Below are 72,089 nucleotides of genomic sequence, written 5' to 3'. Positions count from 1 at the left end.
AAAAATTGGGCCAACGTCCAATCGGCCGATAGTCGGCTTGTTAGTATGATGCCTCCGACAACCGACAGCGACTTTTCGGGTGAACAGAATCTGGGATGCAGGCTTTGAAATTTTTGTTGGCCAACACCAGAACGGCCGATTGTTCCTCAGTCAGTACAGAATTCGGCCGACAAACAGCAGATGAGCAAGACTGGACATGCTCAGAGAAGAAAAAACACACGGAAAGTTAACCATCACATGACATCACTTCTGCAGTCGGCTGTTGTTGGCTGACAAAATTCGTGTGCAGTCTTCAGCACTTTTCAACCGACAGGACAGCACCGGACAAAAGACGGCCGATCGTTCGGCCGACAATCGCTACGTGTGTACGGGCCTTTACTCAAATCTCAAGCAGAGGGTAATATAGCAGAAGCAGATGCATAAAAAGGAGGGGAAAACCTTCCATAGTGAAATGCAATTTATTGAATACAAAATGTAAAAGACAGTGCACTCACATACTTGACATGGATTGCCTATAAACCAGGAAGCACAGCTTGGTCTGGAACCCAACGTGTGCTCCAAAAATGATAGTACCTGGAAGTCTTGCATCAAAAAAAGTGGACAACTTCAGAAGCAAGTGTGCTTGTGAATATATCACAAGGAGTTTAAAGAATAACACATATTGCAACTATTTAACTGATTATGATTAGCATGCACCACTAAGCACTTGTTATGTTAGACTCTAATATATGATCATTGTCATTTTATGATTTGTATTAATTTGTATTAGTGCATTCTCTAACTTTGTTGATATATATTAATGTTTCTTTTTATGAAATAAGAATCTTTTTAAAAATTCAACTTTCTGCATTAGCTTGTTTTATGAAAAGGTAGGCATGCAGTATTTAATTTGTCTTATATTTCTGGCATTCTTTGAAATAGTGAGTGCTGCACATGTGATCAGTTATGGCACCAGCCATTTGATGGCTTGACAGTTTTGTTGAGAGCAAAATCACTTGTGACAGTTATCATTCATGGCATGCCATGAATGTAACTGTTTTGGAAACCGTTAAATGGATGGGTTTAGTTCCACTTTAAGTGATTTCTGATTGTGTACTATGGCCCACTGCACTTTTCATTTGTGGCTCTATCATCACTTTGTTTACGAATTAGGCCTGTCATAAATTCAATATTAACATGAATAATTCAATATTAACATGAACTATAAAAGTGTAAAGGTTGTCATTTCTAACATAGTAACATTGGAAATGCCATTATTTTTATGACTTTAAAAAGTCAAAAAGTTGTATTTGTGTTTCTTAAATAACTGGTGCTTTTAGTATTTATATTGCAACAATGGATTTTATGGAAACATTTTAGCTTTGATAATAGAAAGTGATTTCGAATAATTGCTGACCATCTGTACTGCTGTGTTTCCTTGACACAATCTTATGAACAGGTCTAGAATTTGTGTTCTAGTCTTTTGTTCAATCCCATTAGTAAAAGCAAATTTTTCTCTAAAAGCAATACTGATCCATGAAGTTAGAGGATATGTTTTATTAAACTCTCCCTTCTGTTGCAAAGATACCATTGTTTCACTCAAGTGGAAGAAATAGATTTGGATGAGCTAGAACAAGATCTGATTTGATTTGCTTGCTAGAGCATGGTTAGCAAGGTAGTTTAGTAAAACTTTGCCTAATGGAACTCTTCAAACATGTTTTAGTAGATTTTTTTGTGGTTATCTGTGGTACCAAGAGGATATTCCTCTTTCCTCTATTTCTGATGGTCCTTTGACAGGCAGGTTTTTTTTTAACTTAAATTCCCGGTTCTTATTTTACATATGTTCTTTGGTAGTACTGGTACTGCCTACTCTTTCACTTCAAGGAGATTATCTATAAACATATAAAATGATCACATTCACCAGATAGAGGAACAAAGAAGTTCAATTGTCAGCGGAGCACTGGTTGTTATGATAAGACTGCAGGTGGGGTGAAGGCCCGTACACACGTAGCGATTGTCGGCCATAAATATTCGGCCGCCGAATGATCAGCCGATTGTCGGCTTGTTAGTATGATGCTTCCGACAACCGACTGCAACTTTTCGGCCGAACAGAATCGGGTGTGCAGGCTATAAAATTTTTGTTGACCGTCACCAGAACGGCCGATTGTTCGCCAGTCAGTACAGAATTCGGCCGACTAACAGCAGATGAGCAAGACTGGGCATGCTCAGAGAAGAAAAAACACACGGAAAGTTAACCATCACATGGCATCACTTCTGCAGTCGGCTGTTGTTGGCCGACAAAATTCGTGTGCAGTATTTAGCACTTTTCAACCGACAGGACAGCACCGGACAAAAGACGGCCGATCGTTCGGCCGACATTCGGTACGTGTGTACGGGGCTTTAGACTTCCCTATCATGGTCATGGAAATCAGTTAAGACTTGCTTTTGATTGAACTTTACAGATACATGAACAAATACAAATTTGAAAATTGATACATTTAAAAGTAAGCAAAAGAAGCTATGGGAAAAAAATCTGTTAATAAAAAATAAGTAGGGTTACCCAGAGATTAACACATATCTAAAATTTAAAAAAAAAAAAAAAAATTACATAGTGTAGCATACAGTCCTTTTCATTTAGCTTTCTTTTCTTTTCTTTTTTAAATGTTCCCCTTCATCAGTCAGTATGTTATTTCCTAGCTCCTTTTACAGAGCAAGCTGTCCAGCAAAAACACCAGGTAAAGGGTTGAGATAAACCATTCAACACTTCCAGGGGTGTTTACAAAGGTCGATTTTTTTTTTTTTATTTTTTTTATTTTTTATATTGGTAAAACCTTTACCCAAAAGGGGGAAAAAACGTTCTGCAGAAGTCAGGCTTACTCACCATACAGCAGGTATCCTTTAAAGCTGAGGTTTTTCTAAAAAAAAAAAAAAAAAAAATACTTTCAGCTTTAGTCATATCTCTAAAGGCCCGTACACATGATAGGAAAATCGGAAGTAAAATTTCTTCCGACTAACGATCTGCCAATTTTCGGATCGTTAGTGCTTTCAACAGCCGATTACGGATTTTCGTATGATAAAAACTGGATGTGCAGGCTATAAAATTTTTACATGAACACAACGTCCGATTTTCATTTAATTAGTACAGTTTTCATCTGAAAAAAAATCATAAGAGCAAGACTAGGCATGCTCGGAAACTAAAGAACACATACAAAACAATTCAACACATGACATCATTTCTGAACTTGAATTCTGTCGTACGGGAATTTTCTTGCTGAGGATCTTCACTTCTCTCCTTCTGAAGTTTTCATTATATATCCATGCGGAAGACTTAAGAACTGTTGCATGCTATCCACAATTGTGAAAGACGTTTAGTGCAGACAAACAAGATTAGCACCACATTTTGTATCCATTGCCATTGATCTTTCCATTTCTAGAAATTTGTGTTGCATGCTTTTCGCATTTTTTGAAATTTTAATGATAGTACATATATTTTAGTGCAGCAATATCATGTTATTTTGTTATTGAGAATTTTTGTATGAAAGTAACTTCTTCACTTTCCATATAAGACTAGCATGCAAAAAAAAACTAAAGAAAATTTGTCCGATAATCTGATCATGTGTACGAGGCTTTAGGGTCCTTTCACACTGGCTTTCCACCTGGCAGACTCTGTTTTGCTCAGCGGGGATCAATCCGCCAATCCCCACTGAGCAGGCTGATGACAGGTCCTTCTCTGCTCTTTGTGCAGAGACAGACCTGTCAGATCCCCGCTCTCCTCTATGGGAGATCGGATGAAAACGGGCCGCCTGTCCGTTTTCATTTGATCCCATCCGATCCGATCCTCCAGACGGATGGAAAATAGGGTTACCATCTGTCTGGATTTCACAGACAGGATTGGATCGGATAGCAGTGGGTGTCAGCGAAGATGTCACAGCTGACATCCGCTGCTCCATAGAGGTGTATTGAACGTTTGATCAGGTTTGCCTGAAAAGCTGACAGGTAGACCTGATCAGAAAGCCTGTATGAAGGGCCCTATCTGTAATTAAGTATGTTCCTTGTGGTACAGGTACCTGGAACCTGGAGAAATCTTTACTGCAGAGATGCCTGTCCCTTTCCTGTCTCTGAAGTTCTGGCGCTACAATATAACTTATTTGGGTTTTCAGGCAGAAAAGCAATACAGCCCCCTCCTTTCTTCTCTTCCACTGAGAAAATTTCTTCCATTGAATACACTGCTTTTAACACGATCTGTCAGTGAGAGAGTCTGATCAGTCACAGGATTCTTTCCCTTAAGCCTAGTACACACGCAACGATTATCGGCCAACCAATCGTCCGTCTTTTGTCCAGAGTGGTGTTTTGTTGGTTGGAATGTGCCTAGACTGCACACAAATTTTCTCGCCCGACAAAATTCTACTTCAGAAGTGATGTCATGTGTTGGTTTGCTTTCTTTGTGTTCTTTCTTCTCTGAGCATGCCCAGTCTTGCTCATTAGATTTTTCCCTGTCAAAATCTGTACTGACTGCACGAAAATCGGCTGTGTTTTGACGGCGGACAAAAATTTTATAGCCTGCACACCAGATTTTTTTCGGCCGAAAAGTCGGAGTCGGTTGTCGGAAGTATCATACGAACAAGCCGAAAATCGGCAGATCGGTCTTCGGACGAAAATTCCCTGCCGATTTTCGATGCGTGTGTACAAGGCTTTATTCAAAGATTGTGTTACAAGCAGTGTAATCGGTGAAAAAACATTTCTCATTGGAGTAGGAAGAAGTAGGGGTTGTGTCCCTATCCAACCTTCTGTACTGCTGTTCTGCCTGAAGACCTGAAGCTATAACTCATTGCCACTTTGTACGGTCAGAGACAGGAAGAGGACAGGGCATCCCTGCAGTAAAGATTTCTCCAGGATCCAGCTGCCTATACAACATGTCTTATTATACATGTCAACTTCTGTCAATCTGAACTGTTGGAAACAATTTGTCAATTAGTGGTTGCAGACAGTCCGCTGCAGTTGCTGATCAGTATATTCTGTCAGCGGACTAGTCCCTTAATCAGAATACATTGGCACCGCAGGAAAGATTCTTCCATCCACCTTGGTTGTGTGGATAGGGGAATCTGTTCATTTTTTTTCTAGCAGCCCACTGGCTGATCAAGAAAAGAAAAAAAAAAGCATAGAGTATTGGCTAGCCTTACGCAGAGTGAAGTTCTTCTTTAATAACCTTCTAATGTCTTAGGATACATTTGATATTTCCATAGTAAGGTTGAAAATTCATGAGCTGGTATTCTCAATCAGCCGGTCTTAGTTTTATTTCTGATAAACTAACAATGTAAGGATTAACAAGTTATGAAGGTGCTTAGTATCTCTCAAAGAAATGTTCCAGTATGTTGTGAAATCTCAGTAATTGTTTTAGGCGCTAAGCTCCATGCAGATGTTTAATCCCTCAGTAGTTTGAGATTAATATCTCTATGACAAAAGTCTCATGTGCAGAATGGTGAAGTGAATATGCTGCAAATTAGGTGCTTGCAAACCAAAGGTTAATCTCAAGGAACCGTGCAATTAAAAATCTCCTGTGTAATTTAGCCCTACAGATAGGTTTCACCATGAAGTATTCATGATGGATAATCATGTTTAGAGCTCTCCTTTTCTGCTTTAATCCAGCAGAAAGACCTGTCTATGACCTTCCTAACGAAAAACCATCCAAACCTTAGGACTGTCAATGTTTTATGAGATTTACTAAAACAATGAAGATTATCGCTCTTTAGTTCACATTTAGGCCTCATTCACACAATCAGCCCAGGGGCGGGATGAATTGGGTGGTTAAAACGTGGATTTACTGCCATTGATGCAATGCTTCAAGGCAAAGCCATAAATGTTACCCTCTTAGACCCAATCAAGTGAATAGTGCCACGCTGTAATGGCCCAGCAACCAAGTGTAATACATGCCATTGTTGCATGGACTTTCAGGGATAAAACAGGCAGTGAGGAGGTAACATATAGCTTCTCAGCTGCCTGTTAAACACCCTCTGAAATGTGATCCACTGCAGATTGCTTTTCAGAGGGGAGGTAAGGGTTGACAGAAGTGTCAACAAGCCCAAAAAGTGGATACAGTATACTTGTCAGAGGAATATGTGGGCTTCCATTTTAGACCTTCTTCTGAAGATGCCAGTTGCCTGGCTGTTTCCAGCTTCAGTACTATGAAGCACTAACCCAGAATGCATTTTAAACAAAGTCAGAAACCCCTGAGCATCATACTTGTTTTGAGTAAAGCCCCGTACACACGTACCAATTGTCGGCCGTAAATATTCGGCCGACGACCGATCGGACGATTGTAGGCTTGTTAGTATGATGCTTCTGACAGCCGACAGCGCATTTTCGGCCGAACAGAATCTGTCGTACAGGCATTAAAAATTTTGTTGGCCAACACCAGAACAGCCGATTGTTCGCCCGTCAGTACAGATTTCGGCCGACAGACAGCAGATTTGCAAGACTGGGCATGCTCAGAAAAGAAAAAAGACAAGGAAAGTTAACCATCACATGACATCACTTCTGCAGTTGGCTGTTGTTGGCCGACAAAATTCGTGTGCAGTCTTTTGCACTTTTCAACAGACACGACAGCCCTGGACAAAAGACGGGCGATCGTTCGGCCGACGATCAGTACGTGTGTACGGGGCTTAAGTGTCACAAAGTCAGAATGACAAGCAGCTAATATTTTCAAAAGGAAAGATTAGCAATGGCAACCCCTGTTTTTCCCTGATGACTTTCCTCATTTCAGGGCTCATTAACGCAAAGTGCGGCGATTGGTGTTTTTCTGCACTGGATAAATGCCAGTCGCAGCTAATTTTTTTCATATATGTCTTGTTTGCACTGCAAACTACAGAAGTGTGGTACAGTGAGCTTCGATAAAATGCAGACAGGCAGCATATTACTGCAGTGCACAGGTCGGCACCGCATGCCACCGCACAGCAGCGCTACATACCATAGTGCTGTGCGGACACAAGATGTAAGTGTCACTGTGCACTTCAAATAAAGTTTAAAAAAATAAAAAATGAAACCATGTGATGAGATGAAATCTGCATCACATTGCCTCCTCGCCACGGCTCACTACAGCTGAAAACTAACCACTGTCCACACGCTAAAATAGAGCGTTTAGCATTCAGACAGTGGGAATGGGCCTGACCAAATAGCTTTACTTTAAAACACTTCAGTAGGAAAACCTATGGCGCTGCTGTAGCCAGACCAGTAATCCAGCAGGGTGCATGTGAGGGATGAAAATGGGGGTAAACAGTTAAAAAGATCAACATATGGAGGGAAGAGGCAGCTACCTTTTTATATAGGTCTTAATTAAACCTAGTGTGTTCAAACAGAAAAAAGCTCCTCTCTAAGGTGTACATTTAGCCCCCATTCACACTGGGGCGACGCTACTTCGCACCGCGACCTCCGAGGTCGCGGTGCGAGCAGCGCGCCGCTACCTCGGAGCGGCCGCCACGGACTTCGTAACATTGAAGTCTATGGCGGTCGCCTCCTGGTCGCCCCAAAGAAGCTCCGGACCCTTTTTCTGAGTCGGAGCGACTTGTGTCGCTCCTATCAGAACGGGTCCGCAGCTTCCCTATGGGAGGCGACCTGCGGCGACCTGTGAGGCGACCAGGTCGCCTCACAGGTCGCCCCAGTGTGAACGGGGGCTTAGTAACCGGTGTTAATTCTTGCATTATCACCATTCTCCTAACACGATCTAACACCGCCAATTTTAACACCGGCTGTGAGGCTGTTTAGTAAACCGTGTTGTGTTGACTCCAGCTCGGTGATAAGCAGTGTTAGCTAACAGCGCGTTAGCACCGTGTTAGAGAGTGGGGAAGGTTTAACTAGCTGCACAGCAGCCATCCTGTGTGAGAAAACCCATGATACACAGTAAAGGAACATTGAATGTTTCTCAGAGCTGTTGAAAAATAAAAAATAAACACATGTAAAAGCACATACACACCCTGACTAATATTCTAAAATATAAATTTACATATATTATTTTTTTAAAACTACTATTCCTCCACCATCCTCCACCCTAAAGGATCATAAGGTAATCCTTAGAACTGAGTTATGGGGTTAAAATATAGCCAATAAAAAAAACACATTTAAAACCTATACACACTTTTATTAAAATAATAAAGATTTTTTTAATATTACTCTGCCATCCCTCCCACCTTAGCTAACTGCATTCATTTCCAGACACATTATTTTTTTCTCTTTTAGGGCTGGTTCACACGATGCCCACACATGAATCGCACAGAAATATGCTGTGCATTCCTATGCGATTAAGACTGCATGCAAAATGTACTCCATTTGCGATTTGCAGTGGGTGCCAATAGAAAGTTAATGATACCCCAAACGCAGGTTGCAAACGCATTGCATTTTCCCACACCCGCCCGCACTGGACTGCATGGTACAAAAGATCTGATTACAGTGCGGTTTAAAAAGTAGTGAATGCACTACTTTTGGTGCAGCGTGGTGTGATTTTAGCCCATTCAAAACAAATTGGCTGAAATCGCACTGCATAGAACCACATGTAAATCGCTCAGGAATGCACAGCTCATTTCTGTGCGATGCATGTGTAGAAATAGTATGAACCGGCCCTGAATGGGCTAAAATCGCACTACGCTGCACCAAAAGTAGTGCATGCACTACTTTTTAAGCCGCACTGTAACCAGACCGCATGGTACAAAAGTACTGTGCGATCCAGTGCAGGCAAACACACTGCATTTCCAACCTGCATTTGGGTTGTCATTACCTTTCTATTGACACCCACTGCAGATCACAAATGGAATGATTTTTGCATGCCTTCTGATCACACAGGAACTCACAGTGCATTTCTGTGTGATTCATGTGCTGGCGTGGTGTGAATCGGCCCTTAAAAGTACATATCAATCCTATGTGTCAGCTGCCAAGCATCAGACATGCTAAGGCATACATTAATATAAAAATTTTTTCTCAACCACCGAGTTAAACAAAAAAAGGACTTGATTCACTCATTCACACATTCCATTTATGTGGACAGGGGAATCATTTCCACTGAGCTATTGTGTTCTGACCACAGGGATACTTCCCCTCTGTCAAAATACTGATCAGTACTGCAGGCTATAGCTGGCAGCACTAATTGATCGGGGAAAACCCCGACAGGCTGGTTGTACAGAAGTCCATCTACCACTCAACTTCTGTACAACCAGCCTGCCCATACATTGATGGAATTTCAGTTGGTCCGTGCTGAACCAGCCAAATTTCCGTACATGTATGACTGGCTTAAGCTAGTGGTCTCTGGCAGTAAGAAATGTGCACCTCTCTGTCATTGAGGTCTACTGCTCTCCTTTCTCAGCACAGATGTCCACTCTGCTCTGCCATTATATATGCGTGATATGTGAATGCTGCAGACACAGGGTTCTAGATGAACACATACCCTGCAGTCTACAATAGTGTTGTCCTGAAGCACTTACTGACCACAATGAGCAGTAAAATTCCTCTTCTACACTGAAAAAAAGGCCTTAACACCTCGTCTGACCAGGTGTTAAATTCAGGAGATTTAACACCAAGTTTACACTGGTTTTAGGACTCTTCTGAGCTAACACGGGTTACTAAACAGGTACATTCCTATAGTAAAACTGTAGTTATCACAGAGACAACACCGTAAGGTGAAGAGACGTGATATTTGGTTCCTACCTTAGTTAACACGGTTTACTAAACACGTCTTAGGAAATTATCACCTTGATTCTCTGTGATAAAGCCTAACACCACTTAACACCCATTTAACACCGGTTACTAAACGTATACCTAAATGTGGAGCATTGGAAACAGCTATTTGATAGTGATGAAAAAAATGTAGCACTCACGTTTGATGGAGGAAGTATCAGCTTGTCATCTGTGGAAGTCTTAACATCTCTAGCAGAGATCGGCAGACAAGCGGCTGGTGTTGTGCAGAGATCGACCGGGAAGCTGCAAGTTGGTGAGAAGGAAGCACTGGAGAATGGAGAGGCCAACGTCATGGTGTGCATCAGCGTCTGGGTGTCCTTGGCTTGCTTGACACTCTTCTGCAATGCAGAGCTTGGCCAGGGAGTGGCTGGGCAAAAAAAGACAGGAGCGCTGGGGAAGCTAAACCATGTGCAATGCTGTAGAGCGGCGGCTTCTCGTTGTCCTCGTTCGGCTCAGTAATCTCAGCTGGAATGAGGTGATGACGTCTCTCCTTCTTTGACAAAGGAGTTGAGCCCCAAAATGCATAATCATGCCCCCTCATAGAGAGACGTCATCGCCTCATTCCAGAGCTTGCCAAGCCAGTCGAGGGCACCAAGAAGCCGCCGCTCTACAGCGTTGCACACAGCGCTCCTGTCTGTTTCTTCGTAGCTGCTTCCTGGCCGAACTGCATTTTAGAAGAGTGTCAACCAAGCCAAGGTCAACCAGACGCTGACTCACACCACACCGCTGGCCTCTCTATTCTCCAGCGCTTCCTTCTCACCACCCAGCAGCTTCCCGGCTGATCTCTGCACAACACCAGCCGCTTGCCTGCTAATCTCTGCTAAAGATGTTAAGACTTCCACAGATGACAAGCTGATACTTTCTCCATCAAATGTGAGTGCTATATTTATTCATCACTACCAAATAGCTGTTTCCAATACTTTACACTAAGATAAAGGCGCCCCCTGCTTTTTTTTTCTGTTTTTACTTTTAAAACACATTTGCACATTCAGGGGGTGACACCAATCAAGGAGTAACAGAAAACTTTACAAACATGTTTATTCTTTTTGCTTTTTGTTCCGTGTACTTTGAGAGTTGTCATTACAGGCCAGACCACTGGAAAAATTGGTTCCTTTGCATTCAACCTTTCTGCTGTCTGCATGGTATGTTGCACATGGCAAATCACCGTATCTGCATACTGATCCCTTCAAATGAGCATTATTTGTTCAACTTCTCTGTGTGGAGTCATATTAAATGGAGAATGGAGTACGCGGGAGGTGGAGGGTGACAGCAGCATGGCTTAGCTAAACTCATTAAGGAGCTGTCTTTTTTTCAGCATTAATTATGTTTCTTCAGTGATTACATGCGTGCAGTATAGAATCATAATTTATAGTTCAAGGCTTTAAGGACATTAAATTAAACAGGTATAGGATACACATTCCTTCCTGATATATTATCTTTTTGGTTTACTTACAGTATATAAAACCTTAATATTCAAATAAGCATTTAAGTGTATGTAAACCCTAAAAAAAATATATGTTCTTATGGTCTGTTAAATATAACATTGCAAGCGTTTTGTTATATTTGTTTGATTAGTGCAATATTATACCTGCTGGTCTTATCAGAAACTCAGAGCCATTATGTGCCACACTTCTCATGTTATCACAGGGACAGTAAATAGCTTTGCCAGTTCCTTTCTTGGACTTTTATGGACTAATTCATGGATTCAGTAGTTTTGCAAAATACCACTGGATAGGGCTGACACCATTTAGCCCGCAAAAATTCTGTGTGTTTTAAGACCACAACAAGAAATTAGGAGCTGATTGCATTTCTGTACTTGCAGGGTTAAAGGGATAAAACATGAGAAAATATGCATTCATCACAGAGATGTCCTGCATACTTTGTTTTTATTTTTTATTGCCTTGATATACACTTTAAAACAGGCTGCATCCTATGGAAAAATACTAATACATTCCTATAGATATCCTAAATAGATAACACAGTAGGAGCTGTATATTTTTAGACTTCCTCTGTTTTATTGAAATGTTGGACGGAATTTTCTATACAGGTGGCCAACACTGAAGAGAGAGAAAGGGATGAGTCACTGCTCAAACTCATTCAACTGTGTATGCAGACTTCAGACTGTGCTGCGTATACAACAGTTTTTATTTTTTTTCAGTAAATTGCAAATAAGGATAACCAGGAAAACATGTGAAAAGAAGCTTAATGCTCTACGTGCTAGCTAAAAATGGGCATATTAAACATTTACATGCAATATTTCATAAATACCTGACCGAATGACAAAAAAATATATATATTTTTTCTTTTTTAGTTCTAACTATAATAAATATATATAATAAATATATAATTTTATATAAAACCACTATACTTTCTCTTTAAGGAGCTAATAGTATGATTCATTAAATGTGGAGAAAAGAAAATGAGAACAAATGGCTACACCTTCTATGCATTATATTACCTTCCAATCCTGATGGGTCACTAAGGGCAACAACTTTACTTTTTTTTTTCTCATTTGTTTCTCCAATTTGAAAGTTTAACCACTTCCATACTGGGCCTATTCTAGCACTCCTCTCCTACATGTACAAGTCATTTTTTTTGCTAGAAAATTACTCAGAAAACCCCAGGAAATAAAATGGCGGTCATTGCATATTTTTTTTTTATGTCACACTGTATTTGCGCAGCAATTTTTTTTAAACGCATTTTTTTGGTAAAATATTTTTTTTTACTGAATAAAAAAAAAAAAAACTCTAAAGTGAACCCAATTTTCTTTGCATAATGTGAAAGATGATGTTATGCAGAGTAAATGGATATCTAACATGCCATGCTTTAAAATTGCGAACACTCGTGGAATGACGCCAAAATTCGGTACTTAAAAAATCTCCATAGGCAACGCTTTAAAAATCTTTACAGGTTACCAGTTTAGGGTTACAGAGGAGGTCTTGGACCATAATTGTTGCCCTTTAATACCTGACATGTGTGATACATGTGTGGTTTGAACGCCGTTTACATATGTGGGCACAACGTCCGTATGCATTCGCTTCTGCGTGCGAGCATGCAGGGACAAAGGCGCTTTAAAAATTTTTTTGTTTGTTTATTTATTTATTTATTTTTTTTACACTTTCCCTTCAATTTTTTTTTATCACTTTTATTTCTATTACAAGGAATGTAAACATTCCTTGTAAGAGGAATAAATCATGGCAGGTCATCTTTATAGAGAAATGTGGGGTTTATAAGACCTCGCATCTCAACCTCTGGGTAGGAAAAACTGAGATGAAAAAAAAAAAACAATCTCGGCCTTTCCAGTTAGTAGTAGTTCAGTTCCTAGAGTAGTACACGGCAGTGTTTACATCTGCCAGGCCAGACGTGATGTCATAACCTCCGAAGGTCATAGAGACTGCCAAGGACCATCTGGTCACTGGTATTCTCTGTGGTGCATTTCCGCCGTTGGCAGATTCCTTCCCCGGCTCACATGGGTGAGCTTGGTAGAAGGGGGGATTTCCCCTCCTGCCGCCTGTAAAAAGGATCAAGTGGCTGAACTACCTCTATGATTGTTCTTACGCTGCAGGGAATTGCCGGCTGAAAAAGTTGATGTCTGAATGATCCCTGCAGCTGCAGGCATCATTTAGATATCTCCACTCAAAGTCCAGGATGTCATATGACAGCCTTGGGCAGGAAGTGATTAAAACTTCCTTACAATTAAGAAAAAAAATCACAATAATGTAATACTGAAATTACAACATACACATTAGATGTTTGGAGTATTTTAGTTCCAAATTTGTTTATACTGTGAATGCTATAATAATTATCTAAAATGTTTGTAATTTTGTACGTCACAGTCTGTGGCTATCAGAAAGTTAATATTTAAGCCAGAATTGTTACATGCTGAAATAAAAACATGTGCAAGTGATGTTTGGTTCAGTAACAGTGACTGAACTGACACAAGTAAAAATACAAACACTGAAATACAAAGTCCATCAAGTCTAAAATTTTCTACATTCTAATTGTGTTAGTCCAGATGAAGGCACTGAGGAATTGTGATGAGCGCCTTGCCCTCTAGATGCTCTGCTGGCTAACCACTGTTGCTTATAATTAATGTGTCATTCCTTCTCCAACAAAGTTAAAACTATCCTGAAAGTTGTCACTGCAGGCAGCTGTGTAAAAGAAATTAACTCGTTAATGACATTTTGTCATTGATGTTTTACATGGTAGTGAACACATCCAACCAAGCCAACAACAATGAGTAAATAAATTACTCAGCAGAAGGGTGAAGTCAGCCCCCAATACAGTAAATATACTACCAGTTTGTTATAGTATAAGTGTAGAGGGAGCTGGGTTCTGACTGACAGACAAGATCTACTGACTTGTGTTGAGTCCTAAGATAGTGACAGATGACATGTTTTGACATACAGTACCATTGTTCTGTGGCATAGTTGTAGCACAGTTGACATGTTCTGAGATATCTTTTCTCGACTAACAATATATTTTGGCTGGAATAAATGTTTTTAAGTATTTAAAAAAATCTTTACATACTGTATCTCTGTTCCCTTCAAGATTTGTGTGTGGATTTACTGTAAATGTAATTTACACATAACTGTGACCAATTTAAATATCTACATATTCTTAGCAAGTAGTAAATGAGCTTTAAAAATGTCCCCACTAATCTCTGTGGCTGCAGGCACTGTGGAGTAATCCATACTCCATTTTCAAAGCATACTTAAGCCCCGTACACAAGCAACGATTATCGGCCGACCGATCGTCCAACTTTTGTCCAGAGTGTTTTTTTGTTGGTTGGAATGTGACTAGACTGCACACGAATTTTCTTGCCCGACAAAAATCTACTTTTGAAGTGATGTCATGTGTTGGTTTGCTTTCTTTGTGTTTTTTCTTATCTGAGCATGCCCAGTCTTGCTCATAAGATTTTTCCCTGTTGAAATCAGTACTGACTGCACGAAAATCGGGCGTGTTTTGACGGCCAACAAAAATTTTATAATCTGCACACCAGATTTTTTTCGACCGAAAATTCGTAGTTGGTTGCCGGAAGCATCATACTAACAAGCCGAAAATCGGCAGATCGGACGTTGGACGAAAATTCCCTGCCAATTTTCGATGCGTGTGTACGGGGCTTCACTGAAGTACATTTTCTAAGCCAGTTCAGTTCCTCCTGCACCCTCCCACAGCAATGGCTTGGCAACCTTAAATCTTTCTAATGTTCAATGTTAACACAGAACAAAAGCTCTGGAGAGGTAAGCTGAGTTAGCTGAGAAGCCTGAGAAAATGAGGCTGATCTACTAAAAAAAGTTGAGTTTATGGTCACTCAATGAATTATAGCTGTATTTACTTTGAATACCCAGCCATATATAGGTAAAATAAATAAGCAGGAATTTGCCTTCCCCATGATTGAATAAATTAGGACAGTGGTCTCCAAACTGTGGCCCGGGGGCTGGATGTGGCCTTTTGCCTGCCCTTATCTGGCCCTTAGGGCACCAATCGACCAACTGACACCAATGATGGGGCATTATTCATCTAATTAAAACCAATAATGGGGCACTGATGCTGGGGAATTTTCTACTCCCACTGGCCATAGTCTGCCCCCCCCCCCCATAAATCCTCAAGGACAGTTAACTGTACCATTGCTTGTAAAGTGTGGAGACCCTTAATTTAGAAGAATCTTTCAGGATGAATTACTGCACAGTGCCTGCATCTACAGGTCAGTGTGGGTTTGTATTAAAATGACCTTGTCAGGGGTTTAAAAAATTACTTTGGCAATATCCTGTCAAGAATATCCTTACCTGCTTGGCAACCCGTTTGCTAAAACTTCACTGTCTAAAAGAGCTCTCAGCACTGATTCTATTGTGTACTTCTATGTGTGTGAAATAGTGTTGCCCCCATATAACTACTGTGTCTTTCAGTGACTAAGGGTTAGCAGGGGGAATCCTAGCAGCCATCAGGGAGGGACATAGTAAATGCCTAAATGACCATAATCTAAAGCCACATATAAAACTTGCATACATGATCTGTTTATAACTCATTAACGGTAACCAGTAAAGGATACAGAACACTAGTTTCCCCAGTTCAGGGCTTGAAATCATACTGTGTTTAAAAGCCAATAAGCTTATGGTTAGATGGGCCTAAAGGAATCAAGATACAAAAAGAAAAGTTTGTAATACCATTTTTTTTACCATTACAAACATTAGTGCATTTTTCTTTAATTTGATTTAAATTTGGGTTAACAGTTTATATGTATTCAGCTTATCAAAGTAGGACATGGAATTTGACAAAAAGGCAAGATGGATTGTATACTGTTTTCCTGTGTATGATGACATAAATTATTAGGTGTCATTAAGTTTTCAAAGTGACCTTTAACATTCACTCTTTGGAAGGTGACTGCCTCTTACTGGCTTAAATATAAGCACTAGGCAATGCCTTCGTTTTGGATAACTAAAAAAAATGTTCAAACCTCTGTGACTTTTGTATTTCGTACTGTGTTTCTTGGGAAGACTTCTCATTGTTTCCTTACATTGGAAGTGGTGGTCCAAGGGATAATGGTGGCTGTTTGGTCTCCAAAATGTCACCAGTTTGCCATGTATTGAATTGGGATAAATAAAAATGGTGCCTATTGGTCTTCAATATGGAGCCCACTACCTAACACACAGGAAATAGGACATATGGCAGTGATTTTGATACTCAGGGATGCTGGACTCTGTAATAACCCTTTGATAAAGTCACGTGGGTGTTATGAAACACATCAGAGTGGGGCCTATGACATCATTGTGTCAACCAGAAAGTGCCATTGTATTACTGGAAATAGGTGATACTGAGGTTTAGGCTTAAGGGAACACTCTACTTAGATACTGTAAAAAACATGATGCACTGCTGTTTGAGTGCAATTATCTTGTGTGCATATTTTAAGCTTTTAACAAAGGTATTTGTGGTATTACAGTAAAGAGCTATACCAGTTCTTCTTTTTTGAAAGATGGAACCAGTGGAGGTTGCGATTGAAGGTGTTTTATACAGAAACCAGTGGGGAGATTGAAGAGGGAGAGAATAAAGAGTCCATGGGAGTAACCCCCTTAAAGGGGAAGGTGCAGCTGACCTATTGTTTGCAAGTTCTGATGAGAGCACATGACAAATGGTGGTGGGACTCACTTATGATGGTGAAGCGTGTGAAGGATTGAATATTTTTTTCTTTCAAATCTTTGAAGACTCAGTTGAGGTGACTCATTTGATGGACATTTCTATGTGATTTGCACAATATATTTGTGATTTTGAGGATAATAATTGCTATTGTTATTTATCACAACAAAAGTGTGTTTATGCATGCAACTTTGGAATTTTTTGTTTGATTATTTTTTTTTTTTTTAGTTAATTGTATTGTAATTAAATTGAGAGTTACACTTTGTACAATGCACTGAAATATTGAGGTTGAACAATAACTTATTATGCAATACGATATACTAAGAGGGGTAGTTCTGTGGCACTTTTCATTTTTTTTATGTATTTTATATTGATGTGGGAAACACATAAATGTGTGAGCAGTAACAATTGAAAAGTGATCAAGTTCTAATATCAGGTGTGAGAATAATTTGATTTCTTGTTTCCTGTCAGTTTGATTGGTGTTGGATAGAACAGAATGTCTGGAAAAATCCACTTGATGTAGATGGAGAAAAATGACAAACCAACAGAGGTTTTAAGTGTTCTTTCAAAAAGTTCTGGCTGGAGTTGGGCTTTTACCTTGTTAGTCAATCTTACTTTCATATCATTCTTATAATTCCCACTATTAGTGTTGCTACGTATAGAGCTGTGTTTTGTGATGTGCCGAAAATATGTCAGAGTTTCACAGGTTGTGTATCCCACCAAGTTTTGCCTTCTTCTAAATGTATGATAAGCACCCCGATGTGCCTATTCATTCTTCTTGTGAATAAATACTTAATTCTTTCAGCTCAGCAAGTTCACATGTGCTCCACCCAAACGAACCATGCAGTACATGATTATCCCAAAGTCAAAAGGGATGTTGCCATTTTTAGCTGCTGACAGCACAGCTGATGCAGTTAAAGCATCAGCAGTAGCATGACTCAGGTGCTTCTCCTTGTATTTTCTCACTTGTAATTTTGGTTGCAACAGAGAGTTGAGACATTGAGCAACAGGATAACGCTATAAGGACTTTGCAGTCTGAGTATCATTTAATTTTTCTCCTCTTCAGCCAAAGCATGCACTATCCTTCAAAAGTTAGACTGCTAATCTCTTATATACTGTATAATTAGCCAGTGGTTAACCCTAATATATAAACAGTAAGCTGTAACTGAGGCTGTGGATAAGCTTTTTCGCTCCCACTTTTGACAAACCTCAAAAAATGTTCTGACATTCTGCTTGTAAAATTGGTACAGCCTAAACTTGTCCACATGTCAGGAGAGAAATATTAGGCTGCCATTAACATTCTTCTTTTGCATACATTCGTTTTCTAGCTAAGTACGGCTTGAATATGTCAGAGTCCAAACTTGCAGCACATGAAGCCAGAGAAAAGTCTGGATACCTAATCTCTATACTTGCTGAATAAGAAAACATTGGGTTGCCACCCATCTTTTTTTTTTTTTTTTAAGATTAATGTCAGGTTTTGTAATTGCTATGCAGAGTGCTCTTTTCAGAGCAAACTGCATAGCAAACCTTACTTACATCCAATCTGTTGCCTCCCCACTCTGCCTGTTGTAATTGGTACAACTATTTGTCAGTTTATCTTTGCTTTTTTTTTTCTTAATATAAATTGTTATTAGAGAAATATCAAATGGTACATATGCAGGGCTGCTGTTAGAAATTACGGGGCCCCCTACAGCCTACCTGATAGGGCCCCCCCCCCCCCAAAAAAAAAATATCAAATTTCATTTCTGCTAAAATGCCATGGTCACAATGCGGTTTTGCAGCCATGACAGAAATCATACCCTTGCTAACTCTGCTTCCTGACACCTGTATTTTGTTATACTTTTTTAAAATTGCTGAATGGTAATTTTACATTGCGAAACCACGCTGCAACTGAGTCAGGTGTTTGGCTTGCAGTTGCAGATCAGCCCCTTTTAACTGAAAAGGGGGGTAAGGCTGGGTTCACAATGATGCGAATTGGACGTGGGTTTTTCTGCATCCAATTCGTATGTCAGGAGAGTGTGACTGGCTCTTAATGCACCCAGTTCACAAAGCTCTGGGGCGGCTGCAGAGCGGTTTGCAGAAGAGTCCTGTGCGTTTTCTGGTCTGTTTCAGGTCTGAATTGAGCCAAGAATTTGGGCCTGATTCATTCCTGAAATGGAGAACAGGAACGCACTAGATCCCCTATTGTGAGCCGCTCCACACAACAGTGTGAACCCAGTGTGATAGGTGGTGCTACATGTCCAACTCTGCAGCAGCTGTGTAGTAAAACATTTCAGCCACAGCATGTGTACAGCCCTATGTGACTGCATTGTTAGGATTCGGATACACAGCCAGGGGTGGCAGTAAATCCATGGCTCAGCCACCCATGTAAAAGAGTCCTTAGGCTGCATTAACACTCTGCATTTCCTGAACATGTGTATGGGAAACGCATGTTTTCTCACGCATTTTAAAAATGTAATGCAAAATCACATAGTGATTGTGGTGCCATTCATTTTTAATCATGTGGTAAACTTGCAAAGCCACACACCTGAAAATGTTCTAGACCTTCTATGGTGTGTTTGTCAAAAGGTAGGGCAGCCCATTCAAGTGAATGGGCTTCCCTATGTGTAAAAAACAAGCTTAAAAAAAAAAAAAATAATTATATATATATGAGCGGTAACATGCATTCCTGCTCTGCTTAGTGTGAATGGGATCTCAGGGGTGTCTTATAGAAATGGCCTGGTGGAGATGTGCATCAGCAGGAATTCTGAACTTTTTTCATCTTCACCCCCTCCCCCCCCACTCACCCCGTTTTCAGCAGATACATACAACATTCAAGCCCTTCAGCCACTGCAGGTTACAGTGCACAAAGTGCATGGTGAGGTCAGGAGAGCAGAGCTCGGGATTCAGGAAGGAGGAGGGGCAGGTAAAAGACTTCTTCCTCGCTGCAAGAGTACATTACCGATCACAGGGGGAGGGGAAGTTGCAGGACCCAGCACCAGCAGTGTAACAATTGCAAGGCAAATGCAGAGAGAGAGAGAGAGATAGTCTAGCTGTCCCCACTGCTCCAAAATCGGGATGCAGCCCGAGAACAAAGCCAGCATAGAACAGCTGGTTAAATAAAGTGACTGGAGAACAGAGGGAGAAAGCTAGCAGCAGTGCCAGGGGTTTCACAGGAGTCACAAGACAGTACAGCAGCTCTCCTCTCCTGCAGGTGCCCGGGCCCCATTTTGGACTGATGAGGCTCGGGCCCCCTACAGGAGGGCTGGCTGTACTGCCTTATCAGCGGCCCTGTACATATGTATGTAACATAACTGTTTGCGAACACAAGAGTAAGAGCAACACAATCAGCCATTACACATATCACATTAGAGAACAGGAAGAGAACATCAGCCAATTTGCAGTGGGATGACTCTGTACTGGCTATTAAACATGTTATACAGGAAAATAATGGAGGGGGGGGGGGATTTGGTGAGGGCTTTGTTTAGGGAGCTTGTAGCTTTGTGTTTAAGAAGGATAGGGAGAGTTTGTAGAGGGTACAGTATACGTGGGAAGCTGACAATTTTAACCAGGTTGCATCTTCCGAAGAACGACGGGTAGAGTCATCCACAGTTCCAGCTCCCTAATAATCCTTTCGAATAATGGCACATAATTCAGTTGGTATAAAGATGAGGGATGTCTGCCAATCCTAATACCCAGATAGGTGATGTGATGAGAAGCTAACGGGATCTTTGCTTTTTTTAATATTTGGCTCACCAACACTTGAATTACCTCCTTTTTTTTCCAATACTGATTTATATTACCCAAAAAAATTAAAAATCTGATGTACAATATTATTTATGTAGTTTTTTTTTTTTTTTTTTATGTCCACTCTCTAAGCATTTCCTTTAACATGATTTATATATTCAGCATCAGAAGATTAATATTCCTTTCCCCAATGGCTTGGTAAAAAAATTATAATTGTAAGTGTTATACCTATGCCTCTCCTCAGCAAACTGCTTAACCATTCCCCAACTCTGTTCTACATCCTCTTGTAGAGCTGCATGATTCTGGATAAAACGAGAATCAAATTTTTTTTTGCTTAGAATAAAGATCACTATTCTCTCACGATTCTTAGCGTAACATCATCTTTTACATTATACAAAAATTAGGCTAACTTTACTGTTTCGTTTTTTTTTAATTCATTAAAGTGTATTTTTTCCCAAAAAACTGCATTTGAAAGACTTCTGCGCAAATACAGTGTGACATAAAAGATTGCAACGATCGCCATTTTATTCTCTATAGATATATATATGTTTGGGGGTTCTAAGTAGTGATCGACTGATATTGTGTTTTAATGCTGATACCGATATTTTGGTCATCGGATATCTATATCGGCCGATATCTGCCGATATTTTCAGACATTACATTTTTTTTTTTTTTTTCAGGGACTCCTTGTGAAGGGATCTGGGGGTCTAAAAGACCCCAAACCCCTCCTCGGCACTGAAAAGCATTTAAAACCCCAAGTTTGGCTGTTTTGAATGTTGTCATTTTTTTTATTTTGGAGCCGAGTACCCGGAAGTGATGTCATGACATCACTTCCAGGTTTTTTACATGGAGACCGGCGCATGCACACTTGCGGCAGAGATACCAGCTTTCACGGGGACACATCTTCATGCTACACCGGGTCTTCTCTGCGGCGGCCGCGGTGGAGGTAGGATGCCTGGGTCTACCGGTGGGACGGGAGACCCGGGTGAGCCGTGGAAGGTGGCGGTAGGGGGGGGGGCGTCCCTTCGTCCCCTCCCGCTCCTTGTAATGACAGCCGAGCTGCTTCTCAGTCACATCGGTTGTCATTACAAGTTAGCCGACTGTCGGCTATGGACACTGGTACCGGGGTGATGCCTCTAGCTGCAGGCATCACCCCAGGACATACACTTTCCCTAAATATCGGCAATATCGGTAACCTCAGGGGCCGATTCTGATATATCGGGGAAAGTGCATATTGGCCCCCGATATATCAGTGTTGCAGATAATCGGTCGATCTCTAGTTCTAAGTAATTTTCTAGCAAAAAAAATACTGATTTTACCTTGTAAGCAACACATTTTAGAAAAAGGTTTGGTCTTTAAGAGGTTAAACTGCCCTCACTTACAGACCATTCATTTGATCTAAAGAATAAATATATACATTGTAAAACATTGTGTTTATAATTATCTAGCAGCCTTAACAATGTTGATAAATATTTTGGAGGCTCTTTTTTTTTTTTTTACAGCTGTGAGTGAGCAGAGAACAGCTCTGTAAGAGGGGGGGATCGAGATCACAATGTTTTAACGATTAATTGTACAACTCTATCCTTTTGTAAAACATTCTTCAGTAATACAACATATGGTTTGGGTCTGGACATAGGGACCCTTTTTCTAACAATGTGGGTCACTTTTTCCCTTTCAATCAGTGTCTTGATGTGGAAATATATGCTTATTAATCCGTTTTAAGTAGACGTCTTGGTTCCAACAATTAACTATATATCCCTTCTTATAACTTTCCTGTAGTAATTTGCCTAAGTCAACCAACCTTTCCTTCATTTTTTGTTAAATAGATCTCTAAAGCTAAATTCCAGGTATGATTTATTTTTGCATGGTTACATTGGTCCAGCTTGACCAGTGTAAGGATGCATGTTCCATAAATCCATAACTTTGCTCAAGATTCACTTTCTTTATCATACATGGGCAATCTGGATGCTAGCTACTGAGGCTTCATTCTCCATCCAAGATATAGGAAAATGTCAGCCACACTCCAAACTTAGCTCCTGTTGCTGTATGTATAAATTAAACAAAAGGTGTACAGCGCTAAAGTGAAAAGTGCATCAAAGACTTAAATAAAAAGTGGCCCACAATATCAAAATTAAAGTGACATGTGCTATGTGCAAATGAATAAACTTTATAACGGAAAGTCCATAAATATATTCCAGTGTGTAAAATCTGCTAGAAAAGTGCTTGTCAGATGCTTCCACCTTTAGTGCTCAAGTGACCACAACCAACACTCATGGATAGCCTCTCACCTTACCACTGGTTCATTAAGCCGTACATAATTCATATGGTGATCCTCATAGGAATGTAAGTAGTATACTCCTTAATGATGGGACACCCGCATGGAGCCGCCGTAATTCCCAATATACATGTAAAGGAAGTGACAGGAGATCTAATTCTCTCTGTTTCAATATCTTTTAATAGTAGATAAGACAAAATACACTCAGATATAGCACAATCCACAGCTTGTGCTAGCTGCTAGGACATGAACAGTAAACCTCCGGAGGAGCCGTGCTGCCATGTCTCCGATCGAGGTCTCCGTCCCCTAAACGCGTTGCGTCATACTCTCTCACGTCACGACTTCCTAAGTAAGGGGTCTTACTTACTGAGTGTAATGTTCTGGTACCTCTGGTACCCTTATTTCCACATTTCTCTCTTAATATTGCGTCCCATCTTGCTATCCAAATGGGACGCATACACCTTTTAAGGGCAATGACATCATCGTCGAGCGCCGCTATGAGCGGCTATTTCAATCGCCGGCTTTCTCTCACTCGTTGCTCGTTCAAACCGCATGTTCACCGCACCTTCTCTTGTAAAGCTGGAGCTGCTGGCTATTCCCTTTGCCTGAACTGACCCGGAACCTCGCTGCCGATCCGTATCTCGCTACTGGATCACCTCTCACTACTGAACTTTGTTACTACTACCTATCTAGTGATAAGTACCCCACAGGGGATGCCTTACTAACCTGCACTTCTACTGTCATCTACTGCATATACCAGGACTATCTCTATCTAAGCTATTTCCTATCAACTGCATAGACTGTTAGCTCTTGGGACTACCATCAACTATCCTTGCACTAGGTTACTCTGTCTTGTATACTCCATCTGCTGTCCCCTACCATCTGCACTACACTTGACATTAGAACCTATCTGCTTACTACCATCACCTAATCACTCTCCTAATACTACTCCTAGGTGCTCACCATACTATAGCCTGTCTCTCACCTATATACTCTCACATATTCTATCCCTCCATTAACATCAGATTGAGTGTATGTATATTGCATAAACAGGCTGTGCACAGTGATGAAGTCCTGAGAGTTGGATATGTTTGTTCAACAGAATCTCTACACGACTACTGAGTGTGACAATTCTGCAGCTGCAAATCCATCCACTAACAAAAACGCATGAGCGTTACACTGAGGAAGTCCCATCATTAAGGAGTATACTACTTGCATTCCTATGAGGATCACCATATGAATTATATACGGCTTAATGAACTAGTGGTAAGGTGAGAGGCTATCCATGAGTGTTGGTGGTGGTCACTTGAGCACTGAAGGTGGAAGCATCTGACAAGCACTTTTCTAGCAGATTTTGCACACTGGAATATATTTATGGACTTTCCGTTATAAAGTTTATTCATTTGCACAGAGTATTTACAACATATTAATTTGAGATAGTATTGTTATTTGCTATATTATTTTATATCGTGGGAAATAACCTGCACTTTTATTTAGCACATGTCACTTTATTTTTGATATTGTGGGCAATTATGCATATATATTAATTGCAGGCACTTTATTAGCACGGCCACTTTTTATTTAAGTCTTTGATGCACTTTTCACTTTAGTGCTGTACCCCTATTGTTTGCTTTATTATCTACTTTTCAGTGAAAAAAGATTTGGTATAGCTGCTTATATTTATATTTGTTTAATTTTTCGGATGCGCTGATTCATTCATTATACACTGTATGTATTAATTAGCAAAATGACTGCATACAAGCTTCCACACAAAAATAACCTTTCTTAATGTGTTTTACCACTTCTGGCTTGCTCACATAGAAAGGGAAAGTGAAACCTGTCAAGGAAGGTTTGTTTTTGAGTGAATACATGTTCTATGCATTTGTTTTGCTAACAATTAATATATATAGCAACAGGAACTAAGTTTGGAGTGCGACTGACATTTTTTCATATGCATGTTCTGTATCTGACCGCTCCCTGTGCAATCTGCACATTTAAAGGCACTTTTACACTGCAAGTACCGGCTCGGCTCTACTCGGCCCTGCTTGGCCCGGTTTGCTTTTCCACTGCTGGTACCGCATGGTATGGTGTTGGAACAGTTCGGTACGGTACGGTATGGTTTGCTTTTCCACTAAAGTAGTACTAAAGTTAAGTAGGTGGGATAACAACGATTCTCTGACCAATCAGTGGCTAGTAGTGACTGCACGCAAAGGATTGTGGGATATGGTACCGGGTATGGTACCTCTTGGAACCACAATCGAGGTGGTACTGTTTTTGAGAGCCGTACCGTTCGGTTCCATGCAGTGGAAAAGCGATACCGTACCGTACCGAACCGTTCCTACACCGTACCATGCGGTACCAGCAGTGGAAAAGCACAAAAGCGAGCCGAACCGTTCAGTTCCATGCAGTGGAAAAGCGCCATAAGTAGCAGGCACCACTACTACCACTGGCTTCTAGGTACCTGTATGAATGATTTTTCCGCTGCTTAGTAAACACAGAAGGTTCCTCACTCAGGATGCACATCATTCAGAGAACACTTTACATTCTGTCAGTCAATGCAGATTGTTCTTTCATTAGGCAATCGTTCTGTCACTGCCCCATCTCTTCACTTTAACCAATCAGATAATGTTTTGCAATTACTGAAAAAATGCAATCAATACCATAAGTGCTCCTACGTTCACTCTGTGCAAAAATTCTCAAGTTGCAGCATACCTTGAGAAATTCCTTGTGACCAAGCACTAAGGTAAAAAAGAAATCTGGTGGTGGGCTTAGAACCTGGAAGTGGAGGTCCCTTGTATGTTGTATGCCGGCTGTCCTTTACAAATAACTTTGAGAGTTAACTCAATAATATTTGATCTAATATAATGAATTGGGGAACTGGGATTGTTGAGAACCTGGTGGATGAGAATAACATCTGGTGGTAACTGAAGATATTACATCCTTCTTTACTGTATATGACCTGCTTGGTATTAAGGTGTCATACATGTCTTTTGAGGGTTCAATTTGAATATTGGTTTGCATACAGAGGTGGATTTTTCAGTAGAAACATGTAGAACTTTGAAGTTTTGATGAATTTGGACTTTTGAATCAAGTTTTTGAACTGTAGTGTAGATGTGGGATTATTTAAGACCATATAATTTTTATTGATTTATTTTATGTATATTTTTTCGTTTCAATACTTCTTTATTGTTTTTTTTTTAAGAGTAACAAAGTATTCAGAATGTGAGTATATAATTCTTGTGTGTGTACACAGACATTTTGGCGATCATAGTAAAGGATAGGAGGAGTAAGTGGGCTGGAGCCCAGAGGAATGTAGTAAGTAGGGACATTATAGGTGAGAGGTAGGAGAAAGGATGAAGGGGGGGGAGGGGTGGGGGGAAAGGGGTAGGGGGGGAGGCCAGGGGGGTAGAGGGTAGTGAAGAGTTGGGGGGTTGGTGACACCTCAGGTTGGATAGGTATACAAATAGCAGTATGACAGATTAGAAGATCACATCTAATTACATTACCTTTTAGTAGAGTATGTTAAACTGGATTGGTTACATCAGATAAGGGGATGCCATGGTTGAGGTAGGGTGCAAGTGGGGTGAGAGGTCCATGGAGACCATAAAGAAAGACATTTTTCAAGATTCAGGTTTGCTTTAGCGAACATATATTCTAGGAGTGCGTGTTCATTTAAAATTTGAGTGGTAATAGCAACATCAGGGGGTTTTAATTGTTTCCAGTTCCTGGTTATTGTAAGTCTGGCTGCTATGAATATGTGTGTTAGAAGGGATCCGAACTTTGGAAGCCAGGAGTCGAGACCAATTCCAAACATAGCCAATTTCGGGTCCAGTGTGATTTAAGGTAAGTAAGGTGTGGAATGGAGAGAGTATTATGCAAAGGTTCGAAGGCGTGTTTATCAGGGTAAGATGTTTGCTCGAGAAATCCACTGAAGAGGCTGGAGTGAGTTTATGAAGTAAGTGTCTCACTTAGAGATGTTTGAAGAAGGTGGAGGACTTCAAGGAGTATATTGTGGTTAGCTCCTGAAAGGATATAAAACTAGCGCAGGAGAAGAGTTGTGAGATATTTTAAATTCCAGCTCAGTCCCAATCTGCCAGTGATGTTCCTGGGATCAATTGTTCAGAGCTCTTAGCGGGAGGAGGTGAAGAGATTGTTGTGAGAGATCTTGACTTGGTTTACCACTGAGTTCCATACTTAAACATTGCTTTGATAGTGTCTAGGATTGGTGGCGCTGGAGGGGTTTGTTGGAGCCTAGTTGCCCCTAAAAGGAGTTTCCGCTCTGATTTAGAAGCAGACTCTATTTGAGTCCAGGGTAGACTTAGATTAGGAGACCACCATGGCCTTGATTGGGTGAGAATAGTAGCTTTGTTGTAGGCCATAACGTTGGGAGCCTCCATGCCTGCTAGTTTAGGTGACATGCAGAGTCTCTGTCCTAAGGCGTGTTTTTTTTTTTCTTTTGATTCCCAGATGAATTTCTGTAGAATGGATTGGATTCGTCTGAGCTGTACTTGAGAGTGTGAGAAAGGCAGGCAGAATGCGGAATAGGTAAAGAACATGCGGTAATAAGAACATTTTCAATAAGGATATACGACCCGCCCATGAGGTAACTCCAGATTTGAGGGTAGAGCATTGTTTTAGTAGGATATTGGTTAGGTTTGTAAGGAGAGCTTTTATCTTAGAAGCTGGGGAAGTTAGTTGAATACCTGTATGAGAGCTTTTCTTGAGGAGCCCACGAGAAGGGAGCAATGCTGGCAACCTTGGTTTTAGTTTGTAATGGAATCCCAATGGCTAGCATATGGGATTTGGAGTGATTGAGCATATATAAAGAAATTAGGCTGAAATGGTCTAGGAGTGCGCAAAGGAGTGGGCGGGATTTTTCTGGATTTGTTAGGATAAGGATATCGTCTACATATACAGTAAGCCTATTTTGTGTTGCATTGCTTCTATAGTTAATCCTGAGAATGAGGGTTGAGATCTAATGTGTCAAGGGGTTCCATAACTAAGGAAAAAATTATCAGGGAGAGTGGGCATCCCTGCCATGTTCCATTCGTAATAGGAAAGGGAGATTACAAAAAATCCTGAGGTCCAGACTTTGGCAGTTGGATGTGAATACAGAGTGGTTATGGCTGAGAGTATGCGACCTGAGAATCCAAGTTTAGAAAGTCCCGCTCGCATGTATGACCAGTGTATCCAGTTAAAGACTTTCTCTGCATCAAGTGAGATGAGTACAGAGGGGGTTTTATGATGTTCAGCCTACTGTATTAGATTCATGAAGCATCTAGTGCCATCCGAGGTTTGGTGCCCTTGTAAGAATCCGACTTGGTCAGGATGCACTAGATTGGGAGTAATACCAGCAACGCAAAGTGCTATAAGTTTGGCATATATTTTGGTGTCTGTGTTTAGCAGAGAAATTGGGCAGAAATTGGCAGGGTCCTCTGTGGGTTTCCCTGGTTTAGGGATGGTATCAATGATGGATTCAAGAAATTCAGAAGGCCATATTCCTTTGTTAGCAATGTTATTTAGGGCCTTAGTGAGGTGAGGGAGTAACTGCGCCAATAAAAAATATATATATATATATATATATATAATTTTTTTTTTTTTTTAATCTTTATTTGTATTTTGAAAAAGAATAGATAACAAGAAAATGCTGACGCAGCTGCTAAATGCATGAAGTAATAAACAGTACAACAGTTCCAAACTACTTATAAGATAAGTAGTAGAAAGGTACTATTTCCGTAGTTTTCAAGTAAAGGAGATATGGGATAGAAAGAAGTGGGTTGGGCAGATGTAGAGAGGGGGGGGGGGAGTATAGAAGGGAAGAGAAAGGAGTCAGGGGAGGGAGAAGAAAGGATAAAAGCAGAAATAGATAAAGAGAAGGAGAAGGCTCAAAAAGGGGCGATATAAAAATCAATTAGCAGGGACATTTTGTAAAGACAGGAAATGTCGAGTGTGCAGTCTAAGATTACATTAATATCCAGTTATGTCTTGTACCATTCAGATCATGGTTTCCAGATTAGTTCAAATTTTTGTAGGGTTTTGGTTTGGAGTGCTATAGCGTTTTCCCATATATAATGTTGGTTGGTAGCTATAAGGACCTCCGAATGATTGGGGGATGTGGCTTGTTTCCAGCGTCTGATAATTGATAATTTCACTGAGATTAGAACATTGGTTACTATGCCGCGATACAGTATGGGAAATTTGTCAATGCCTATGTTGAGTAAAGAAAAAGCAGGGTCTGGTGGAGTGATTACTCTGGTTATTTCTGAGATGGTACTGAAAATCTTTTGCCAGTAGCTGTGGAAACTATTACATGTCCACAGTATGTGGAACAAAGTTTCAGCAGAGTCGCATCCCTGCCAACATAGTGGCAAAGACGTACTATATATTTTCGCCAGCTTATACAGGGTGAGGTACCAGTGTAGCGAGATTTTAATGGTTAATTCCCAATGGTTTACACAGTGAGAGGCAAAGTGGGAATATGTGATGGCTCGGGTCCATTGGGAGTCAGAAAAGGATGCATTAAGGTCTGCCTCCCATTGTAGCATAGGTTTGGTTTTTGTGAGTACATTTTTCCCTTGCAGAGTATTATATAGAATTGAGGTGCCTTTAGTCTTTTTTGGATGACCAAGGTAGAATTGCTATATCTTAGGATGGAGTGTGATTTTGGGGGGTGGAGTGGATTTTGCAAAATGTAGTATGCAAAGTAGGGTGAAGTGTGATGAGGGGGGTAGGGTGAATTGTTGGATGAGGGAGTTGGGGGAATGGAGAGTGTTGTACTAGAGCTAAGCCCTGTTTTTCCAGGTCGTGTAGGGGAATGTCTATAAACTTGTCTTGCGTGGAAGAGGGTAGTAGAGCTATTTTTCTCCAGGCAGTTATTGATGCTATAGTGTTTGGGAGAAGTTTGGATAGTGTAAGGGGTTGCCAAATGTCTGCATATAGTAAGGAGCTTAGGGAGTCTGTCTTAAGAATACTCTTTTTGATTTCTAGCCAAGGTGGGGGTTGCCGGGGCTTCCAGAACCAGTATTTCAATTGATAGGAGTGTGTTGCCATTATGTAGTCTGGTAGATCCACCATGCCCATTCCTCCAATTGATTTATGTTTTACAAGTGAGGAGTATGAACTGCAAGCTCTCTTGCTCTGCCAGACAAACTTTTTGAGTTGAGATGATAGGGTGCACATGTGGATCTGTTTGACAGGTAATGGTAGGGAGTGGAAAATATAGAGGAATTGGGGAAGAATTTGCATCTTGTATGCTGCAAGTCTTCCCATCCACGGGAGTTCAACTTTTTTCATTATTTTAAGTCTATTTTTGTGATCAACGGCCCGTAGTTTTCATCGCATAATGTGGAGTAGGAGGAGGTGAGCGTGATTCCCAGATACGGGATGCTCTTTTCAGCTCAGGTGTATGGAAATTTCAGCTGAAGTCTTTGTCTTATTGACATGGGGGTGTTCATGTTCAGTATTAGAGATTTGGAGTGGTTTACTTTATAGAAGGAGACTGCGCTGAACGAGTTTAGTGTGTCATGGACTTGTGGGAGCGTAGTCATAGGGTCTGTCAACATCAGAATGATGTCGTCCACGAAAAGGTTGATTACAAGATTACATGGGGTCTGCCTCCAAAGTTGAAACCCGAAATATGCGAGTGGGAACAACTTCTTTACGCTAAAGGTTCTATAATCAGGTTAAATATCGTTGGGGAAAGTGGGAATCCTTGTCTCGTGCCGTTGTTGATTAGCAAGGGTCTTGAGAGTAAGCTGTTAGCATACACCTGGGCTGAGGGCGAGGAGTACAATGCAAGGATTGCTGTGAGAATTTTGCCTTGGAATCCAAATTTTGTTAGAACTGCGGTCATGTATCCCCAGTGAATCCTATCGAAGGCCTTCTCTGCATCTATCGAGAGAAGCAGAGAAGGCGTCCAATTACGCTCCGCGAAATGCAGCACATTAAGAATTCGTCTGGTAGTGTCAGACGTGTGTCTACTGGTGACGAAACCAGACTAGTCCGGTTTTATTAGGGAAGGGAGTATATACTCAAGTCTTTTGGCCAGTGCTTTTGCATATAGCTTGATGTCCACGTTAAGAAGTGAGATTGGCCTGTAGTTAGCCGTACAGTCTGGGTTCTTCCCCGGTTTAGGGATGGTAACAATGTGGGCCCTCAACATTTATTGTGGGAAGTTTTGGCGTTCAGCGGCTGTGTTGAACACACGCACCATGGGAGCGACGAGGATAGGGGGATTGGTAGTATTCGGCCGTGAAGCCATTTGGGCCAGGGGATTTACCGCATGGTAGCAACTTGATTATCTTAAGAATTTCATTCAGGGAAAAAGGCCTGTTTATTTCTTCCAGTTCAGTGTGGGATAGGGAGGGAAGGTTGAGGCCATGTAAAAATTTGGTGATATCTGCTTTGGGAGGGTTGGACAGTCATAGTATCTTTGTTTATGTTGTACAGCGTTTCATAGTATGTTGGTGGATTTTTGAATTTGTCCTGCTGGCTTTGAGACAGGAGGCCAGGAATTTGCCTGCCTTGTTGTTTTGAGAGTAATTCTGGAGTTTGAGGAAAATTAGCAGCTTGGCGTGTTTTTCTGATAGGAGAGAGCGTAGTTGTGTTCGTAGGGTATGAAGTTTAAGTGGGATGGCGGGGTCGGGTGTAGTTTGTTCTGGTTCTCTAGAATGTGTAAAGCATCTAGGGTGTCTTGAAATTTCTTGTCGTAGTTTTGTTTAGCCTGAGCTCCAAGTTATATTAAAAGTCCCCTCGTGAACGCCTTATGGGCATTCCACAAGGAAAATATATCAATATCGGGAGTGTCATTCTCTTTAAAATAGAGAGTTGTATTTGGAGTTTCTCTTTAGTGCGGTTATCTTTGATAAATTGGCTATTGCAGCGCCAAACTCGGGAAGTTGTCCTGGGGGATTGTTTCTCAAACGATATGCAAAGTGGAGCATGGTCTGACCATGTTATGTCCCAGTTCGTGATGCGAGAGACTCTTTGTAGAAGCCATTTTTCCACTAGGGATAGATCGATTCTGGAATATGTGTTTAATCTAGGGAAATGGTAGGAATAATCCCATTCGGAGGCGTGGAGGCAGTGCCAGGCGTCATAGAGGTCTTCCGTGTCCAGCAAGCTGGCCAGGGGGAAGCTCTATGCGGCCTCTTGGAAGTGGAACCAAGATTAGGGTCTAAAATGGAGTTCATATCTCTGCAAATCAATAAGTTGCCACGTTTGTAGCGTGATACACATTTGAACAATTTACGAAAAATTTAGACTGTTTCGTATTAGGTGCATACACCCCAACAACAGTATATGGGATGGAGTCTATCATGCATACCAAAATTACACACCTGCCGCCTTCATCGATTTATGGATGAATGGAGGGAAAAAGTGACAGAGTTCCGTATGGCTATGAGGACTCCTCATTTCTTTGCTGTGAATTCTGATGAGAAAATGTGCGGGAAGTCTTTGTGCTGGTACTTCGGGGCTGCTGCTAGTTTGAAGTGCGTCTCTTGCACGATGACAATGTCCGCAGGAAAGGTGGAGGTACAAGTTGTGTCAGTTGGTATCTGGGAGCCTGGCAGGTTAGAAAAAAGAAAAAGCAGCAAGGAAGCTGAGGGGGAGAGTGCAAGTTCTAAAAACAGCCCAAAAATATGAACCAAATGTGCAGAACGTCTGCTAATAAGCATATTGGGGGGGGGGGGGGTACGGAGTAGTGAAGGGAGTCCGGTGTAGTCAACAGAAAAAAAAGAAGTTGTTCTAAAGAGGGAGAACAGCCTCTAGACTAAGTTAAGTAGAGCGGGTGTCTAGACTAGACTTAATTTGTGGTGGTCTCTGCACCTATCCAGGGTGTGATTTCTTTCCCTCTGTGGGTGAGCATTTTGGTAGTGCTGGGTAGGCGCTGGAGAATCCACTGGGACTATTTTCCAGTCGGTGAGAAGGCAGAGGCCATCTTCCAGGGAGATCATGATGGAGGTCGTACCGTCTTTAGTGATTTTGAGCGTAGCAGGGTACTTCCATTGGTAGCCTATGTTGTATTTCCTCAAGGCTGTAGTCACTGAGTTAAGGTTCTTATGCTTCTGTAGGGTGTAGGGTGTTTAAGCCACGCTATTTCATCAGAATGAGAGTCGTGAGTATCTACAACAGCTATACTTCTTCCCAAGATACAAGTCATATTTCTGGCATCCCCTGCAACAAATATGTCATTTTTGGTGAGATAATCCCAATAGGAACACGTCTAAAGGGATGCAGGCCCAGCAGCTTTCTCATTAGAGCTCTGCAGTTGCACAGCTGATAGATAATTATGAAACCACTCCCATTAGACCCACTTAGCACAGGGACACAGAGGAGCAAACAATGATTTCTTCAGAATAACAAAAGGTAGGAATCTGCAACAAAGTTTGTTAAAATCCTTGTAATGTACACAGATCACCCTGAGGGGAATGTTTTTTTCTCAACAAACGTGGGGTTACGCTTTAGAGTAAGACAGGGATCCTCAAACTATGTCCCTCCAGCTGTTGCGGAACTACACATCCCATGAGGCATTGTAAAACTCTGACATTCACAGACAGGACTAGGCATATTGGGAATTGTAGTTCCTGAACAGCTGGAGGGCCATAGTTTGAAGACCCCTGAAGTAAGACTATAGGCAAAACTTTTTTAAAAATAATTTTGGATAGAGTAAGGGAGGGTTAACCTCTGTCATTTTTTTTTTTTTTGCCATCTGTGTCCCATTGGGGAAATATACCTTTACTTCCTGTTCCATTGCTAAAACAGGAAGTGATAGGAAATCCCTGCAAATTAATGGAATCCCTTGTGGCCCACAAAGTCATCAGAACGATTTCCCCTCTATTTTTCTTCTGGAGACAACCCAAAATTTGGGATTTTCTTTTTACTTTCACTTTTAATGATAATGATAATGTTAAACATGACAAATAGAGAGGGTAAATCTTCCTAAGCACAGAAAGCATTAAAAACTGAACGGTGTTCTAATCCATCTCTACTCCAAAACTGAAAAAAAAAAAAAAGAAAATAGAAAATGTATATATTTTCCTAGTCTTTAGCAAAGCACAGACCTAAATATCAGAACCCATAAGTGTATTCCCTGTCCAGGCAGATATATCCACTACAATTTTTTAACATTTTGATTTACCTGGATTACGTTATACCCTTACGTTATACCCTGCAAAGGATCCACATTTTTCAATTATTTTCATAGCTTTGGGTAAATACACTTATACCCAAACATACTGTATAGTAATAAATTGTCTGCATAAAATCAGATATTCACTGTTTTTTGTTCTCACTGATTCTCCCAAAAAGATGAGGTACAACTGCTAAAGGTTTCATTGCTAGGTTAAAGATCAAATGTGAAGGTGCACATCCCTCTCTTGCTAATCTATATTCATATTAACCTTGTCAGAGATATGGTTGTAAATTATCTGGAGTTCTAATAGGCATTCCCCAGACAGTGTAGGAAATTGTCCTTGAATCTACATCTTTTAAAGTTTTGTTTAGTGTCCTATCTTGACACAGGATACTAATAAAAGTCTTCGCAGCATCTGTAGAGAAGACTAGTATGTCCATATTGCATGTACTTCTAATTTTTCTTTTTACACTAGAATAGTAATCTGTTACTGCCAAAAGCTGTCTTATATTTCTTAATGATAAATGTCTTGGCATTAATCTTGACTGGCTTTCATGAATCAGACCTCCAATTACATACTTCAAATGCTTTGCCATAATAGTGATCATAATTTTAAAATCAACATTTAATAATGAAATGGGATGGTAGGAAGGCGCATTATCTGGGCCCTAGCCTGATTTCAGAATCAAGACCAAAATGGCTATAACAAATTCTTTAGGTGTTGGTTTATCGCCAAATAAAGTATACATTTTCTTTAAAAAATAGGTTATCTCTCAGCAGGCCTTGATGTAGGGTGCTGCTACTGTGGGCTGCATTCTCCCAGATTTTAGTAATGCCCCCCCCGAGGCACGATGTTGCCTAAGCAATGCTGGTTCGGCATGGCCGTACAGAGCCCTGCCCATAGCACACACTGAGTGTATTAGGCTGTCTCATGAAAGCCTAATACAATCACTTTTAATCACAGCCTCATGGAGATGCAGGAAAAGTAGCTTCCCTAGTGCTGGGTCCCCACTCCACGCCCATCAGCAATTTCAAAGTTCTGGTTCTGCAGTGCCATTTGCACCAGACCTCAGATTCTCCAGCAGGTCTGCAGTTCAGAGCTGAGGGAGACTCCTCCACAGCTCTAATGTGTCACATGACACAACAGGGGGACGGACTTCCCCTCACTCTGGATTGCCAAGGTGAGGCCTGTATAACTGAGATCATGAGGTAGTGCAGATGTGCACTCCTATATTGTTTAACCATTTTACGACTGTCCGCCACAGTTATACTACAGCAGGCAGCCGTATACTGCGCAAACCGCCGTAGCTCGTCAGCGGGGAAGCCGATGCACAGGGCAGGTGGCTTCGATTGCCACCTGACACCTGCGATCGCTCCCTGTTGTGAGAGAAGCATGGTCAGCAGTTGTAAACACAGCTGACCGTTCTTCTCCCTGGAATGACAAACATAGCGCCTGTGATCCTGCTATATAGGAACACAGGTCTCTGTGATCATTTCACAAGCCACGCCCCCCACAATTTGAAACATGCCCCAAGGTACATATTTAACCCTTTGATCACCCACACTGTTAACCCCTTTCCTGCTAGTGTCATTATTACAGTAACAGTGCATAATTTTAGCACTGATCAGTGCTGGGACAAGGTCATCCAGTGCCCAGGGCGAACGTGCAAAACTGCGCCCCCCCCCCCCCTGGGTTCTGCATGACCAATCATTTTACCCATGCCTGATAACCACACTTGATAATTACACCTATGTATAGAGTGCTAAGGTCAGGACTGAATAATTTACCCCTTTGAGGCATTTCATATATGCATGAATACATACATGCAAACACTCAATATATACATTAAACCACCAACTAATGTACCTGTCTAACCCAAATGTATTCCCTGAATTTTTTTCATAATAAACGTTTAAATCCCAACTTCAGGGAAAAAACAAAAAATCAACCCTTACAATGGGGCCTGAAAAGTCCCAGTATATTCCTAAGACTAGAATGTAAAAAAAAAAAATGGTTTAATATTCTCATTGTGTGTATGGGACTTTTTTATTCTAGGAGCAGAGGATTAGGGTAAAACCACTTAGTCCCGGTTCACACTGGTGTGATGCGGGAAACCCTGCTATTCAGTGCCGGTTCCCGCATTGTACCAGAATCGCACAGTGGTTTACACTGAGACCTGCAAATCTCTGGGGGGTGTCAATGTAAAGGTAATGATGACACTTTCAGATTGGTTCGCAGATCGCAGTTCAAACTGTGAAATGGTGCAGGAATTGGATCGCATAGGTGTGAACACCCATGCAATCCGATTCCAGTGCGAACCAAAAAAAGGGCCCTGCTCCATTCTTGTGCAAATAGGATGCGATTTCAGCCAAAAAGTTTGTATGGCTGAAATCACATTGCACAGACATCGCATGTGATCTGCACCACAATGTGGTGCAAATCACATGCGATGTCTGGCATTGCAATAGTGTGATTCGGCACTTAAACTGGCACACATGCATAGGTTTTTTTTTTTGGTTTAGCCAGTGGGCTGAATTGAAAAAAAACACTTACAGATTCATCCATCCACACAAGAGGTGGATGAAGAAATCCCCTCCACGAGACGTATTCTGATGCTGGGGACTCTTCTCTGTCAGAATACACTGATCAGCATTACAGCCGATTGGCTGCAATGCTGATCGAACAAGGTTTTCCAGCAGGCTCCCATTCTACAGAAGCTCCCATTCTGACAGGCGGCTTCTAACAGGCAAGGCCACACATAGATCAAAATTCAGCTGGTCCCTGCTGAACCGAACAAATTTTGTTTCATGTGTACCGAGCTTTACCTTAATCCTTGCTCCAGTAGGCTCTCTCCAGTGCTGTGACTGGTCCTCGGGAGCTCCTGGGTAAACTGTGACTGACTGGGTCACACTCCAGCCTCATCATACCATACAGGGTTAATGTTCCTGCATGGTATGTGATGAGACTTTGGGTGGTAGAGGAGAGCACTGTAGCTGGCTGGAGAAAGTATACATGAGGCTATTTCCCCCAGCACTGCAAGGGTGGACTGTTTCACTTTGCTGGAGTTGGGCTGCAACATATCACTTGTTTATGATCACATCTTTGAATAGGTTAGGAATATACTGGGACTTTTCAGGCTCCACATACTGTAAATGTATTCCACATACACACTATATCTTATTAAAAGGCAGGATTTTCATTAAGATACAGTGTGTATGTGGAATACATTTACAGTATGTGGAGCCTGAAAAGTCCCAGTATATTCCTAACCTATTCAAAGCATTTTACTTTCTCTTTAGTAAACCTGCACTGCAAGGGTCAGTACAGGCTTACAGCATTGCACAGTGTAAAACAGGACAGGACACATCGGGACTCACAGGAGGAGGAAATGCAGTCTGCTATCTGTCTCTTATCTTCAGTGTGCAGAGGAGGAGAGGAGAGCTCCGATGTCTGCTGGGCAGAAAGCAGTGATCGAGGCTGCCGTGTAGTGTGCTCTGCTTGCTCCGCCCACCTGTACAGGAGCTCTCACGGTCCCGATCCAACCAGCCAGCCTATACGAAACCTGTGCCCAGGAGAGTGTTTCTCTCCTTTCCAGCAAGGGGCGGGAAGCCTGCAGAAGATATGGGCGCATTGTTGGCTCTGATTTGGGACATGTTTTAGCAACACAGGAGCTTAGAATAAAGGTGATTCTTCAGTGTTTTGGCGCCCCCTCCCACACTCCTCCCATACTCCGCCCAGGGCAGCCGCCCCTCCCGCCCACCCCTTGTACCGGCCCTGGCACTGATTACTGTAGTAATGTCACTGGTCCCCCCAAAAAGTGTCAAAAATGTCAGTTAGGGGTCTGATCTGTCCCCTGCATTGTTGCAGTCCTGCAAAAAATCACAGATTGCCGGCATTACTAGTAAAAAAAAAAAAAAAAAAAAACAATAAAAATGACATACATCTTTCCGTCGTTCTTTTTTTGTTTATAGCGCAAAAAAAAATTGCACAGGTGATCAAATACCACCAAAAGAAAGCTCTATTTTGTGGGGAAAAAAAAGGTCATCAATTTTATTTAGGAACAGCGTCGCACGACTGCGCAATAGTCCGTTAAAGTAACGCAGTGCCGAATCGCAAAATATGGCCTGGTCATTAAGGGGGCAAATCCTTCCGGTCCAGAAGAGGTTAATGATGTGTACATGCGGTCCCCGGGTTGCAAACATCCGACTTACAAACGACTCCTACTTACAAACTTAAGGCCCGTACACACGAGTCGAAATTCGGCCGGGAATTTTCGTCCGACGACCGATCTGCTGATTTTCAGCTTGTTAGTATGATGCTTCCGACAACCGACTCCGACTTTTCGGCCGAAAAAAATCTGGTGTGCAGGCTATAAAATTTTTGTCCTCCGCCAAAACACATCCAATTTTCATGCAGTCAGTACAGATTTTGACAGGGAAAAATCTTATGAGCAAGACTGGGCATGCTCAGAGAAGAAAGAACACAAAGAAAGCAAACCAACACATGACATCACTTCTGAAGTAGAATTTTGTCGTGCGTGAAAATTCGTGTGCAGTCTAGGCACATTCCAACCAACAAAACACCACTCTGGACAAAAGACGGACGACCGGTCGGCGGAAATTCGTTGCGTGTGTACTAGGCTTTAGAGAGACAACAGGAAGTGAGAGGAAATCTACCCCTAGGAAATTCACTCCTATAAGGGTTATCCCGGGAAAAAGGTGTCTCCACTGAAGCTTTATTACCAATCCTTGTTTCCACAACAATCCAAAATGTTCAAAATCCAAATTGTCATAGGGACAGACAGTGCGGTGACATCTTCTGAATGGGAAATAGGGACACAGACAGCAAAACAATTGTTACAGGGGTGTTAACCCTCCCCTATGCTATAAAAAAAAAAAAAAGTTTTTTTTTTTTTTTTTAGGTTTTAGCTACACGTTAAAAATGTACCTGTTCCGACTTATAAATTCAGTTTAAGAACAATCCTACAGAACCTAACTTGTTTGTAACCCAGGGACCCCTTGTACTGGGGGGATTGGAGGGGCAGAAAAAAGGTACTGAGGAGCATGAAGGGGGTAGAGATTTGTACTAGTGTATGAGGAGAGAAATGTTTTCTGAAAGATGAATAAATGTATACTGGGGGAGTTGGAGGGGATTGTTATATGCATTAGGTAAAGGGGGAGAGAGAGAGAGAGAAATGTGTCTTGTGGAAGAGATTATATGTGGTGGGTAGGTGATGTGACCCTGGAGGCAATGTGTACTGACAAGAGGGGATAGATTTGACCCCTGGCCTCTGATGTAATGCATGTGGACCTGATGTTATGCACCCTTGACCCCTGCAAATAGTGCATTATTAACTCTTGACCCCTGCCATATTAAGCACTCCTGACCTCCGCTGTTTGTTCACTTCATTCCCCTAACCTGTATTATTTCTGTTTTACACGCATATCAATCCTGTACAATGTACATTAACCACTGCCCTCTGTACATTGTATATATAAAAAATATAGCCTGGACAATTTTAATGTATTTACATTTTTAAGGTATTAAGGTAGGCTCAAAGTGTTCGCTCTCGGTCTATATTCTGTGTGCAGAAAAGCATTAGTAATGGAAGAGTTTAATTCTTTAAATTTAATTGTGCTTATGTTTATGTGTGTCTGTGAGGTGTGGGAACAAGTACTGAAGCATCTGTGTATTGTGTATACACTGAGTCGGCTCAGGTTTAGATTAAACTATTTCTGAACCTAAAACATCCCAAATACATCATTTCAATGCTTACCAACTGAATATACATGCATTTTCATCTTAAAAATGTACTTTTTAAAAATTTCTTTGCAGTTATGTGACTGCTGCTTCCCCTCTCTTCACTCTGGGTCACTGGGTGCATAGGCAATGGGCAGTGCCTAAACTCAGCAATCATCAGCTTGCACTGATATCACATGTCTCAAGAACTCAGGGGCATACAATACACATTAATGTGTACTGAACGCTGTTCAGTGTAATAAACTGACCATGGAGACGCAGTCATGCTGTGCATATGCATGGCGTCCAGTAACTCCTGTGGCAAATTTTTCCAAGCATCTGTGTCACAGTGTGTGGCAGACTGTCTTTGACTTACACACAGTCAATGCCAGTGGGGAGCACTAGAGAAAAATGAAAACAAAGAAAAGGTGGCAAACTTTTTATTTGGTTTATTGGTAATGCAGCTCCATGGGGTGCTTTAATGCTAGATTGCTTCATTTTTCTAAAGTTAACCTAGCTCATAGTTTTTGTCAGATTCAATTAACAGTGCATTATGAATATTTTTTTTTTTTTTAGTGTTTAACATTTCTCCAAGGACATGGCACACAAACAGAAAATTAAGAAGACGGTTTAAAATAAGAACTGTTCAAACACAAAAGCACAAGAGTAAAACAAAGGTGTGTTGACGTTATGCCCCCCTATCTTATTTTACTGCACCCCCAGTTCAGACTAGATTTTGTTTTGTCTCTCCAGCTAATATTTGATAAAAGTCAGAGCTACGTACATCTACGTGGTCTTGGGGACTTAAAATCTGACATTTAAATACATCCTTAACTTCCTGTTCAGTGATGGTAGCATTATTTGTCAAAATTATTTTCAATCAGTTGTTGTAGAAGACATTGGGCCCTTAGCTGTTGTGTATTAAGGCCACTTTCATTTGTTTCATCAGTTCAGTCATGCTTTTATTATTATTATTTTTTTTTTTTTTATTTAACCATATTTTATTGGTTTTTCAGGAAAAATAAAGGAGCATTTTCCTTGTTAAAAGGTTTTGAATTTACAAACCATAACATAGATGATGAATTAAACAAATATAAACAAAGAAAGTTAAGCTCAATACAATGTAGTCTGTTAGGAGACCAGAACTTACAATGAGTAACAAAATATTACTACACAGTCACGTATAAGTTTACTGGGGGTAACAATTCATAAAGAATGATAATATGGGAGATACTGCAGGAAAAACTAAAAGTTAGAGAGAAATCGGGGCATTAGGAAACAACTGGATGGTGCAAATTGTACACAAAGTTGAATTAGTAGAGTGTGATGTTCCGGGTAATCAGTGATAGTGGGGACACAGGCGGGACAAAATTGTCTGGCAGTGTCCAGAGGTGTTGTAGCAGGGAAGAAAAAGTCTGTGTAATAAAAGGAGAGGGGAGCTTCATATCTAGCGGAGAGGAGGGAAGGAAAGGAGAGAGAAGAGAAGGAAGGAAAAGGAGTCCACAAGGGTGACCTGATTGCCAGCCTCTGCAAATGGTTCTATGGCTAAGGAAAATATTATTGACAACGGGGCATCCCTGTCTCATCCCATTGGTTAAGTTAAAGGCAGTAGAGAGCGTACCCGAGACAAACACTTTGGCAGGAGGGTTGTTGTACAATTACATAATTGCTGAGGGATATACCCAGAGAATCCAAATTTGAGTAAAACTTGAGAAAGATAACCCCAATGTACCCTATTGAATGCTTTCTCTGCATCAAGGGCAAGGAGTTGAGAAGGAGTTCAGCTGGTTTCTGTGCAATGATTTAGATTGATCATCCTTCTTGTCTTGTCTGTGGCCTGCCTTTAACAAATCCCTCTTGTTCTGGGCCTAATAAATAGGGGCTTATATCAAGAAGTCTATTTGCCAGTATTTTAGAGTAGATTTTTAAGTCTGAATTTAGAAGAAAGATCAGTCTGAAGTTTTGTGTTTGGTTGGGTACGTTGTCTTGTTTGTGAAGAACTGCTATAACTGCTTCAAGCATTTCTTTGTTGAATTGTTCTGCCGATGCAGCTACATTGAAGACTTCCACTAAATGTGGGTCTAATATTGATGGAAATGTTGTGTAATATTCAGAGGAGAGTATGTCTATTCCTGGAGACTTATGTGATGGGAGTGCAGAGACTTCTTGAAGTTCTGTGAGCCTAATAATCTGGGAGAAAGTAGTTGGTTCTATACTATAGATAATATAATATAGTTAATATAGATTAATACTGTTCAAAAAGGAACATATGTCTTCAATTTTTGGTTCAGGGTTAATAGGATCATCTTTTGCGGTTTTTTTAGGGAGGCATCGTAGTCACAGAATGATTGCGCTATGTCATATGGGCTTATAGTCATCTCATTAATTTTGTGGTGCTTTAGTTTAACTATCTTAGTTTTGGCTTGCCTTTTGAGCTGGGAGGCTAGTGTTTTCCCTGCCTTATTCCTCTGAGAATTAGAGGATAGATGAAATATCCCTTGTGGACTCCTTTTACTTCCTTCTCTTCTCTCTCTCCTTTCCTTCCCTCCTCTCCGCTAGATATGAAGCTCCCCTCTCCTTTTATGACACAGACTTTTTCTTCCCTGCTGCAACACCTCTGGACACTGCCAGACAATTTTGTTCTGCCTGTGTCCCCACTATTACTAATTACCCGGAACATCGCAGCTACACTCTGGCATACAGTAGCTATTTATCAGTCATAACCATATCTCTTCATATACACTCTACTAATTCAACTTTGTGTACAATTTGCACCACCCAGTTGTTTCCTAATGCCCTGATTTTGTCTCTAACTTTTAGTTTTTCCTGCAGTGCTGCAGTATCTCCCAGCAACCTATCCCTAACCACGTACAACTCCTGGGATTTCTGGGGAATCAAAACCATCCCTTGAAGACTGATGTGTGCTATCCTCTTCCTCTACTTCAATGCTGCCGAAATCCTCCTCCTCCTCCTCCTCTTCCTCCTGTGTGTTTTGTGGCCCTGCAGGAATGATATCTGCATAAAGGGGGCCTTGTGAGGAAAGGAAGTCCTCCTCTTCCTGCCGCTGTTCTGCCTCAAGTGCCCTGTCCATGATTCCACGCAGTGTGTGCTCCAGCAGGTAGACTAGCAGGATAGTTTCACTGATGCATGCATCGTCCTGGCTCACCATCCTTGTGGCCTCCTCAAATAGTGACAGGACAATGCATGCATGGTGAAAGAAAACCAAGCTCGCCTGACCCTGTCCTTGTGCCATACTCGCACAGGTACTCATTGATGGCCCTCTGCTGCGTGTGCAGCCGCTGCAGCATTGTCAACATTGAGTTCCACCTGGTGGGCATGTCACAAATGAGGCGGTTGGTGGGCAGGTTGAATTCCCGTTGAATGTCAGATAAGCGAGCACTGGCATTGAACGTAGGGCAGACATGGCCACAGAGACTTTCCTGGCCTGCCTCAGGAGATCTTGGAAGCCCGGGTATCGCCTCACGATGCGCTGCACCACCAGATTCATAAAATGTGCCAAGCATGGAACATGTGTTAAGTGTCCCTGTCGGAGGGCGGAGAGAAGGATGGTGCCATTATCGTATACAACCATTCCTGGCTCAAGCTGTCATGGCGTCAACCATCTCTGAGTCTGCCTCTGCAGAGCTGACAGAATCTCTGCACTGGTGTGACTTCTATCCCCTATATAGACCAACTGAAGCCCAGCATGGCATCTTTTAGCCTGACTGCTTGCGTAGCCCCTCGAAACGCTTAGGGAGCACTGCTGCTGCAGAGGTGAATTGAGCAGAAGAGGACATGGAGGATGAGGAGGAGGTGGTGGAGTAGCCAGATGTGGCAGAACCAGCACCAGCTTTTGGAGGCTTGGTGGCAAAACAAGCTGCAACACCAAAACCTGTCCTGCATATTTCCCAGCTGCCAGCAGAGTTACCCAGTGCACCATGAAAGAAATGTAACATCCCTGTCCATGCCTGCTGGACCAAGAGTCAGCAGTAATGTGCACCTTCCTGCTGACCGTTTTTTTCCAACAAGGCCAAAACACTACCATCCACATGACGGTAGAGAGCCGGAATGGGCTTACATGAAAAGAAATGCCTTTTTGGGACCTGCCTCCTGTGGTGCAGCACATTCCACAAATTTGCGAAAGGGAGCAGAGTCTACCAGCTGAAAAGGCAGCAACTGTAATGCTAGCAATTTGGCCAAGCTAGCATTAACACGCTGAGCATGTGGATGGCTGGGACACTATTTCTTTCTTTGGTTCAAATACTGGGGTAGTGAAATTTGCCTGCTGCTCAAATCAAGCGGCGGTGTACTGCTAGCAGATTGGGTGCAAGTCTCTGTGCCACTCATTGCTATACCATCATCCCTCTTAATGCTGCTATTTGAGAAGACATGAGGTATAGTAGAGTTAGAGATCCCAGATGAGGAGCAAGGTGATGTATGCTTGTTTTGATCTGGTGCCTCTTTCAGGTGCTGTTGCCAACAGACTGCATGGCAGGTCGTCATATGCCTTGTCAAGCATGTGGTGCCCATGCAGCTGGTGTTCTGGCCACACTTGATCCGCTTTAGACAGATGTTGCAAACAGCAATGCTGCGGTCTACTGCACAGATGCTGAAAAAAGCCCACACTAATGAACTTTTTGGAGTCCGCGGGGATTTTGCAGCACTCTGCACCTGTGGAGCTCTGTGCTGTGATGCAATAGGTTGGCTACTGCTATAGCGGCCCCTGGAGCACATCCTGCCTCATTGGAGTTGCACGTCCTCCTCATCCTCCCCCCTCCTCCTCCTCCTCTATCCTGTCAGGCACCCAAGTACAGTGAGTTACCTCATCATACCCTCCCTCCTCGTCACTGGAGCAAACTTGGCAATATGCTTCAGCTGTGGCAACATGACTGCTGGTTTCTTGTCTGTCATTGTCACCCCCCTCTCTAGGCTCACGTTATTTCCTTCATCAACCTGGGAACCAATATCACAGCTTTCAAATTGCTACGCATCCTCCAGGAGCATGTCACTGACACTATGATCGAATAGTTCAGGTGACTCCTCCATGCATGATGGTGGGGCGACAGAAGGAGTAGCTGTGGAGAAGAAGCCTGTGGAACGGGCCGCTTTGGCAGCTGCAGTGGAAGGCAAACTACTGGGAGCGTGGGTGTCAGAGGAAGATGAGGATGGCTTATTGATCCACTCCACCAACTCTTCCACATGGTGTGGATAAATAGCACAGGCAGCACCGGAAATAAAGAACGTGCGTGCCCCGGCTGCAGAGGATGCACTATGTCGACTGTGACCACCACTTTTCACAATGGACGCAGAGGCTGCTTGCCCTCTTTTCGTGGCCTGTGAGTGTCGGCCTCTCCTTGTCTGCCTTTCGGACATGATGTTGATAAAGATCAATATAGAGTATACACAACTGACCAATAGATACTCAATGACCTGATATGATGTAATTGATAGCCCTATTGACGAGCTGTGGTGGTTATAGGTGTACGCAAGTGACCGATTAACAATACTCTCACTGATATCTGATGTAATCTATAATCCTATAATCAAATAGGTCTGTGAATATTATAGAATATTCCACAACTGACCAATGAATACTCTGGGTGATATCTGAAGTGATCTATAATCAAATAGGTCTGTGAATATTATAGAATGTTCCACAACTGACCAATGAATACTGTGACTGATATCTGAAGTGATCTATAATCAAATAGGTCTGTAAATATTATGGAATGTTCCACAACTGCACAATTAAGGCCCCGTTCACACTGGGGCGATCCGACTTGGGGGGGCGACCTCCGAGGTCGCTGTGCGAGCCGCGACCTCGGGGCGGCCGGCACGGACTTCATAACATTGAAGTCTATGACGGTCGCTCCGGGTCGCCCCAAAGAAGCTCCGGACCCTTTTTCTAAGTCGGAGCGACTTGTGTCGCTCCTATTAGAACGGGTCCGCAGCTTCCCTATGGAAGGCGACCTACGGCGACCTGTGAGGCGACCAGGTCGCCTTAGTGTGAACGGGGACTAATATTCTGAATGATATCGGAAGTGATCTATAATCCAAATAGGTCTCTGAATATTATAGAATGTTCCACCACTGAACAATTATTACTCTGAATGATATCTGAAGTGATCTATAATCTAATAGGTCTGTGAATATTATAGAATGTTCCACAACTGACCAATGAATACTGTGACTGATATCTCAAGTGATCTACAATCAAATATGTCTGTTAATATTATAGAATGTTCCACAACTGAACAATTAATACTCTGAATGATATCTGATGTGATCTATAATCAAATAGGTCTGTGAATATTATAGAATGTTCCACAACTGACCAATCAATACTGTGACCGATATCTAAAAGTATCTATAATCAAATAGGTCTGTGATTATTATAGAATGTTCCAGAAACTGACCGATGAACAATACTCTGACTGGTATCTGATGTAAAGAAAGAAATCTCTCCCTACCTCGCACAGGAACCTGGCCCTCCCTATACTGCTACTCACTCACTGGTGATGTACTGTCTGATATGATGTAAAGAAATAAATCTCTACCTACCTCACACAGGAACCTAGCCCCCCCCCCCCCCCACATTGCTGGCAATGTCTCTGCACTGTCTTACAAACTCCTAAAAAAAACTACTCTCTCCCTGCCTCAATCGCATGCCTGTCCCTGTCTCATCGCCCGCACAATGACACTACATGCTGCGGCCGCGCGAGCAGCCTTTATGTAGTGTGGGGCGTGTACTTGACCCCTGACCCACGATTGGATAAAGGCAGCCTGCCTTTAGTCCAATCATGGCAGAGATCATTTGATTGGCCAAAGCATGAGGTCAGGGTGCATACTTTGGCCAATCACATAACGTGCTGCACATTTTTTTTTTTTTTTCCTGGTGGTTGGCTTCGAACATGAGGGAAATTTTTATGTGTGCAGCGAGGGGCATTGATGGCAGAGAAGTGCATCTCCTGCACACATAAGATGTTACTGCCTTGGGTAAGTGCTTCTTTCCAAAGTGCTCTACACTTGTAAGGGCTGTTGAGCTCTTTAACATTTAAAGACAGTAAAAAATGGGGAGTATGCTGCGCGTATTTAAAGGATAAACACATATGTTAAAGACAGTAGTTTAAGTAGCATTGCAAGAGTAAAAGGGAATATGATATCTTGCTGGGTCGTCTTTCACATTAACTCAATCAGCCAACATACAGTATTACATAGACGTTTGGACTGGTTAAAAAAATTCAAAAACAAAAAGGTATTAAGATGAATGTAAAAGAACAAAAGAGGTATCAACCAAATACAAAAGGTTTGTGAGTTGAAAAACAACTCTAGGGTTCAGCCAGACCGGATCCTAATTGATAAAGGTGGAAGCTGCATTGCCAATAGGGTTTTACCATAACCTTAGGCCTATATCAGAAAATAGATTAGGGCTACATTACAGGCTTCTTTCTCTAGAGAGACTGAGAATATTATGTGTTAGGCCCTGTACTCTGTGTTGCAGGATTTTTTGATGAGAGGGTTTGCCAGATATGTCTTTCTCATCCTCAGGGATGAGTCCCCAGCTCCTCATGAGGGTAAGGCCATCTTCCAGGTTGGAGATAAAATGGGATGTGTTGGTCCTGTCGATGGACAGTTTGGAAGAAAACTTCCATTTAAACAGAATTTAAATAGTTTTTTTTTAATTGTTGCTGAGGATTTTGGTGATCATATTTAGGTTCTTGAGAGCTAGGATAGTCGCCTGAGATAGATCAGTGTATAAGGAAATCCCTGCATAGGGTTCAGGAAATGAGTTTTTAGTTGCCTGGCAAAATGCATGTGTTTGTCCTTTGCAATGGATCTTCGGAATGACATCCCTGGATACTCAATAAGGTAGAAAAAATGGTTTAGGGAGCCCATGAGCTCTATTGATAATCAGCCCCTGGAGTCTCACTGATGGGAGTATTCCTGTTATCATTTCTTGCAGAAATGGATGAAGATCTGCAGCTGGGACCGATTCTGCTATTCCTCTGAATTTAATGTTGTTCCTGCAGGGAACAGTTTTCTAAGTCCGCCATTTTGATTTTCATGTTCTGAATGTCTTCCGCCAGATCATTGTGTGTGTCAAACACTTCATTATGTGTTCGAGCATAGTCTCCCGTTCAATTTTTTATATGGTCCACCCTGTCCCCAGGGTCGCTAATTCTATTTTGGTGTCTTTTATAAAAGTGGCCATGTCGTTTAGTAAAGCTCCTCATAATGTAATCAACATGTCCTAAAGGGTCATGTCCAGAATTGGTTGCCCTGCTGTGGGGAATGAGTCAAGCTGCTCCCCAAAATCAGAAGGTTCACATAGAGAATCAGTATGAGAATGAGAAGCCCTTACCTTGTCCTTGTCAGCATCCAGTCTCCTTTTTAGTTTTACAGGGCTGGTGGATGTTGATGCACACTGTTCTCCTTCTGCACCATCACTGCCTGCAGTGTGCCTCTGTGAGCTTTGTGGGACTGCAGCAGCCACCGTGTGCCTGTCCTGCAGTGCCGGCACCATCTTGGTTCTCCAGCGCTCCCGCCAGACCTTCTCTGTTTTTCCTCTTCAACATTTGGTCTCAGCCACTTACTGGATGTCAGGGAAGGTGTGGAATGAGAAATAGGCAGCTTCCCATCACTGTGACCTGCTCTGTGTATCCCGCTGTGCCAGAGCTACTATTTGGCCTTATCCTCCGGCTGCCAGTGGTTCAGTAACACTTAAATAAAAAAAATAAAAAAACGTATGAAGTTTACATCAGTTTTTTTTGTCTTTTTTTTTTCATCCAGTTTTACATCCTCCAGCTAGGTTCCAGAGCCATTTTCTCATGGAAAAACGGACCGTTTGTATGTTTACATTCATTTTTCAGCATTTTTAATCACGGAAGAAAAATAAGGCTTTGGTCTGTTCCAAAAAACAGATGTTGACGGAAGCGGATGTAAACTGATGTAAATGGATGATCGCCTATTTTCAACAGTTTTTTTCACAGAGTTGTATTGATGTTCATTTTTCATTCCTCAACAGATGTATGAAAAATGGACAAACAGTTCGCATGTGTGAAAGGGGCCTTAGAATATTAGGAGGATTACCTTTATAAAGGTTTGCATGTCAGTTGCCAATTTGATAGCACCTGTCAATTTGACTGCTCTATTTGCAGTATTCATTCATAGTTACATTGTAATAATATTGTTGCACTGTTTTTTCTTTCATATTTGCTGATCCAGACAATATGGCAGTTCTAGTAAGCCAGCAAGTGTGCAAGCATTTTTAAATAAAAAACATTCATAATAAAACCTTTATTAACACTTACCTAATTTGATGGACTATATAACCTTTTGCACCCCCAGCATCCTTCAGATTATTGCTCATGCACTATGAGAATGCATGTCTTTTCTCTAGTGAGATAAGTTTATCTGTTTTTGATAGCCTTCTTATTTTTTCTGAATATTTGTTTGTGTTAAGACTTTATTTTTTATATATATATATAAATCTGTATGGCTAAATTTGCATCACACAGACATTGCATGTGATTTGCAGAGCAGTGCGCTGTGAATCATATGCGATGTCTGTCATCGCATATATGTGAACCAGCACTAAAGGTGAATTCCAGCCTTACCTTTTGCTTTCTTACATAAGCAGCCTGTCCCCTCCTCTGTTTATACTTGCTATAGCTTTCTCCTGCACATTTTTGTTTCCATATTACTTTATTGAGAAGCAGAAGGAACCCCCCAACTTCCACCCTCAATGACTTCTAATTTTGAAAAAGTCCCATGCTGCACTAAGCTCCTGACAACAGCCCACCCATTGGTAGTGACATAGCTGTGGGATGAGGATTGATAATTATAATTTCAGTTATTCCCACAGAAATGCGGTTCATCCAGAGAGATGCATTTTTTTTAGACTTCAGAACAGTCAATAGAGGTATAGACAAGGTAGATAGCAGAATACTTGAATATCCATGTGTAGTGCTTCCCCCATAGGGGCCACTGGTGAATGTGGTCGTCTCTCACCCTGACAAGACAAGACAGCAGTCATTGTAGCTTTGTTTGTTTTTTGTTTTTTTTTATTTAGGGGAATTGAACTTGGATGGGGAAGTGTGCATATGGGATGCCCACTTGATGAAAGGAAATTTGTAGGGACTTAAATTTATATACTCCGGTATATACAATCTCTTCTCCTCAACCACCAGCACATACACTTGCTTGCAGACTATCACTCCCCAGACCAGCTAGCACTAATGTGAGGATCTGACACAGGCTCAGTCAGACCCAAAGCAAATTCCCTTTGCAGGCGGGGACAGCAGGCCCCTATGGTGTAGCAAAAATTGGTAACCTTTAGTGCTAGCTGCCCTACATGTGGCTACTGCTCCCAGCGGCACCTCTTCAGGCCCTGCCAGCCCTCCTGGCTGATGCTGCCTCTATCCACTGCCAATGCCACCGCAGTCCTCCTGACTGTCTCTGCACCCATCCCAGAATGCTCCATCCCAGTCCTCTTAGGCATGCCTCCAAGTCCTCCTGACTGTGTGTCACTCATCAGACCTCTTGGCTGTTCCTTATTCCTCCTGGAGACTTGCCTGGCAGTGTTCTCTAACACTCCATCTCCAACTCCAACTTCCACCCGAACAACTCCTCCCCGGGTGGGCTGACCCAGAGTGTTTGAGGGTGCCTGTCTCCTGCCAACACAAGTTGGGGATTGGTCAGGTCCCTCAGAAAGCTCCAGGCAGCTCCACCTTACTTTCCCTCCCATTTTCTAGAAGGTTCCAGCACATTCTATAAATAGGGGGGTCACAGTGATGCTGCCTGTGAGTCATCGAGCCTTCCTTACTACCAATCACTGAATTCTGTGTTCCTCACTACTAACCAGTGAACTCTACATTCTTTACGATTCACCACCTAACTCAACCTTCCTTACTACTGGGCACTGAACTCTGCATTCCTCATTATTGATCACTGAACTCTGCTTTCATCACTGCTGACCACTGATCTCTGCATTCCTTAATACTAACTCCTGATTTCTATGTTCACCTCTGCTGGCCACTGAGCTCATTACCGACCACTGAACTCTTTTTACTAACCACTAACCTTTGCATTACTGACCTCTAAACTTTGCCCTCTTCTCTACTGAAAACTGAACTCTGTATTCCTTAGGATTGACAATTGAACTCTGTAATCCTGTCTACTAACCACTAAACTTTGCATTCCACCCTGTTGACCACTAAACTCTGTCTTCCTTACTATTGATTCCTAAACTCTACATTCCTTGCTACCAGCCACTTAATTCTGCCATCCTTACTAATGACAACTTAACTCTGCATTCCCCATTAAACTCTGCATTCATTACTACTGTACACTGAACTCTGCATTCCTCACTATTGACCACTGACTTCTACCTTCCTTACAAATGGATACTGAACCCTGTGTTCCTCACAATTTATCACTGAACTCTTCCTCTTCCTCAACACTAATCTGTGTGCATTGAGAATGGTAATGTGTGTGCATAGAGTTGCTGTGTCTTTCTTTATATGCAGGAATCATGGTAGTTGTACTGGAATTATCATTTTGCACAATGTTTTCATTTCTATCTGCACCTGTATGTGACCACACTTTTACATTGTTAGATTTTGATTTGATTTGAAGTATTTTAGATGTTTATCTTTAGACTATACACATAAACAAAATTCCTGCCAAGCTGGGTCATTCACTAAACCGAATTCTTCACAGAAATGCAGTGAGGGGCATTCTATTGGCAGCTGTAGATAAGCCTGCCCATGAAGGCAGACTTAATTTCAATAAAAAGAGTCAGCCCACTGAATGGGTGTGCTTTCCCACACAGCCAGGGCTTTAGAAAAACACAGGAACGGCAGAAATCTGTGATTTTATCATCATAGATGTAAAAAAGACCAATTTTTACACAAAAGAGAGGTTTATGCTATACTCATTTTATTGATTTATGATCAGGATGGGAAGGGTGGATTGGGAAATTTTATCTCTAAATGCTGCACACAGCAGTGTAAAACCTGCATTATCTTTCCATCTTGTATTATTAATTTCAGTGAAGGACAACCCACCTGAGTCAGCCATCATGTACCCATCACTGGCACTGATTCAACACTGCAGTCTGTGCCTATCACTTATCAATCCCCTTGTCATGATGCCATCAGACTGGGGAAATTTTGTAGAATCTGAGATGATTGTACATCTAGACAACCAATAGGGAGTGTCCATGTATTCCAAGCAGAAATATGGGCACCCAAAGAAGACTCTTCTAGAACATCAAAAAGTAAGGACCCAGTGCACAATGTGGCCACAGATTTAGTTGGAAGGGATTTTTTTTTTTTTTTCTGCAGCGATAAGTTAAATTGGGGCGAGGATTATTGCTTGGGAGGAGGGATCCCTGGCTGGAGCACAGGTTTAAAAGATGTACACAAGATGGATTTTCATCGGATAGATTCCTATTTTTTTTTTGTAGGAGCCTGGAAAGCATTGCACTCGCAATTAGCATATCATTGGTGCCATGCAAGACTCCTAAAGACTGTCAGTGTAAGCTGTCTGCCCATACATCATACGGGCAAGCAGTTTCAAAATGACTCAATGAAGTACTCAAGCTCTCAATAGTGCCCTGGTGGTTCATTGAGAACTACATGCCAATAGCCCCAAAGGCTGTCAGTACTTATAGTTCATTGTTTCACAGGAATCTATCAGGGGCAGAACCCCACACATCAAAACTCTTTTTAAACAGTGACAGCAAGTACAAGGAGAAGATCCCCGGCCTGCTGTCACAGGGAGTGCAGGGATCGGCTGCAGGGATGGGAACATTTTATACCCTAAAAACAGGTGGAACATGTAACATATTCCCAAAGGAGAACTTATCCTTTAAAAAAGCACTTTATGTTACTTGGTAAAGCTGCAGTCTGATGATCCATAGCTATAGCTTACTATAACCTAGTGTGTTTACTTACGAAAACAATATAAAACAAGATTTTGTTAAGATGACACGGTGTAAAGTGTATCCTAAACAAACCACATGTTGCTCTCACATGTACTGTATATAATAAGACTATACAAAGAATTTGCATGGTTGAATTAGTGCATATGACCATTTACATTTCACTGATGAAAGCAATCACTTTATTTAGAAAAGGAAATTATGTATTCCTAATTAGAGTATTATTGAAACATTTATCCAGACAACTATGACTTTCTAGTATCCCATTATTATCCCATGATAATAGTCCAGAACTGGGAAAACCTCTGCTGTATTTCACATTTTCTGTACCCTCCATCGGAAAGTCAAATAAAACACATTAGATGCCTTTTTTAGATCAACTAGGACAATACGAAATAAAAGGAGGTAATCGAGAAAAAATAGAACACACGGGGGGCAAGGTGGGTGGGGGATAGAGGCAGAAAGGCCACTGGTGGTGGATGAATCACTTATTGAGCAAGAAGGATGGCCTATGTAACCAGATAGAAAGATTATATAATCAATAGTGAGTGATCAAACTCCCTGGGTAAATAATGTTCAACCAAGGGAGTCCAAATCCACCTAAACATATGCAGGAGGTTTATTCAGGAGGTACTATGCCACTTTGCTCTTTAGCCGTTCTGCCTGGGGGGGAAGACCACTATGCTTTGGCTAGGATTTGTTTCATTGCCATAAAAAGGAATGTAAGGAGGTAGAATTGGGTATTTATACAGTGCCTGGGCTTTAAATTTAGTTGGAATACCTCTGTCTAGAAGAGTGTTGACCATCTGGTATATCCTACTCCACAATATGTGGAAATCAGAGAGGTGGGAGTTGCCACTAAGTGTAGTATTAAAAAATTATCATTTATTGCACAAGATTAAAAAGACTCACAAAAGGTAGAAGAAATTCAAGCCCGTCATAATGCTGTGTAAACCCAAAAGTCATGGTCATCCTGCAGGCTCCACACACTGTTCAAATTCCAAAAGAAGAGAGCCAGATCGAATGTCTGGTTGTTGGTGTCCAGTAAACAAAACCTCCACTCTAACCAGCGTGGAACACGTAAGTGCAAATGACATCACCGCTGAATGGCGGAAGTCTGGACCAAGGACTGTCACACAAAAACACAGTATTATGATGGGCACACATTTCTTCTACCTCTTGTAAGTCTTTTTATTATTGTGCAATAAATGATCCTCTTTTATTACTACACTAGGTGGCGCCTCCCCCCTATCTGCTTTCCACATGTTTTACAGAGTCCCTGGACTCACTCTGAGGATGGCTGCCTTGTGTTTTCCCATCTGCCTGGATGGCAGACTTTTATCATTTTTTTTTTTTTTTTTATTGAATTTTCAACAAATGAACAGGTTAAATGGACAGGTAAAATTGCAACATTACATAAGTGAAGGCAATGTAAAACAAAATGAGCCTCAATACTAAGAGGAAAGAGTCCGTAAGATGTATGGTCAGAAAACCATAGAGTAGATGGGGGGGAAGGGGTGAGCGGTGGCAAATGGCAAAAGAGAGAGAGAGAGAACACACACACAGAGAGACTCTGCAACACCCAGAGCAGTAAGAGAAAAAGTCTAGAGTTTATAAACATTCCTTCACTTAGGTTGGTTGCAGGCTATGCACAGAAGGCGTAGAAGTAGGGGCGGGGGGGGCTTAAGGTAGTTGCGAGTAGACAATCCTGAAGTGGATCAAACAATTAGGAAAAGGTAGGGTTCGGAATACCAATTAATTTGACCGCCCATTGCCTTATGCTGAGTTGATGATGTGGTCCGCCGATAAATCATTGGTCGTCCTGGTAAAGTAGATCCAAAAGGTGGCTCAATGGCCTAGTTGACAGATGGCAAGGCAGTAGAGGTCGGACATCCGTAAAGTTGGTGATATGAGTGCACAATGGACGAAGGTTTGAAGGCCACTTACGGTCGAATTTGACTGGGTTGCAGGGGTTAATGGTTTTCGAATCCAAGGCTTCCCTGTCATAAAGTTGCTGCAGGCCTAGTTTCACATCCTTAAGAGAAGGAGGGGGGGGGGGTTGTATCCACTGAGATAAAATGGCTCTCCTGGCAACCATGTAGCATGTGGCCAGCCAAACTTTATAATTGATGAGGATGCGCGACTGCCCTATTGAGCTTTTATTCAATAACACATCAAAATTCCCAAAAAGGAGCAGATAGGGATCCCCATGGAGGTCAGTCCAGTGAGGGAGGCTATATAGGATTCCACTTCATTCCAGAAAGGACAGTACCATAGTCTGTGTGCAAGAGACAGTTTGGGTACGTTGCAGAACGGGCAGCAAGTAAAAGAAGACTGTGGACTAGTACGAATAAATGGTACATAGCAACGATGCATTATCTTATATTGTTGTTCCCTCCAGAATTCATAAGTGATGCACTTGTAAGTGGTTAGATATCCGGAAAATGTATCAGAGCGTGTGCGTTTGGATTTGGAAAGTCCTTGACCCAAGGGGTAGAAAAGAAAGAAGGTTTCAGACTGCTGGGAGGGACAGTAGACTTTGGTATATGTCCGAGATCCTATGAAGGTTTAGTTCCAGAAGTGAGTCTATCATAGTCCTTTTGAACCGGGTCAATCTCATATGGCATGTTTTCATAGCAAAGCTGACAGCTTGGAGAATGCCCAAGGTATGTCCCTTGGGCAGGTGGAACTGGTCCAACACGTCTGATACATTTAAGGGCCTGCCAGAGTCATGGTCAAACAGCTGAGCAAAATGGTAAAGACCCACAGCAGACCATTTACTAAACAGGAGGTGATGTTGTGCTTGAGGGAAAAGGGGGTGACCCTGAATGGGTAAATGAGGGGACATCAAGGGTGAAGCCTGTAGCTTCTTCAGTAACTCTCTCCAGGTAATATTTGTGTCTCTAATTAGGGCATTATGTCTGAGATGGGCTGGGAGATCCCTGTGACCACAATGTAGCAGAGCAGCAAGATCAAAGAGGGCAGTTAATTTGGATTCCAAATGCTAATTTGAGTATCTAGAGGTTTTGCCAATCCAGTCCAGCCCTACTCTGAGTATACATGCAAGGTTATATAGTCTGGCGTTGGGTAGTGCCACTCCACCCTCCCTCCTCAGCAGAAACAGTTTTTGTAGTGCTATACGTGGCTTCCTGCCCTTCCAAATAAAGGTAGTAATTGCTTTGTTCAGTCGTTGGATGTCTTTATGTTTAAATAAAAGCGGAATGGTTTGAAGTGAATATAGTAATTTAGGGAAGCTGACCATTTTGTATAAATGGCATCTGCCGAAGAGGGAGAGCGGAAGGCCCGCCCAGGTCTCCAATGCAGTAATTATTTTAGTAATGGTGGGTGGGATATTAAGATGGTATATTGATGATGGTGATCGGCAAATTCTAATCCCCAGGTAAGTAATCGGCTTCTTGGCAATAGAGAAAATTGGTGTGGAAGGCCAAGGATTGAGAGTGGTATGACGAAGGGGTAGGATTTCGCTCTTGGAAAAATGTATCTTAAGTCCCGAACATAGTCGGAATTCCTTGAATATACTATGTATCTGTTCTGCGTCGTGTTCCTAGTCGGTTTAGAGGTAACTATAAGTATGTCATCAGCAAAAAGTGCAACGCGTAAATCATAATTTCCTATAGGGACTCAGTGTAGGTTGGGGTGTTATAGAATGACCCTGGCCAAGGGCTCCAAGGCGAGGTTAAATAGGAGGGGGGATAGTGGGCATCCCTGCCTAGTGCCCTGTTGAAGCAGAAACGGTTTTGATATGTGGCCATTAGCCACAATATTTGCCGATAGGTTAGTGTACATTTCTTTGATAAGGTGAACAAAGGAGCCCTTGAATCCAAAACGTTCTAAGACCATGTGCAACCGTCCAATGTCCACCCTATCAAAGGCCTTTTCTGCATCAAGGGAAATAATTGCCATGTCCGAATCTCAGCATTGTTGGGACATTTCCAGGGCCGCAAGTACTTTCCTTATGTTGGTTGTAGCTGATCTGCCCAATGTGAATCCAGCTTGGGCAGGATGTATTAGTGTTGGCATTATGGGGGCTAGTCGGGAAGCCATAATTTTGGATAAAATCTTTCCGTCCAAGTTTAAGAGGGATATAGGGCGGTAGGAGCCTGGTTCAGTAGGATCTTTCCCTGGCTTGGGAATCGGTTTGATATGAGCTTGGAGGCCAGTCGGAAAGTAAGAGTGTCCATCCAGAATGTGTTGGTAGAGTGTTTGGAGGGCTGGGGCTATACAGAGTTTGTAGAAGTCAGAAGTGAACCAGTCTGGGCCCGGTGCCAGATGGTAAATGTGCTATGGTAGTCTTGAAGAGTAATTGGGGTATTAATTGAAGAAAGTTGGTGGTCGTCTAAGGTGGGCAAGGATATCTTGTCCAACCATGAGGTGGCTGCGGCCACGTCACAATGTTCAGCGCTGTAGAGAGTGGTGTAAAAGCGTGCAAGGGTGTCAGCTATTTCGGGGCATTGGTAATGATGCCCTTATCATTTTTCAATGCTGTGATGCATGTAGGGGTGAAGGGGCTTTACAAAGCCTAGCTAACAATTTTCCCGGCTTATTGCCAAATTTGTGGTACTTCAAGTCCTGGAGGGAGGAATACGTTCTTTCCTGCGCAGCCGCCCATGTGTCAAAAGCCAATTTAGCCTCCTTCTAGGCTTGTCTATTAGAGTGGGTGTTCGATTGCGATAGCTTCGATTGAGCCAATCGAAGCCATGCACTAGCTTCCACATATGCCTTCCTGATAGCCTTCTTGCGGCCCGCCGCGTAGGAGAGAAGCCGACCACACAGCACAGCTTTCCCTGTTTCCCAAAAAAGGTTAGGTTCAGAGGTGTGCGATGCGTTCGTGTCAGAGAACTCCTGCCAAGTGTCCCGAATTATAGTGGCTGTATGGGGGTCGTGAGCTAAAAACATCGGGAATCTCCAGCCACTCGCTGGCGATTTTGAAGAAAAGTCCAAAAGCGAAAGCGAGATGGGAGCATGATCCAAAATCACAAGATCATGGACAGTAGAGTCCGTGATCATGGATTGTAGTAAAGGATTAGTAAAAAAATAGTCTATGCGAGAAAGGGAGTTGTGAGGATTTGAGAAAAAGGTAAATTCCCTGCCTTCTGGGTGCACTAAGCGCCAGGCATCTGTCAATTGGAGGTGCTCAACAAATTGAGGCAAGTGGACCGATCCAGATGACAGATGTGAGGCCGAGGTCATGTGTGGGTGAGATCTATCCTCACTGATGTCCATGAGTGAGTTAAAGTCCCCTGCCAAGACTAAGGGGGTGTGAAGATGTGGGGCTAAATGCGCTGCGAGTGTTTGAAAATATTGTTTTGTAGGAGAGTTAGGGGCGTAAACCGTCGAGATTATCCACTCCATGTGGCCTGAGGTTAGTTTTACTGCTATAAACCGTCCGTCCTTGTCTAGATGTGAGGATGTGACGGTAAAGGGAAGGTTTTTGTGTAGGAGGATCAATATTTAGGCCTTGTCTTTGGTGGCTGGAGAGCCGAGTACCTGGCCCACCCAATATTTATGCATTCTAACGAAATCTTGCTCAGAAAGGTGCGTTTCTTGTAATAAGGCTATATCGGCCTTCAGCTGTTTCAGATGACGGAGGACCGCCATGCGCTTATTTGGGCAACGAAGATCTTTCACATTCCAGGATATTAAATTAACCATTTGTGTGATCTAAGAAAAGGCATAACAGTGGATATGAGTCGCTAGAGGGTAGCATAAGTGTAGAAAGTTTGCACGAGGGCCAAGGTGGTGTTCTGAGAGGGAAGTATATGACACGAGGATATTGGGTGGAAGTAGAGGGGGAGGGGTGAAGTGGCAAAACCTGAACAATCAAGGAGGCAAATATAAATTCAAAAACAAGGCACAGAAGTGCTCATGGGAGCAAATACTTTGCTTCTTCCCACATGTGAATAACCGCCTACTGCGGCGCTACCGGGAGATAACAAAACAAAACCCGAGCGGCGAGTCCGCTCCCCCACTTACAGTTAGACGCCTCTAGTCAGAGGTAACGGAGTGCTATGACTAGTTCGACCATGGCGGCTGTTCTCCTGCCGGAGTATAGGCCGGTCAGACTGTGGTAGCGCCCTAGTAGGAGATGAACAAAATAGTAAGAGGAAAAACAGTGACCACAATGTAACAGATAAGGAGACCAACTCGGGATACTGATCCACACACGTAGCCTGTACTGTGTGGGATAGGCAGTCAAATAGTGTCAAGAATGGCTGCGGCTGGTTGGTAGTGAAGGGGGCCCACCAACAGTAACCAATATGACCAAAAAACTGAACTGTATGGCCCAGGAAGCCCCTGTGGTGCCAAGGGATTGCCCCAAACATATAGTTACCGCATGCTTCTGAATTGAGAGAAGTCTTAAATTCAAGCTGGTTTAAGTTTCCTAGAAAGATCCGTTAGACGTAGCTTCTTGGCCGGGTCTTTGCGGGGGCTCCGTTGATCCCTGGGGTGCTGTGGGCGAGTGGAAGATGTTTGGATCGGGCCGGACGTATCCATTGGTAGGCGAAGGTGCGAGTTGAGATAGTCCCAGGCTTCTTCTGGGTGGGTGAATGATTTGGTCTGGCCAGAGGGATCCGTGAAACAGAGCGTAGCTGGGTATGCTAAGGTAAATGTAATGCCTTGTTGGTATAGGATGTTGCACATGGGTTGTAGAGCTTTGCGCCGCTTGGATACCTCCTGCGAATAATCCGCAAATAATAGGAGTTTATGACCGTCGATTTGTAGTGATTTAGAGCTGTGGTAGAACTTCAGTAAATTGTTTCTGTCTATGTAGTTTAGGTATTTTACTATCACTGGGTGAGGAGTGCGTTGTTCGTTAGACGGTGGGCCTACCCTGTCTGTGCGTTATGCCACACAAGGATTAGAGACTCCCAGGGCCTGGGGGATGCGCTGCACACAGATATCCAACAGGGAGTCTGCGCCATAGGATTCTGGGAGGCCTACTATCCTCAAGTTGTTACTACGTGCCCTGTTCTCCAAGTCATCTACCTTGTCCAGCAGGTATTGCTGTGTCTGTTGAAGCTGCCGTTCTGAGTGAAAGGATGACTGGGTTTCCTCCTCTAACTCTGTCACTCTGCTTTCCAGTTCCGTTAGCCTCAAGGCATGTTCGCCAAGGTCCTTCCTAATCTGCGCTATTCCCGTCGCCATGGCACTGTCTACGGCCGGGGGGGGGTAGGGCTGCCATGGCTTGAGCCATCTCTGCATATTGATCCGACAAGACAGGAAGATGTTGTGCCGGGTGAGCTGAAGCAGCATTGATTGTCACAGGCACTGAGGAGGGATGGCCGAGCTGCTGTCTCGCGCTCTCCGCCATCTTGTCTGTGAGGGAGCCGGGATGAGTACCGTCAGTACGAGAAGCAGGGGCAGCGTTGGCCGGTCCGTGCAGTAAAAATTTGTCCATCGGGAGCTTCCCCCCTAATTGAGGTAGGTAGGGGGGGCACAGACTAACCGCCGCGGGTCAATTAGCAGGCTTTGTACAAAATCGTGCCCGGAGCCGCCGCTTCCTGCTCCCTCACATCAGGCGCCGGAACTGGAAGCCGACTTTTATCATTTCAATTGTAACAGTCCGTTAGTTTAGAGACACTCACCATCTGGAGCGCCAGATCCCTACTTTGTATTTCCCACTCCAAAATATCCTACTGGGAGGACAGGTCTACCATATGTGGAAAAGGGCCTACTGCATGATCCTGATGCTGAAGGAGTTAACTTTGCTTGTCACTGCAAGACCATGACCAGGATAAGCAGTTTCTTGGGAAAGGTGAACCAAGCCTTTGAAGTGTTACTAAACACAGGACCCTGCGTTCACTATATCTGGTCTCCCACAGTACACAGAACATGGAAATGCAATTATTTTAGTAAATATAACCTGCTAAATACTTTTTCTCATCAGCAGTATATAGCAGTCTTGTGGCTTCTATCAGTTCCTGGTAAAGCTTGTAGGAGGAGTTTTCACTGCACTGAGCTGTCCTATCAGGATGCAAGACCCCTGACCCTCTGTCTGGACAGTACTGATTAGCCCTGTGCTGATTACATGCAGTCTCCAAGGAAAAACAAAAAACATCTCTAGCAATACACACCAAACTGAGCATGTACAGCCTAACTCCAAAGGCCCTGTCTCATCCGGATCTGTTCTGGAGTCAGTGGAAGAAGAGGAGGATCTGTGCATACAAAATCTGGCAGCCTTTTTAAACAATGCAAAGGATTAACCTCTTAGGTTCCACAGTGAGTATAACAAGCATGCTTTACTTCATATACACATGATTTAACTTTTGTGGGTTTAGTAACACTTTAAGGTTGGATTCTTTATCTGAAACATTTATTGAGCAATGCACATGGTGTACCTGATTTGTCCCCATTCATCTTGATCTAAAGTTTAACCAAGGTCCTTTTCCCAGCAGTCTACTTACTGTAGGGAATTGGGGGCCTAGCTTTCCAGCAAGACATTTTGAATGTAGATATTCGGGTCTTTGAGATATATTTCAATTTGCTTCAGGTTCTGTATCTAGGATGATCCCTTAAAGTGGAATTCCAGTCTAGCTCTAACAAATGTGATAAATATTTTGCGCTGCACCAAAACACACTGTCCAAGTGAATCCTGTGTAATTCAAATGCGAAACAACAAATCATATAGGCCAAAATGGTGTAGCAGAAAAAAGGAGAAAACTTGTGTTCTGAATTCAAAAAGAGATCCCTTCACCAAGTGATGTCACCAACATCAAAGGTCAAGATATACTCTTACAACAGAGTATAGACCCTCTATTATGCAAGGTCGCATAAGGTTAAGTATATCCTCCACTAGTGGTCTGCCATGGGAGACATAAATCAACAGCACCCAGCAGGTTAATAGACAACTCCAGCACTTTAAATATCGGATCCTCCACCATGGTAGCAATGCACTCAATAAATAGAAAGAAGCTCCAATAGTGTAAAAACCTCTTTAAAAATGTCTCTATTATACAAATGGTTGCACTTACTTAATTTCAGCCATTGACCAGCATGAGTAGCAAAATGCACTACACACGGTGTCTATCAAAAGTACACTTTCCCCACTGTAGCCCTGTAATAGGCATCCACGCTTCGTTCCCATAGCAGGAGCAATCAAGGTCATAGTGTTGTGAGACACTATGATTCTTGTATCCCTTCCTAATATTAGCAATATGTTCATTTAAGCTAACGTTCAGTGCCCAAGTGGTACAATAATGTATTGTAACCCACAAGGGCACTGAAGTAAGTAGATTACATGAGTGGTACTACAAGTAATAAATGGTTTGACAACATACGTCTTAGAGGTGGACTTGGAAGAGAATTCTAGCATTTTCTTAGTTTTACATACATTTATCAAAATGACATACATGACATATCAATATTTCCATATTTCCATATTTCCATATTTGTAATACCCAACATAATTGTGGAAGAAAGAGGGGGGGGGGGTCAAGAATGCTTTGGACAACCCTATCCTTCAGATAGGTTGCACCTCTGTAGATGACTAAAGGTTTGGACACAAGTAAAGGGACCGAAACTGTGTCGTTTTGTAAAATGTGCCAATGGTTTTGCATTAAGTGTTTAATACCACAATGTTGTGAAAAGTAAGATGGGATTAATGAGAAGCCAAAGGTGTCATTGTGTCATTGTGACCTCTTTCAGTCTATCAGTCAGTAACATGTTTCTATCAACATTCGTAACCTGTTCTAAAACTTTTTCTACAAATCTCTGAGTCCGGACCGAGGCCTGTTTATCAAATCCTCAATGCTAGTATAATTCCATCTGATTCAAAGGAACTATCGCTTGGAGACTCCATTCAACCATGACCGGTGGAGACAGCTATCCCTTGAAATTTATGCATTTTGATCTGTAGCCTTGAAGTGGGTGGAGGTGACAAGTATGCCCCCCTCCACCCTAATCTCTCCCCCTCCACCCTAATTTCCAGGCCCAAAAAATGAATATGTCTTTGGTTCATCTCGTAATTGAGAATAATCCCTCTGTGGGTTAGAATACATTCGTTGTACCACTTGGAGCTTCTTTCTATTTCTTGAGTGCAATGCTACCATGGTGGAGGATCCAATCTTTAAAGGGCTAGAGTTGTCTATTAACCTGCTGTTGATTTTATGTCTCTCATAGAGGACCACTAGTGGAGGAGATACTTAAGCTTATGCGACCTTCTGTAATAGAGATTGAACCAAAGAAAATAGCGCACATATACACAAAAAAGGTTGCTTTCAAATCTTGCAAAGATACCTAAAAACACCTGATCTTAATAAGTAAATATGGGGATTTAGTCACACCATATAGCCATACCGTGCTCAAGCACACCACTGCATCAAAGTACCCAATTTTTAGTGAGTCCTACACTTCTGTAATAGAGGGTCCATACTCTGCGGTAAGATTACATCTTGACCTTTGATGTTGGTGACTCCACGTGATGAAGGGATCTCTTTTTGAAATCCGAACACAAGTTTTCTCCTGTTTTCTGCTACACCATTTTGGACTATATGATTTGTTATTTTACATTTTAATTACACAGGATTTACTTGGGCAGTGTATTTTGGTGCAGGGCAACATATTTATCACATTATTTATGTTTTAGTGTAAAATGTCTCCAATTAATGTTGCAGCTTTGTTCTGATTGATATTGGGTTTATATATTTATTATTATTTTTTTGTTCACAAGTGCAATATTTTCCCTTTTTTGGTCTAGCTCTAACTAAGCTGGAAATGGTTATAACTCCCCTCCTAACTCCTATTCTAACTACAATATAAAAAGAAGATGCTTTTACTTTCCCATTCTTAGGGTGCTCCAGTCCAGTCACATGATCGCCCTAGCAGCTAGCTACAGGGGAGAGGAGAGCGTGCTGGCAATGGAATGCTTTAGTGTCACCCCTAGGCTTGTTATGGGACATTCATTGTCAGCTGTCTCTCCTTTCCCACGAAGCCAGCCTCTGGGAGCTGATTATGTGACCAGACCAAAGCTCTCTGAGAATATATGCATTTTCCTTCTACAAGGTAGTTAGTATAGGGGTTAGGAGGGGGATAGGAGCCATTTTAATCACTTGCCGACCACCCATCGCAGATTTACTGTGGCAAGGTGGCATGGCTGCGTGAATCGACATACCTGTTTACATTACACAGGCACAGGATGTTCTGTGATTCGCTCCAGAACCGATCACTCGTCAGGTCCAGGGCAGTGATTTATGGTCTGGGCCTGCTGATCAGTTCTGGCAAATCACAGAACATCCTGTGCCTGTTTAAAGTAAACGCAGGCACAGGAAATTATGCAATTTCCCCTCCTGAAGCTTTTTTTGGTTCCAGCGAGCGAGGAGAGATCATCAACAGTGAGTACACAAGCACTACACTGACACCAGTACACATAGGCACATATTTCACCCCCTGATCGCCCCCTCCATTTAATCTCTTTCACTTCCTGTCACAGTGTCACTATATACAGTGTACAGATATTTTACTGATCACTGTATTAGTGTCACTGGTGACTTCAGTTAGGGTCAGCAGCAGTTAGCGGCAGTCCCAGTTAGGTTTAGGGTACCTGCCATTTATTCCCTACTTTTAACCCCCTTATCACCCCCAGTTAACCCTTTCACTGCCCTGTCACTGTGTCATTATTATAGTGTACAGATCTTCATTTTGATTATTGTATTAGTGTCAAAGGTGACGTCAGTTAGCATCAGTGTTAGTTAGTGTCAATCCAGAATAGCGTCAGATTGCCTGCCACATATTCAGATATTCAGTAATAAATGTTAACCCTTTGATTGCCAGTGACACACACGCACACATTTTTTTTTTTTTACACAAAGTTGTCACTTAAATAATATATTACTCACACATGCAATGGATATATTTGGAATTACACCCTAAAATACATTCTGCTGTTACTCCCGAGTATGGGGATACCACACATGTGAGACTTTTTGGGAGCCTAGCCGCGTACGGGTGGTGAAAACCAATCACTGCCTTCAGAATTTCAAAGGGCGTAAATTTCTAATTTCACCTCCTTACTGCTTATCATACAAATGCCAAGGTGGCACACTCCCCCCCCCCCCCCCCCAAATGACCCCTTTTAGAAAAGTAGTCCCCAAGCTATATGCTGAGAGGCATGTTGAGTCCGTGAAATATTTTGTTTTGCTGCAACCCTATGTTGAACCTTATGGAAAAACTTTGTAACCCGTAAACGAAGGTTAGACATGATATGTCTCTCGTATATAGGATGTTAGCCGACCTTGAGGGTGAGGGGAAACCCCATTTTATTGAAAATTGGGAGTAAGAAATCAGAATCAGATTAGAAGAAAGTGAGGTAAAAAAATGTACTGAGAGCCGTACACTGCACCGCTAGGGACGTGAACACTACTGAGTTGAAATATAAGTGTTTGGAGATATGGTACATCACACCAATCAGGGTTTCATCGCTACTTTCCTAAGAGATCCAATCATTGCTGGAGGGGATGCCAGGTTGAAGGATCAATGTTTCATATATAGTGGGAATACCCAAAGATGCATATCTTCTGGTTAAGAATACAATATCTTATTAATCAGATTATAGGGGTAGAAGTGACAGATAGCCCATGGGTCTGCCTATTCCATAAAACTAAACGATCATTAAAATCCTACAGAACCTCTATAGTCCCAAATCTGTTAAATGCCGCAAAAGGGACAATACCAAAAAGATGGTTGGAAATAGAAGCCCCCACCGACAGGCAATGGTGTGGGAGAGTGTAATATATACATGATATGGAAATTATGTGTAGTATGGATGAAGAACAATCTGATAATTTCTTAAAAAATTTGAAAAATTGAAAGATTTTAAAACCACTAGGGATTATATACACATTTGGGGGAATTTAAATTGAATTAGAGCAGTTAGTACCATGTTGTTAAAATAAACTATAGGGAGAATAGAGGAATTGAGGCAGGACTTTTGTAAGTTTGTATTAAATCTGTTTTTTTTTTTGTTTTTTTTAGGGGTAGAGGGAGGGACATTAGTGGGGATATGATATTATAATATATGTTGCTTTTTCTCTTTTCAATCGTGTTGTATAATTATTTGAAATTAATAAAAATTAAAATAAATAAAAGTATTGATTTCTAGATTAAAAAAAAAATACAAAACACAAGCTTCTGTAAAATTACAATTTTTTCTTTTCTTTTTTTTTTTACACAAAGTTATCACTAAATGATATATTGCTCACACGTGCCATGGGTATATGTTGAATTACACTCCAAAATACATTCTGCTGCTTCTCCTGATATGGGGATACCCCATGTGTGAGACATTTTGGCAGTCTAGCCATGTACAGGACCCCAAAAACCAATCACAGCTTTCAGGCTTTCTAAGGGTGGAAATTTCTCATTTTACTTCCTCACTACCTATCACAGTTTCGGAGGCCCTAAAATGCCAATATAGCACAAAACATCCCCAAATTACCCCTTTTCAGGAAGTAGAAACCCCAAACTAGTTGTTAAGAAGCATGTTTAGTATTTTGCAGATCTTGCTTTTTGTCACAAAGTTTAGAATTTCTTCATTTTCCAAAAAATTGTGGCAACAAATGAGATCTGCAAAATACTCAACATGCCTCTTAGCAAACAGCTTGGGGTGTCTACTTTCCGAAAAGGGGTCATTTGGGGAGGGGGGGGGGGGTTCGTGCCATCTTGGCATTTCAAGGCCTCCGAAACTTTGATAGGTAGTGAGGAAGTGAAATGAGCAATTTATGCCCCTAGAAAGCCTGAAGGTGGTGATTGGTTTTCAAGCAGCTAAGACTGCCAAAAGGTCTCACACATGTGGTATCCCCGTACTCAGAAGATACAACAGAATGTATTTTGGGGTGTAATTCCACATATACCTATAGCATTTGTGAGCAATATATCCTTTAGTGATAACTTGGTGTAAAAAAAAAAAAGAAAAATTGTAATTTTCCAGAAACTTGTGGCAAAACATAAAATATTCCATAGACTCAACATGTCTCTCAGCAAATAGCTTGGGGTGTCTACTTTACAAAAAGGGGTAATGGGGGGGGGGGGTTGTTGTGTTATCTTGGCATTTCAGAGCCTCTAAAACTGCAAGAGGAAAGGTAGTGAGGAAGTGAAATGAGAAATTTACGCCCTTTGAAATCTTGAAGGCAGTGATTGGTTTTCGGGAATCGTACATGACTAGGCTCCCAAAAAGTCCCACACGTGTGGTTTCCCCATTCTCAAAAGAAGCAGCATTTGTATTTGCAGCCTCCAAGGAGGTCTAGCCCCTAAATCTACAGTTTGGCAAATTCCACCGCAGTATAATATATCGCTTTATGGGGAACCGGCAAGCGACTGCAATGCAATACATTGCTAGTATAGTCTATGATTCCATGAGCAAGGCAAGATTTCTTATTAGCTCCAAATAATTTGCCACATACGTCGTAAATGACATAACATAGATCCTTAAATATGGCAGGTGACTCTGTTCCCAACAAAATAATAGGGGGTTCTGCACATGAAGTAACTGATCCTGGGGCAGGGACATGTTTAAGGTCAAGAATTTATGATTGTTGTGCTGTAAGGCTGAGAAACTTTGGAAAGGAGGTAAAAGGGTTAGTCTGGAACAAGAGTGTGTCATCTGGGATCCTGTAGGCCTTTTCTATTGTTTGTGACAGATGGTAGATTGATAGGGTGAAGAGAAGTGGGGACATGGGGCATTCGTGTCTCGTCCTTTACAGATCTGTAGACAGGAAGTGAAAGCCTAGGTATTGTATGTACTGCCTTGGGTTAATTGTATAGTGCTCCTAACCATTTCCTAAAAAAAAGGGACTAAACCCCCAGCATTCCAACAAGAAAGTAAGGTATGGTCACAGTACTGAATCAGATTTTTTTTTATTATCCAAAGCTAACAGAATGTAGGACAGGGAAGCAGATCTGGAGACAGGGGAAGCAAAGGCCTAGTTATTGTATGTAGGCCTTAGGTTCATTGTATAGTGCCCATGCCTGTTTTCTAAAATGGGGACTAAACCACCAGCATTCCAACAAGAAAGTAAAAGATCTAAAGCTAATAGGAATACATGACAATGTATGTTCTTGGAGAGATGGATTAGCTATAAGATACATCTCCTGCCTGCTTTTTGGGCATAAAGCCCACTTGATCTCAACTAATGAGATGTTGATACCTTTTTTAAGGTGGGTAGAAAATATCTTATCTAAGATCTTGACAGCAGAGAGATGGGTCCTTAATCAGACCAGGAGGTAGTGCCTGTATTTTCTTTAGGCAGCAGGCGGATTGCTATGATTGCCACAATAAACATAAGCACGCCAAAGAAGCCTTCCTTTTGAGGTCACTGAAAAGTGTTAATAATCGCAGTGCTAATATATCTACTGTGCATCCAGAAAGTATTCACAGCGCTTCACTTTTTCCACATTTTGTTATATTACAGCCTTATTTCAAAATTGATTAAATTATTTTTTTTTTTGTCAAATTCTACAAACAATACCCCATAATGACAATGTGAAAGAAGTTTGTTTGAAATCTTTGCAAATTTATTAAAAATAAAAATAAAATAAAAAATCCCATGTACATAAGTATTCAAAGCCTTTGCGCAATACTTTTTTGAAGAACCTTTGGCACCAATTACAGCCTCAAGTCATTTTGAGTATAATGCTACAAGCTTGGCACACCTATTTTCAGGCTTTTTCTCCCATTCTTTTTTGCAGGACCTCTTAAGGTCCATCAGATTGGATGCACGGCCATTTTCAGATCTTTCCAGAAATGTTAATTTGGGATCAAGTCTGGGCTCTGGCTGGGACATTCACAGAGTTCTCCTTTAGCCACTCCTTTTTTATCATGGCTGTGTGCTTAGGGTCATTGTCCTGTTGGAAGATGAACCTTTGCCCCAGTCTGAGGTTCACAGTGCTCTAGAGCATGTTTTTTTTATCAAAGATGTCTCTGTACATTGTTGCATTCACCTTTCCCTCAATCCCGACTAGTCTCCCAGTCCCTGCTGCTGAAAAACATCCCCAGAGCATGATGCTGTCACCACCATGCTTCACTGTAGGGATGGTGTTGGCCATGTAATAAGTGGTCCCTTGTTCCCCCAAAAAATGACGCTTACCATTCAGGTCAGAGTTCAATCTTTGTTTCATCACACCAGAGAATTTTGTTTCTCATTGTCTGAGAGCCCTTCAGGGGCCTTTTGGCAAACTCCAGGTGGGCTGTCATGTGCCTTTTACAGAGGAGTGGCTTCCGTCTGGCCACTCTACCATACAGGCGTGGTGGAGTGCTGCAGAGATTGTTGTTCTTCTGGAAGGTTCTCCTCTCTTAACAGAGAAATGCTGGAGCTCTATCAGAGTGGCCATCGGGTTCCTGGTCACCTCCCAGACCTAAGGCCCTTCTCCCCCCATTCCCTCAGTTTGGCCGGGCACTAGGAAGAGTCCTGATGGTTCCAAACTTTTTCCATTTACAGATGATGGAGGCTACTGTGCTCATTGGGACCTTCAATGCTGCAGAAATGTTTCTGTACCCTTCCCCAGATATGTGCCTCAATACAATCCTGTCTTGGAGGTCTACAGAAAACTTCCTAGAATTCATGGCTTGGTTTGTGCTCTGACAGGCACTGTTAACTGTGGGACCTTATATAGACAGGTGTGTGCCTTTCCAAATTCAACTGAATTTACCACAGGTGGACTCCAATCAAGTTGTAGAAACATCTCCAGAAGGATCAGTGGAAACAGGAAGCACTTGAGCTCAAATTTGGGTGTTATGGCAAAGGCTGTGAATACTTATATGCATGTGACTTTTTTTGTTTTTTATTTTTAATACATTTTCAAAGATTTCAAACAAACTTCTTTCACGTTGTCATTATGGGATGGTGTTTGTAGAATTTTGAGGAAAATAATGAATTTATTCCATTTTGGAATAAGGCTGTAACATAATAAAATGTGGAAAAAAAGTGCCATGTATACTTTCCAGATGCACCGTACATATCTTTTGTAGCATAGAGCTTTGAAGCCATCTGTAATTGGATTCTCCAAGGCCTGAGAAAATGGTAGATGAGATAGGTTGGAGAAACACGCTCCTGTGGCCTCACTATGAAAAAGTATTGGTAACCCAATAGAACGCAGAGACGGTGGCATCACTAGGGCTGGTGTCACCCCCCCGGGACCCCTGTGACACCATAATTTACCGCACCACAACATCGGCGTGACTCTCCCTCCCTAGCCTGTCGCAGTGCTCTGTCCTGCGGCTGCAGAGAGACAGCAGGACTCAGCAGTAGACACTGACCAGGCTAGGGCATCAGGCTCTCTCCTATCTAGCCTGCTGCAGGGTGCTGGGCAAGCTAGTTTCTGGCCAGCAGCGCATGGTCATGGTGCGCACCCCAAACTGGTGGTCAGTGCCAGCAAGCCAATCTGTGCACTGTCACCCCACTGGCAGGTGTCACCCAGGTGTGTCCCGCACCCCCTGCACCCCAATAGGGACACCACTGCGCAGAGAAATGTTTATGAAATTTGTGAAGAATTTTAATAGGGCTGCTTGTAAATTCAGCTTGACCAAATTTTAGAAGGAGTGTTTTTTTTCAGAGGTTTTCAGAGATTTCATTTGTTTGAACAATGGGTGCTTTTTCAAGCCATGGGTGTTTCTTCATTTGAGAAGCAGTCTGAATTATGTAACCCCTTGTGAGCATTCTAAAGAGTACTTAAAGAAGTACCTGTGGAATTTAAGGTGAAGTATTCAGTAAAGGAATAAGGGACTTTTTGATGGATTTCTGGGTTGATGTGACAATGGAATGGCTAGGATATCGCAGGCTTAGGGTAGGGGGATAGGAGGAATCGTAAGTAAAATATGGTCTATATAATTTTCCATGAGGGTGTGAGAAGTGTATGTAGTCTTGTTTAGATGGGGGTAACTCTTGCCAGTATTGTTGCAGAACAGCATTTTGGGTACTGAAATAAGATCTGGCATGGGGAAACTGGCCAGGGTTTCTATGTCTAAAAGGAGTGTAAGAATATGTTGGGGTAGGTGGGTAAAAATGGGGACTTGTTTTTTTAGAGCCTTGTTAATTCACCTGACCAGAAGCAGATACCTACCCTCTGTTTCTGCAATAGAGTGGTCCAAAGAGATGTTTTTCTTTAAATCTATGAGAATTAGAGTTGAGCGGACACCTGGATGTCCGTGTTCGGCGGGTTCGGCCGAACTTGAAAAAAACTTTTCCCGGACACCGAACCCCATTGAAGTCAATGGGGACCCGAACTTTCAGGCACTAAAATGGCTCTAAAACAGCAATGGAAAGGGCTAGAGTGCTTCAAATGGCAGCAAAACGTAGTTAAGAGCATGGCAAGTGCTCTGCAAACAAATGTGGATAGGGAAATAACTTAAAACAACAAAAAAAAAACAGAAAAATAAAACAATGTTCTTCATCTCTGAAGGACGAGGCCCATATGGAGTAGGAAGGAGGTTGAGGTGGATGTGGCGGTGTCATAGACGTGCGCACAGGGTGTGCCGGGTGTACCTGGGCACACCCTAATCACCTAGGGCACATAGCATTATCGCTCTGTTTGCCAGTGAGGAGATGGGAAAGATCTCCCTCGGACCTGCTCTGCTCTATTTCACTTTGCCAGCAGGGAGAGTAATGTATCAGGGCCATGTACATGTAGGCAAACACATGCATGTGTATTTAAACTTTGGGGTGCACACCCTAATGCAATAGGCTGCGCACACCTATGGGCAGTGTAGGTGGAAGCAGCGGTGGAGGAGGACCAGGGCCGGATTAAGAGCATCATGGGCTTGGTGCTGAGGATTTTGAAGGGCCTTAAGGGCCGTGCCTTGGCATGCACCCAGAGGAGGAAGGGTGCAGCCATGCATGCCTAATTCAACATGGGGTGCTGTCTCTGAAGCCCATAAACACATCCATGCATCGGCAACTGTCCCTCCTTGTCTGGCCTTCGTGCTGTGTGGGGAGGTTCTGAGGGAGCTGCCTGGGGAAGCGAGCATAGAAGCCAGACTTCTGTGTTTACAAGTGACAGAAGAGCGGTAACAGTGAATATGGCCAACCCGGGGCCTATATTAAGGTAGGGGCCTGGAGCTGCAGCTCCAATAGCCCCTATGTTAATCTGGCCCTGAGGAGGACGAGGTAGCCAACACTGCTTTTTTTCAGAAATTTTAAATGAGGGTACACCCCAAAAGAGTGAGAGAGAGCAAAAATAGAACAATGGCTGGGTAAGGTCGGTATCCATCGCTATTCTGCACAAGGTACGGAAAAGTCCCGTGGGATCCATGCCTGGTTCATTTTAATGAACGTGAGCTTGTCCACATTGTCTCTGGACAGGCGGCTGCGCTTGTCTGTGATAACGCCCCCAGCCGTGCTAAATACACGTTCAGATAATACACTGGCTGCAGGGCACGCCAGCACCTCCAAGGCGTAAAGGGCAAGCTCAGGCCATGTGCCCAATTTGG

Source organism: Pelophylax lessonae, assembly GCF_965119305.1.
Source record: "Pelophylax lessonae genome assembly, chromosome: 2".
Taxonomy (NCBI): domain Eukaryota; kingdom Metazoa; phylum Chordata; class Amphibia; order Anura; family Ranidae; genus Pelophylax; species Pelophylax lessonae.
This window is presented reverse-complemented; position numbering follows the sequence as displayed.